Source organism: Canis lupus, chromosome X, assembly GCF_003254725.2.
Source record: "Canis lupus dingo isolate Sandy chromosome X, ASM325472v2, whole genome shotgun sequence".
NCBI classification, from domain to species: Eukaryota; Metazoa; Chordata; class Mammalia; order Carnivora; family Canidae; genus Canis; species Canis lupus.
The window spans coordinates 93,207,292-93,279,380 of record NC_064281.1 but is presented as its reverse complement, the minus strand read 5'-3'; the positions used below and the strand labels follow the sequence as shown (position 1 = coordinate 93,279,380).

Genomic DNA, 72,089 nt, shown 5'->3' with positions numbered 1-72,089 from the left:
TGTCAGGGATATTTGTCACTCTCATTTTCTGGTATATCCCGATCACTTGGAATAGTTCTCCTGGCATAAAAATTACTCAACACCCCCCCCCCCGAACTCACTGAATGAATGAATGCGACATTTTAGCTGCATAACTTTGGATAAATCACTTAACAGAAGTCTCAGTTTTCTAATCTATAAGATTAGATGCTAATAGCACCGACTTCGTAGTCTTCTGAGGTTTGGAAGGAGATAATTTCTTAACATTTAGTATAGGATCTTGCACAAAGTGGTCAATAAATGTTAACACAAGTCCTTAATAACTTTTTTTTTAGATTTAATAACTTTTTTTAAAAAACAATTTTTAAAAAAGATTTTATTTATTTATTCATGAGAGACACACAGAGAGAGAGAGAGAGAGAGAGAGAGGCAGGCTCCATGCAAGAAGCCCCATGTGGGACTTGATCCCAGAACTCCGGGATTACACACCCTGAGCCAAAGGCAGATGCTCAACCGTTGAGCCACCCAGGTGTCCCAAGCCTTTAATAACTTAATCCAAAAATACCACTTACTCTACTTCCGTGGAAGACCAGCCTGAACCAAGCATAACTAACTTAGCCAAGCCCCGCCAAATTCATCAACAGAGCTGCAACTGTAGAAGATATTTCCCTTTACTGATGAATGTCACTGACAAGCACAGAGGCAAACAGATACACTCAGAGAGGCAGATGTGACACACCAGAAGCTCAGCCAGGACACGATCTCAGGCAAGAACTAGAATCTGTCTTGCTTTATAGAGACATGAAAAGGGAGCCAGGATACATGCACATTTTATATTTTTGTGAGGAGTCGATCACAACAGGAGCCCAGCTAAAAGACACTCACCACCACACAACACATACATATATCCTTGTGTATGCATATCACACAAGCCCTCTCCTTATTCCTTAGGCATCATGGGAAGCTGAATTAAGAATAAACCTACTTACAGAGACAGCAGTAGGAATCATAACATTGGCATCATATGATCATTATCTAATTTTGAGTCACTATTATTTAAGTGAGAACCCAGCCCCTCTCACACGTAAGCATGCTGAGCTCATCAGGACCTAATAGGACCAGTGCTGCTTCCAACATCTGCTCCTGGACTCCATCCTGACTCTTCATTGTAGCCTATAGCCTATAGATGTGAGTCTTCCTGAAGGGAAAGGGGGCTAGGGAGAGAAAAAGTCTTTCATACTGTCATGCTACCACCTGCTCTTAACAAATGTATGGGTCCAACGTTAAGATCACAACTCTTGTTGCCTCTACATCAACTTGGAGAGTGATTTTCTGTAGACACAGAATAATAAGAACAGTTAGTAGCTGCCATTTAGCCACTACTATGTATGACGTACCATACTATGACCTTTGCACTCACTGTTCTTAAACCTTCAGTAACATGTTAGGTAAATACCATTGTCCTCATTTTACAAAGGGGAAATCTGAACCAACTCAAAAAGACTTTATTTACAGAAAGTCATATAACTAGTCAGTGAAAAAGTCAGAATTCAAACAGATCTGCCTTGCTCCAAATCCATACTTGCCGCTATATAACACTCATTCTAGAAAAAGATAATTTAACCATATGCACAAAAGTAAGTTGAAGATATAAAGTCTCCATCAATTAGGCAATGTGAAATTGAAAGAGAATGAGAACACTTTCATCCAACTCAGAATATAAAAGCAACAGCATTTGGCTTTGGATTATAAATCTGCTCCTGATTCAGTCCTTCTGGAACTGTCAGAAAGGTCAGTATTCACTTTCCAATTTTAGCTGGCCCCCTCTTGATTGCTTAAGAAGAGTCTGTCTCCTTGGTCCCCAGATATCAGAAGCAGCCAGATTCAGTATGCTGGTGTATCAGTCTGGGTCCAATCAGGATAAATAAATGACATGGTAATTTCAACAGGGAAAGTTTAATATAAAAAATTATTCATGAGAACAGAAAACTGGAGTAACAGGGTATTGGCTAGGAAGAAGACCATTCCAAATACATAAGTAGCATATTTAAGGATCGATCACTATCCCTAAGGCTGAGACTGAATGCCTAAGGAAGAGTTCCTCCTCAGTCCCACAACCTTCCTCTGATAGGGCTGACATTGGTGGAGAGGACATAGCCATGGCTAACTGGATGTCAGAGAAGTTGCTGTGGTGCCACACCAGTAGAACTTGCTAGAAATCTGCTCTTTAGGATCCCTGGGTGGCGCAGCGGTTTAGCGCCTGCCTTTGGCCCAGGGCGCGATCCTGGAGACCCAGGATCAAGTCCCACATCGGGCTCCCTGCATGGAGCCTGCTTCTCCCTCTGCCTGTGTCTCTGCCTCTCTCTCTCTCTCTCTCTCTCTCTCTGTGACTATCATGAATAAATAAATAAATAAAAATCTTTAAAAAAAAAGAAATCTGCTCTTCAGAACTTGTCAGAAACTCATTCTCAAGGGAGTTCATGGGAGGTGTTTTAGCAGATGCACTCTACTATAAAATCACCTAAGAGGAGGTTACCAAGGAAAGCTTTGGGCAGCAAGGAGCTGCTAGATCTCATGCACCACAAAAGCCAGGCACTGGAGAAGCTATCCACACTAAAGGAGCTGGACAATGGGGAAGCCACTTGCCCTGCAGAGTCAGAATGCAAAATTGTTTTTCTCCTTCTAATGTCTCCTTAAAATCTGACAAAATTTAATTTCGTAACTAGAAAAGGAAAACCACTTAAAAGGCCCAGATTCATCTTCACAGATCAGTCAGTAAGAATACATATGGAGCTAAAAAATCAAAAACTCATACCGTCAGATCTGTTAAACCTTGGTGTGCTTCTCAGTGGCCTCTCTCCTGGTTCTAGCTTCCACCCAATGCATGCCTTTTCCCCATTTCTGTGCCTCCACATAGAAAAACATGATAAATTTGTTTTTATAAATTATTCTGATTCCAATTAGTGATAAATATGCATTACAGAAAAATTAGAAAAGTCTTCCCTTCTATTTTTTAAGTACTTTATTTATTTATTTGAGAGAGAGAAAGATAGTGAGAGAGAGACAGAGCACAAGCAGGGGGTAGAAGGAAAGGGAGAAGCAGGCCCTTCACTGAGCTGGGAGCCTGAGGCAGAGCTCCATCCCAGGACCCTGGGATCATGACCTGAGCCAAAGGCAGACCTTTAGCCAACTGTGCCACCCAGGAGCCCCAGGTCATCCATTTTATAGAAGAAAATTCAAAACATTCCCTGACTCCAGAGATAACCACAATTAACATTTTAATATGTTGACATATATATAAAATATAGTAAGATGTGTGTATACATGTGTGTATACATCCCAAATATACGTACACATATGCACACATACCTGTGTGACCTGTATGTCTATGTATATGTACACCAGCAATCCACATATATACATTTATATAAATAGATGTATATATAGATACAGATATGGAAATATTTTATAAACAAAAGGATATAAATATTAAGTATCTTTTTGACTTTTTATTCTGTAAGAGTAAGAGCATTGTGTATTTCCCATAGAAGAACAAGGAAAACACCTCTGTTACTCATGAATCATTAATCCTTAACAATGTGACAATATTTCGTAGTGGTTAAGATCAGAGTTCAACAAATAATAGTTCATAAACTTCCTCTCCCCACCTGTTTTTGTAAAAAAAATTTATTGGAACACAGCCACATCCATTAATTTATATATTATTTATGGCTGCTTTTATGCTACAACAGCAGAGTTGAGTAGTTGCAACAGAGACCATATGGCCTGCAAAGCCTAAAATCATTTACTATCTAGTCCTTTACAGAAAAATTTGCCAATTCCTGATTAAGAGTATGTAACCTATAGTTTGCCAGCCTGTGCTAAAATTCCAGCTCCAACATTGACTGTGTGCCTTGGGCAAGTCATTTCAACTCTCTGAGGTTCAGTTTCCTCATCTTTATAAAACAGAAATAATAACAGCTACTTCATAGGGCTATTGGAAAGATTAAAAATGAAATGTATGGTACTTGCAACTCTTAAACATTAAAACCTAATGAATTCTTACTATTGTTATTTTCTATAATCACACCAAATATCAACAAAAGCAATCACACACAGTGTATCCTTGGCCCAGTACCAGACCCTGGGGGGATTGACCTAATCAGCTGTACCTTTCTTTTGTTTTTCTTCAGCACACAAAATGGAGGCTTAGAGAAACAGAAAATCAGCCTACTTACATAAAAATGGAAATATGCCATCTAATTCCCTGAGGAGAAGCCCTTACATGGGAGGCTGAATCCCTTACCCATTCAATTGGCAGACCCAATGAGAGAGCAGCAAAAAAGGTTTGAAACAAACCTAGATCTGGACATAAATATATAATGTGCTACAGGAATATATACAAGCTGCAGGAATTTCCCTAATCTCATATCACAGTTCCATTTCAGCATCAATGAGGAAGGATTGTGTACATTAAGAGGACACCTCCCCAGCAATATCAGCAATACCACACCAAAGGTGTGGTAACCTACTCTCTTCACCTACCAACTAATTTAAAAGCATAAAAAAAAAAGTAATGTCAGGTGATAAAGTTGTTTTATTTTGATTTAAACAAGAAATTATTACACCATAATCTATTTTCTTAAGCCTTTTTCTTAGAAGCTTTAAAATATTCTTTTCTTTTAGATAGTGTGTGTGTGTGTGTGCATGGACACACACACTTATGGTGGTGGGGGGGTAGAGGTGGGTGGAGAGAGAGAATCTTAAGCAGACGTTATGTTCTGTATGGAGCCTAACCAGGGCTCAATCCCATGACCCTGAGATGATGACCTGAACTGAAATCAAGAGTCAGATGCATAACCAATTGAGCCATCCAGGTGCACCTAAAATATTATTCTCTTGGGGATCCCTGGGTAGCTCAGCGGTTTAGTGCCTGCCTTCAGCCCAGGGTGTGATCCTGGAGTCCTGGGATTGAGTCCTGGGATCGAGTCCTGCATCGGGCTTCCTGCATGGAGCCTGCTTCTCTCTCTGCCTGTGTCTCTGCCTCTCTCTCTCTCTGTGTGTGTCTCTCATGAATAAATAAATAAAATCTTTAAAAATATATTATTTTCTTAAAACCTAGCATCTTTTCTGATGGTATTATCAAACACTACAGAAGCAGAAGGAAAGATTATTTAAATAAATTGCTTCAGATGAACAAAGTAAATCTAGGAAAACTAGAAACTGATTTTTTCCATCCTCTGAAGATTTGGGGTTTTTTGAGCAGCTAAGAAGAAATGAACAGGAGTTTTCTTTTAACTTTAGTATTCATCCCCCTCCAACCCTTGACTGTTTTTGCTAACAGAATAGATAGGCAGATGGATGGAGGTGGCATGGAAAAGAATGGGACACAATATGATACTGTAGTAATTAGTCTCTCCACAAAGTTTGACACACAGTTTTCCTTGGTTTTTGGTTTCTAGTCCAGATAAAAACACGTGCAACATTTAACACTATAACAAAACAAATAGGACAATGGCTTTTATTTGTATTCTGGAATTATTCTTCTCTGGAATATGGTGATATTCCTTTGGGCCACATGCAGGCAGATGAAAATGTGAGGAAACAGGATATGATATAATAAGCTCATATTCCCAAACACTACACTTAGATAACAAGTATGGTCTGTTTCACCAGCATGGGGTAAAAATATCACCCCAAGTCTGAGCATAGTTCCATTTCTGCATCAGTGAATTCTCTGGGTACCTAAATGATACACTCAAACATTATTATATTGCTAGAGGAGCACACCATACCTCTTCCAATGTTGACTATCTTTTATTCTTAGTCATGGCTTTTATTGGAATTTCTTGTCCAATCATTTCTGCCTATGGCAATCTTTTTTTTTTTTTTTTTTTTTAAGTAAGTTCTACACCCAACATGGGGCTTGGACTCATGATCCAGAGATCAAGAGGCAAATGCTTTACTGGCTGAGCCAGCCACGTACCCCCTACCTATGGAAATGTTGACTATCTTTCAGTTACCAGCTCCAGTAAAATTACTGCTTTGAAACCTTCCCTGAATCAAGAACATACTCCTAGGAGGACACCAGTAGCTCAGTTGGTTAAAGATCTGACTCTTGATTTCTTCTCAGGCCATGATATTTGAGTCCTGGGTTCCAGCCCCACACTGGGCTCCATGATCAGTGGGGAGTCTGCTTGAGATTCTCTCTCCTTCTTCCTCTGCCCCTCCCCCAGCTCATGCACACATTCTCTCTCAAATAAATAAAATCTTAAACACACACACACACACACACACACACACACTCCTAAAACATAACTACTACTGTTGTTATGAGATGGAGGATATGAGGAGGCAAAATAATTAGAATTTAGGGGTGCCTGGCTGGCTCAGTTGGTAGAGCATGTAACTCTTGATCTCCATGTTGTGAATTTGAGCCCCATGTTGTGTGTAGAGATTACTTAAAAATAAAATCTTTAAAAATAAAAATAATTAGAATTCATGAGTATAGGGAACACTGAGATGGATTTGCTGGGATAGAGGTGGAATAAGGACTTTGAATTTTACATTGAATTTTTTCACCTGAGTGTGTTGATTTGCATTCAAGTTGTTACAAAAGCTGTAAACTGAGTCTGCTTAAGACTAGACTATATTAGAACAACAGAAAATTGCTCTCAAACTCTCACAATTAGCACTGCAAAATTAATAAGCAATAGTATTTTAACATTGTGGGAGGGGAAAGAACATGAAGAGAGACCCCTCTCTTTTGTGCAGGCATCCAGGGATGACTGACTTAAACACTGAGAAAAACTATCTGGCAATCCAGCCACGACTCTAAGTACAAGATAATAGCACCCATTTCTGAGGAATTTCAAGACTGATGTCTTGAACGCAAAAATAAACATGAAAAAAAATCCAAATTCACTCCTGACTACATTGACTCAAACATACTTTAAAGGCTTGCCAGAAAAGAGGAAGTCCATTCCCGGACATAAATATCTACTTCAGTCTCTCCTCTTCTAAGCATTCAATAAAAAATTATGAAACATACAGACATAAAAACAAGTCATTGTCAATAGGCAAAGCAATCAACAGAGATGGCTCAGATGTTGGAACTACCAGGGAGGGACTTAAAAGAACTTTGATTATTTTGTTATGTTAAAGAGCACATTATATCAAATGAATTATGATATATATGAAAGGAGCTAGTGAAAAAGGTAGACAGCAAGCATGAATAGATAGGGAATTTCAGTAGAGATATGGGAAATTGAAAAAGTCAAGTAAAGTTCCTTTTTAAAATTTTTTTTAATTTTATTTTTTATTTTTTAATTTAATTTTTTTAAAAAAGATTTTTATTTATTCATGAGAGTCACAGAGAGAGAAGCAGAGACATAGGCAGAGAGAGAAGCAGGCTCCCTGGAGCCTCCCAGAACCCTGGGATCACAACCTGAGGTGAAGGCAGACACTCAACCACTCAGCCACCCAGGCGCTTCCCCGCTTTTTAAGATTTTTATTTATTTATTCATAAGAGACACAGAGATAGAAGCAGAGACACGAGCCTGATGCGGGACTCGATCCTCAGACCTGGGATCAGGCCCCGAGCCAAAGGCAGATGCCCAACTGCTGAGCCACCTACGTGTCCCTTTATTTAGGTTTCTTGTTAAGAAAAAAAAAAAAGAAAAGTGAACACTACATCTGAAATTAATGATGTATTATATGTTTTTAAAATTGTGGGGGTGGGATGCCTGGGTGGCTCAGGGGTTGAGTGTCTGCCTTTGGCCCAGGGCGTGATCCCGGAGTTCCACGATTGAGTCCCACATCAGGCTCTCTGCAAGGAGCGTGCTTCTCCCTCTGCCTGTGTCTCTGATGAATAAATAAATAAATATTTAAAAAGAAAAGAAAAGAAACCTAAATAAGGACAGCAGTCATATTGGAATAGGGCCTACCCTAATGCCCTCATTTTAACTCGATCACCTCTGTAAAAATTCTATTTCAGACTTCTGGGTTTTGGTTTCACATGTACGAAGCTTGAGAGTTACCACTCTATTCTAACAAGTAAAAAGCTGAACAGACTGAAAAATCAACAACTCTTCTTGGATCTCTAGAGAGGGAAGGACACAAAGTAAATCTCAGCCCCCAATACAAAAGACAAGCAAATACGGAGTCATGGTTTACCCTAGACTCTGCTCTAGAGCAGAAACCACCATGGGAACCACAGCCAGGATAGAAAACCTGAACTGTAATTGAGGAATCGCTGGAGGCTCATTGTGGGCAACTCTGTGAGCTAAAAACTCCAGGAGACCTCAGTCATAAAAAGGGGTCCCAGCAATATTGTGAGACTTACTTGCAAGAGTTCAACCAGGTTCCCACAGTAAATACCAGAAAAAAAACTCACTTGGACTTCTGACAGGAGAAACAGAACCATCTTGAAATACCCAGAGAACTCAGTTCTTAACAATGCTCGTCCTCAGGGGAAACTAACAAGAGCCTAACCTATTGGGGTAATATCAGAGATTAACTGGCCTGTGGAAGGACAATACCCAACTCCAGCCCACTCTAGCCATCTTGACCCACCTAAAGAGGAAAGAAAAAACAGAGGAACACTTTCTATTTCCTTCAACCCCCAGCCATTGGAAAACAATAGGGCATAATATTTTTAAAGTACATTTTCATTAAAGATGTATTTTCTACACCCTAGAACAACCACTAGAAAATCTAAAAAGAATAATTGATAAATTAATAGAGGAAATAAATTAGGATCACAAACTAACATCAAAAATACACTAATATACAAGTATATACTTATATACTATATAATACATATAGTATATAATCTATATAATCTATATAATATATACTTATATACTAATATAATAATATATACTAAGATATAATTGGTCAGAACAGCGAATCCAACCTCACAGCAACCATAAGTAGGCAAGAAAATTGGAACCCATTTCACAACTGGGAATTAGGAAAGAAAAAAGACAGGACGACTTCCAGCCAGATAACTGCACATATAGGGAAGTGGAGTTAAGTGGTGCTAACTGCCTCTGAAAGAATTTTTCTCTGCTCCTTCAAAGAATAAATCATTATCAATTTGTACAGTTAAGAGAGAGTAACAGAGGGTGGCATAAATGGCCAACATAGGTGGTGAGGGGATGAAGCAGAGTTGGAAGTACCATATGGTATGAGTTGGAACCATTTAAAAGAGGGAATAAATGACATAGCTGATATTTTGGGCTTTTTTGCTGCATGACCTAAAGCCCATGCCCTTAATCACTAAACTATTAATACCTGTCACATGTAGATGTCAAATCATTTCCTACTGTTGCCTCTTTCTGGAATGCTTCTCTCCTTTTTTTTTTTTTAAGATTTTATTTATTAGAGAAAAGAGAGAAAACACAAGTGGGGAGAGGGAGAAGCAGGCTTCCTATTGAGCAGGGAGCCTGACACAGGGCTCCATCCCAGAACCCCGGGATCATGACCTGAGCTGAAGGCAGATGCTTAACTAACTGAGCCATCCAGGTGCCCTGCTCTTTCCCTTCTATTACCATCTATAAAAATCCTATTTTTCAGAGACCAGCTCAAATGCAGTCTCCTTCATAATGCCATCCTTGATCTACTCTTCCCTACCCTCCAAGAGTCTATTACAATAATACTAAATACTAATACTAATATAAATACTAATAATAGCAATAGTAGCTCAGTACTTAATGAATGCTTACTGTATACCAGGCAATATGTTAAGAGTTTACATGGATTATCTTATAAAATCCCATCAATAATCCTATGAAAAAGATACTATTATTATCCACATTATGCAGATGAACACTTTCAGAGAGGTTTACAAATGGCTTACTCAAGGGTACACGGTGGAAAATCAATATTCTAACACAAGTTTTTACCTCTAAATCACACAGTACTAACCACTAACCCATTTGGTTTCCCCTAAATTGGGGGCTGTGTCAGAGACTAATTGTCCCCTAGGATTTATCCTCTCCTTATTTTAACAACAGGAACACTAAGTTTTATCCGGGCCCTTGAATGACCTGATAAAGACTATATTCCCCAGCTTCCTTAGTTGTGACTATGTGATTTAGTTGAGCCAATAGGATGAGAGTAGAAGTGAAGGGTGTAATTTCCACATTATCTCTTAGAAGATGAAATTACTTGCTCTGTACTGTTTTTTTTCCCCCTTTCCTAAAATCAGGAACATGAACTTGGAGGTGAACCAGTTTCCACCATGAAAACAAGGAGTATGTTCTAGAAGATACCAAAGCAACAAGATGGAAGAAACCTAATTCCATGAATGACTGTGTGAAGTAAAGCCACCCTGCCAGACCTGATTCACTCATCTCTGGACTATCACATAAATGAAAAATAAACTTCTATCTTATTTAAGCTGATGAAGTTTTTTTTTTTTTTTTTTTTTTTGCTATGGTATATCATACTTTACACTAATACAAATATTTTCCCCTACGCTAGGAAGAAGAAACTAGACACCTACCTAATTGAGCATATGCATTGAGAGATGATTATCACACAAGATAGTATGGAAGTGAAAGAATATGATAACATAAGAAGGATTCGATTATAAATACAGTTAATATGTGTCAAAGCTTGAATTTGAATTGAGATTCACCTGACTCTAAAGACCATGATCTTAAATTCTAACCAATAGTTCTTACACTCTTTATGCATCAAAGTGACCCGCACCACTTGTTTTTTTTATTTTGTTTTTGAATTTTTATTTATTTTTATTTTTAAAAAATTATTTGTTTTTGAATTTTTAAAATTTTATTTAAATTCAGTTAATTAACGTTAAATGTATTATTGGTCTCAGAAGTAGAGGTCAGTGATTCATCAGTTTCATATAACACTCAGTGCTCATTACATCATGTGTGCCCTCCTAATGTTCACCACCCAGCTACCCCACCTCCCCAACCCTCCAGCACTCTTCAGTTTGTTTGCTAGGATTAAGAGTCTCCTGTGGTTTGTCTCCCTCTCCAATTTCATCTTGTCTTATTTTTTTCCTCTCTTCCCCTATGGTCCTGTTTTTGTTTTTGTTTTTCTTAAATTCCACATATGAGTGAGATCATATGATAATTATCTTTCTCTGATTGACTTATTTCACTTAGCATAATATCCTCTAGTTCCATCCGTGTCATTGCAAAGGGCAAGATTTCGTCCTTTTTGATAGCTGAGTAATATTCCATTATATATGTATCACATCTTCTTTTTTTTTTAATCTTTATTTATTTATGATAGTCACAGAGAGAGAGAGAGAGAGAGAGAGAGGCAGAGACATAGGCAGATGGAGAAGCAGGCTCCATGCACCGGGAGCCCGACGTGGGATTCGATCCCGGGTCTCCAGGATTGCGCCCCGGGCCAAAGGCAGGCGCTAAACCACTGCGCCACCCAGGGATCTCCACATCTTCTTTATCCATTCATCTGTCTATGGACATACAGGCTCTTTCCATAGTTTGGCTATTGTGGACATTGCTGCTATAAACATTGGGGTGCAGGAGCCCCTTCGGATCACTATATTTGTATCTTTGGGGTAAATATCCAGTAGTGCAATTGCTAGGTTGTAGGGTAGCTGTATTTTCAGATTTTTGAGCAATCTCTGTACTCTTTTCCAGAATGGCTGCACCAGCTTGCATTCCCACCAATGGTGTACAAGGGTTTCCCTTTTTCTGCATCCTCACCAACATCTGTCATTTTCTGACTTGTTCATTTTAGCTATTCTGACTGGTGTGAGGTGATATCTCATCATGGTTTTGATTTGTATTTCCCTGATGCCGAGTGATGTTGAGTATTTTTTCATGTGTTGGTTGGCCATGTGTATATCTTCTTTGGTGAAATGTCTGTTTATGTCTTCTGCCCATTTCTTTATTGGATTATTTATTCTTTGAGTGTTGAGTTTAGTAAGTGCTTTATAGATTTTGGATACTAGCCTTGTATCTGATATGTCATTTGCAAATATCTTCTCCCATTCTGTCAGTTGTCTTTTGGTTTTGTCAACTGTTTCCCTTGCTGACCTGTACCACTTGTTAAAATATAGATTCTCAGGACTTATCTCCAGTGATTCTGTACTAGAAATCTGTATTTTTAACAAGTACCTCCAGTACATTCTAATCCACAGCCATGTCAGAAAACAGTGGCCTATGGAAATGTTTCTCTTTCTAGATCACCCAAACTCTCAGATATGTACAAGTGTTGAATGGCTACTGGTCACCCCAGAAAGGAAGAAGAAAAAAACAGCAAGAACTTCACTCCTTCCTCTGGCAACCTGTGCTTTGCTTTTTCCCTCACAGGCCTGAAATTTGCCTAACAGTATGGGAGTCCCAAAAGAGTATTTTTCAATATACAACAGCAGAAAACTCACCCACGTTCAAACTGTGCAGACCAAACCCTTAGCCTCAAAGACTTCTCCTTAGTCTAAAGAGCACTCTCTTTCAAGGTGAATAGATAAAGGCAAGACCTGGTTAAAAAAAAAAATTTAAAGGGCAACATCACTCCATTATTTTGCCAAAGCTAATAAGAGCCAGGAAACCCAAATTCCAAATATTATCTGCTCTATGTGATTTACTCTTACAAATTATATAGGGTTCATACTTGCAGAAATAAAAAGATATGTCAGCCATAAGTTTAAAGATATGTCAGCCATAAGTTTGATCTTTTTTTTCAATTTATTTATTTATGATAGTCACAGATTGAGAGAGAGAGGCAGAGACACAAGCAGGGGGAGGAGCAGGCTCCATGCACCGGGAGCCCAATGTGGGATTCGATCCCAGGTCTCCAGGATCGCACCCTGGGCCAAAGGCAGGCGCCAAACCACTGCACCACCCAGGGATCCCTAAATTTGATCTTTTGATGGAGACTTTGGGATTATCATGTTTGGCAAAAATCCATATTTCTTCCTGTTTTATCAGAATTACTGTTAGTGATTTCATCACTGACTTTTCAGAATTAAAAAGACAGACTTATGTATTTGTATGTATATTTACATTTATTACATAACTTGACCTAGACCTCTACATTAACTTCAAACACTCAAGAATTCTGGACTCTACTATAATGCAAATTTTGACCCAACTTAGGCAAAATCAGGTCTTAAAGAAAAGTTCAATGCAAAACAACCTTTATCACAAAGTATTATCTCGGCGCCAGAGTGATTCAGTTAGTTAAGTATCTGACTCTTGATTTCAGCTCAGGTCATGGTCTGAGGGTTGTGAGATTGAGCCCTGCATGGGGCTCCACAATGGATGCATGGAGCCTGCTTAAGATTCTCTCTCCCGCTCCCTCTGCCCCTCTCCCCTCTAAAGAAAAAAAAGTATTTTCTCCCAATACCAACCTTAAAATGGAGACAGTTTGTGAAAGTACAAGGTAAATTTTTAAGCACTATACAAAAGGGATCAATTGTGATGATTACATTAAGGGTAGGGCATTTGGAGGAATTTTTTATACTATTTCATACCACCATCTTTTTTTTAATCTATTTATTTATTTATTTATTTATTTATTTATTTATTTATTTATTTGAGAGAGGGAGAGATAGCAAGAGAGCATGAGCAGGGAGGAGAGGGAGAAGCAGGTTCCTTGCTGAGCAAAGAGTCTGATGCAGGGTTCAATCCCAGGACCCTGGGATCATGACCTGAGCCAAAGGCAGGTGCTTAACTGATTGAGCCACACAGGTGCCCCTACCTCTTTTTTTGAATGGTGGGATCTCAGTTTCTGGGTGAGAGTAAGCCAAAGTCTCTCTGGCCCTAAAGTCTTAAGGCTACCAAGTGATGAAACATAGTAAAAAAAAGAATTCTCAAAAGAGTTAGTCATTCCAAGATCAAGTTGAAGCTCTGCTAGAAACACTGTTTAACCTTGGACAAGACATTTAATTATCAATGTTTGATTTCTCATATAGTAAATGTAGATATTGACACTTCTTCAAAGAGGCCATAGTAATCTAATAAAATGAGAGGATATCTTTTTTAAAGATTTTATTTATTTATCTGAGAGTGAGTGTGAGCATGAGCAGGAGGAGGGGCAGAGGGAGAGGCAGAGAGAATCTCAAGGAGATTTTGCACTGAGAGCAGAGCCCAATGTGGGGCTTGATCCCATGACCTTGAGATCATGAGCTAAGCCAAAACTAAGAATCAGTTCAACCAACTGAGTCGGCCAGGTGCCCTGAGATGATATCTTTTTTTTTTTTTTTAATGAGATGGTATCTTGTCCTCCTGGTCCTCAACATGTAATAAAGTAAATAGCACATAGTAGGTATCCAAAAATGCATGTTTCCTGAAGTGAATAAGCAAGTGAACACAGAAAAAAAGAATGACAAAAGTAAAGAATGATAAAGGTTAAAGTTCAAGGAAAAGCAAAAATGCATCATAAAAGCATAAGTGAGTTCTACATTCAATAATAGCAACTAGGTAATTTGTATTAACCCATTGGGAATAAAGAGAAAAGTTATGTAAACTTTTTTTTCAATCTGTTAAGGCACTGAAGAACTACCCAAGACAATAAGAACTTAGAAGGTTAGGATTTGACAACAGAAAACCTAAAAAAGGGAACCCAGTTTTAGGAACCACATTTTCCCTAGAAATATCATCAATTCAAGAAGCAGTCATCTGAGAGGATAAGAGGATAAGCAGGGTATTCAAAAGACTCCCAAGGCTGGGAGAATAAAACAGGGAGTTCAGGTCCCACAAAGAAGAGGAACCCCAGTAAACCTTCCAGAAAAAGTGATATGTTCTAAGAGCAAGAATGAATTAGAAATGGACCAGAGATTGTTAGTGCTCCTAGACTAGGCACTTACCTGAAACAAATATAGAAACATCACTTTGAACTTAACAATATTTCTACTACCTCCACCTTCCAATGTCGGGTCTGCAATCAAAATAGCCAAATATGAGAAGACAAGACAACATATCACAGAGACAGGAAGATACAGAGAGAAAATAAAATATATAAAAAATACATACAAATGCAGTTTTAGACATAAAATTTTAAGTAACTCTACTTAAAATGTTCAAGGAAATTAAAACATTGAGAAATTTGGCAAATAGGTGGAAACTATATAAAATAAACAAGTGGAAATTCTAAAAATGAAAAATATAAGAACTGGAATTAAGAATTCAATGTAGGGGATCCCTGGGTGGCTCAGCAGTTTAGCGCCCACCTTTGGCCCAGGGTGTGATCTTGCAGTCCCAGGATTGAGTCCCACACCAGGCTCCCTGCATGGAGCCTGCTTCTCCCTCTGCCTCTCTCTCTCTCTGTGTCTCTCATGAATAAATAAAATAAAATCTTTAAGACAAAAAGAATTAAATGTATGAATATAAGAGTAGAATATAAGGCTATAATATCATGAGATATTATAGAGAGACAAAAGGGTAGAAAGAAAATATAGAGGTATATAAACATGAGATAAAGTAATCAAACTTTACCACTGTAGAAAATCACCAGTTCAAAAGGAAGACAGTACAAAAGGAACAAAAAAACTAAAAAACAGCCAGAAAACAATTCATAAATGGCAATAGAGTCCTTACCTAACATTAATTACTTTAAATGTAAGTGGATTAAATTTTCCAATCAATAGAATGTATATAAAAACAAGCTCCAACTATTTGCTACCTACAAGAGATCCATTTCAGCTTCAAGGACACAGGCTCAATATGAAGATATAGAAAAAGATTTTCCATACAAATGGGAACCAAAAGTTTAATTGTTTTTAATTTAAGATTTTATTTATTTATTTGACACAGAGAGAGAGAGAAAGAGAGAGAGAGAGAGAGAGAGTATAAGCAGGGGGAGTGGTAGGCAAAGGGAGAGGGAGAAGCAGGCTCCCTACTGGGCAAGGAGTGTGATGCAGGGCTCTATCTGGGATCATGACCTGAGCCAAAGGCAGATGCTTAACTGACTGATTCACCCAGGTGCTACAAGTGTTATTCTTTTTTTTTTTTTAAAGATTTTATTTATTTATTCATGAGAGACACACAGAGAGAGATTGAGAGGCAGAGACACAGGCAGAGGGAGAAGAAGGCTCCATGCAGGGAGCCCGACATGGGACTGGATCCCAGGTCTCCAGGATCAGGCCCTGGGCCGAAGGCAGCACTAAACCACTGAGCCACCCGGGCTGTCCAAGTGTTATTCTTATATCAGACAAAATAGACTTTAAATAAAAAGCCATAGAGGCACCTGGCTAGCTCAGTCAGAAGAGTGTGTGACTCCTGATCTTGGAGTCATGAGTATGAGATCCATGTTGGGTGTAGAGATTACTTAAATAAAAACTTGAAAAAAAATAAAAAACTGTGGGCAGCCCCAGTGGCTCAGTGGTTTAGCGCCACCTTCAGCCCAGGGCCTGATCCTGGAGTCCCAGGATCCAGTCCCACATCGGGCTCCCTGCATGGAGCCTGCTTCTCCCTCTGCCTGTGTCTCTGCCTCTCTCTCTCTCTCCCTCTCTATGTCTCTCATGAATAAATAAATAAAATCTTTTTTAAAAAACTGTTATAATAGACAAGGCCATTATTTAATGATAAACGGGATAATTCATCAAGAGGATATAACAATTATAAATATATATGCACCCAATATTAGAGAACCTAAATATAGTAACAAATATTAACCGATCTGAAGGGAGTAATAGACAACAATACAATAATAATAAGGAACTTCAACACCTTCGTTTCAATAATGCATAGATCTCCAGACAGAAAATTAACAAGGTAACACTGGATTTGAACTATTCTTTAGACTAAATGGACCTGACAGACATGTACAGAACATTCTAGTGAACAGCAACAGAATACATATTCCTTCTCAAGTGCATATGGAACATTTTCCATGATAGATCATATGTTAGATCACAAAACAAGTCTTAGCATATGTAAAAAGATTGAAAGATACTTTTTTCCAACCACAATGGTATGAAACTAGAAATCAATAACAGGAGGAAACTGGAAAATTCACAAATGTGTGGAAATTAAATAAGATCCTGAATAACCAATAAATCAAAGATGAAATCAAAAGAAAAATTTAAAAAATATCTTGAAACAAATGAAAATGGAAACAACACAACAAATGTCAAAATTTATAAAATAATAATTGACAGGACTAAAAGGAAAATAGAAAATTCCATAATTGTACAGAGAGCTTTCAGCATATTTCTCTCAGCAACTTACCAGACAAAAACTCAATAAAGTGGGGTACCCGTGTGGCTCAGTGGTTGAGTGTCTGCCTTTGGCTCAGGTCATGATCCCAGGGCCCTGGGATTGAGTCCCACATCAGGCTCCCCATGGGGAGCCTGCTTCTCCCTCTGCCTAGGTCTCTACCTCTCTCTGTATGTCTCTCATGAATAAATAAATAAAATCTTTTTTAAAAAAATTCAATAAAGTTATAGAAGATTATAAAGAATACGACTGACAAACTGGACTTAACATATGTAAAACACTGCACCCAATTTGGCAGAATAAATACATTTCAAGTGCTCAGAGAACATTTACTAAAATTGACCACATGCATTACAAAGCAACAAGTTTTAAAGGACTGAAATCTCAATAGACTGAAGATAATCTAGGAATAATAATAATAATAACACACTACTAGAAAGACTCCCCACACGTTTGAAAGATAAGAAATTCATTTCTAAATATTCCATGGGTAAAAGAGAAAAAAATCACAGTGAAATTTTAAAAAATATTTTGAGAGAATTATAGTGAAATATGATCAAACTTTTGGGATGCCAAGCTTGGAAAGACATTTAAGCAGGGCTGTCTACATAATTTGCTAGGCCCATTGCAAAATAAAATGGCATGGTCCTTTGTTCAAAAAACTGGGCTGTGAGGGGAAGTCCCATTAAAGATAATATATAAAGCTTTCTGCTTTTACCCATATTCTCTCTCTCAACTTGTGGTGTTTTCTATTTGCTATTTAAGTGTAATTTTAAGAAAGAAAAATTTTAATTTTAACCTTTCAGCAGGAATTTTCAATGCCCATCTTTGTATCCTGCAATGCTGGAATCCTGTGAACAAGGACCATCACAAACACCATATGCAAATAGATTAGCAAGGAACTTCAGACATACATATTGCACATATCTCCCCTACTAATGTGCATCTCCGTTGTCCCATAAATTTCATTGCAGAAACAATACAAAGATAAAATAAAAAATTTTAAGATGGCAACATCATAATCCACATTGGGGGGCTTCTGAGTGTGGGACCCTGTGTGACTGCACAGATGACACACCATGAAGGTGGCCTTTGCCTTAAGTGCAAATCTTAAGAAAGATAAAACGCTGATAAATCAATGCAAATCTAATATCCAACTCAAGAAATTAGGAAAAGGACACAAAATTAAGTTCAAAGAATGTCGAAGGAAGGAAATAAGAAGAGCAGCAATGAAATAGAAATCAAATATAAACATCAACAAAGCCAGAAGTTAGTTCTTTGAAGAGAGAAAAATTTTAAAAACCCTAGCAATGTAATTCCTACATTAAAAGAACAATCTATTATCTTAATACATGTAGAAAAAGTGTTCAATAAACCTCAAAGAAAACTTTACTAATCTGATGAAGAGAATCTCACCTGTGGGCCCAAGACTCTCCTGCCTCGCCCAGAGACACCTTTATAAACTGTAAACAAATAAGTAAAACATAGAGTAGGGTAGCAAGTGATATGATCTGGTAAGAAAAATAAAGCAGGAAAAGGTAAGTAAGAGTATTGAGGGAGGGTTTCGAGTTAAAATAAAACAATCAGAAGAAAGGAAGACCTTTGAAGAAGAAAAAAAAGGTGAGGGAATTGGACATACAGATCATTGGATAAAGAGGAATGCAGGCTGAGGAAACAAGTGCAAAAGTCCTGCGGAAGTAAATGCCCAGTGTGTCAGAGGCACAGCCACTGTGGCTGGAACAGAGTAATGGGGAGACAAGTGGGATATAACATCAGAGAAGTAATGAGGGTCCAGATCATGAAGGGCTCTATAAGGCTACTGGAATTACTTGGGTTTTACCTAACCTGATATGTGAGTATTTGAAAGAGAGTTTTGTACATGACCAGATTTATGAATTAACAGGATCACTCTGACTGCTGTATTAAGAGACTGAAATGGAATGGAAGCAGGGAGACCAGTTATAAGGATATTGCAATAATCAAGGCGAGGGTTCCTAAAGTTTGAACTAAAGAAGGAATAGAGTTGAGAAGATTAGGTTTTCTTCTCCACCTCATCATCAAATGCTGTACTATTTCTGAAAGGCATAACCAAGGAAAACGATTTTACAATAACCTTTATCTTCCAAAACAAAAGTCACACCACTGCTTAAATGCATGATCTTTTTATCCTCCCCATTATAAAATCTCTTAGTCCTCCCTCAGGTAGCATTTCCCTAATTAAACAGTGCATCAATGGCCCAATGTCTGAATATCAGTAGCACATTTGTCAGCCAAGAGTAATTCAGGCAAGAAGTCAGGGATTCAAAATATTTTTATAAAAGTGATATAGGTAAGGATGAAGATTGCAAGCTCTGCTGGGGCTGTTTCTGAGTTAAGATAAGGTTAAATGAAAGGATGAGTCACTAGTATGCAATTACTACCCCGATTTCCCTTAAAATCCAGCACACTTGAATCTCTTTCATCTCACTAAATCAATTATGGGCCTTGAATTTTCATCACTCCAGGAACCATAATGAAGGGTAACCTGCCATGTATTAGTTTAACCCTACGTTACAATTCAAGTCAGTAAATTCAGAGAACTATCAGAAATGGTATTAATGCCATTAACTAATTCAGATAATCGAATTCAACTGGTCTCTTAAAAGAACAGTAATACACATTGCTCTGCTGGGTTATCTGAAGAAGAAAGAGAAAGAAAAAGAAAAGGGAATGCTTCTCTTTTGATACTAGCTAGATGATCCATGTTTGGGACAGCTAGAACAGAAGTCAGGCTACAAGTCCCATGCCAGTGCTAAAAGTACTTTTTGAAAATGGTCAAAAGTTAGCAACCCATGGTCACATGTGGGCTGGGAGCACACTGTGTTTGTGTAATTTAAAATTCAGGGGGATCCCTGGGTGGCTCAGCAGTTTAGCACCTGCCTTTGGCCTGGGGCGTGATCCTGGAGTCCCAGGATGGAGTCCTACAGCGGGCTCCCTGCATGGAGCCTGCTTCTCCCTCTGCCTGTGTCTCTGCCTCTCTCTCTCTGTCTCTGGGTCTCTCAGGAGTAAATAAATAAAATCTTAAAAAAAAAAACTAAAATTCAGGAGATTTCTTATTAAAAATATAGCTGTTAGCATCTCTTGAAATAATAGAAGATTAAATAATACAACTTATATTTCCATATGACAAAAAATAAAGAAACATGAGTCCACTTTCTCCACTAAATTTGGATAGACAAGAAGCAGATCTACCTCAAATTCACATTAGACCTCAGTAATCTTGGTTTTAGTCATGGCTTCTCCATTAACTAGCATACCCTTAAGAAAACCAGTGAGCTGCTCTTGGCCTCAATTTCCCCATTTAAAAAGATGGCCTTCAGGCATCTGGCTAGCTCAGTTGGAAGAACATGCAGCTCTTGATCTCAGGGTTGTGAGTCTGTGCCCCACTTTGGGTATAGAGATAACCCAAATAAATAAAACTTTAAAAAAACAAAAATTTAAAAAATGGGCTTGGGGTGGCGCCTGGGTGGCTCATTCAGTTAAGTGTCCAACTCTTGCTCTCTGCTCAGGTCCTGATCTCATGGGTTATGAGATGGAGCCCTGCATCCAGTTCCATGCTCAGCAGGAAGTCTGCTTGAGCTTCTCTTCTCCCTCTACCCCTCCCCCTAGTCTCTCTCTCTCAAATAAATATATTTTTAAAAATGGACTTGTATACAAATCTCTCCCCCACCTTTGCTATATTCCTACCAAAACCTAAATAATCCACAGACACATGTCAAGGGAGAGGAAAGGGATTACTCAACAAATGATGCCAGAAGGTTAGCTGCTTAGGGAAAAAAAACCTTCATTTCATGTCCCAAAATAACTCCAGGTGGATAAGGGTATACATAGTAAAAAATCACAGCACAAAAATGAAAAGAAAATATATGCTTCAATGGTCTTGTCATCAGATGGTAAAGAATTTTGTAAATTTAAAGAAAATGTAAGAAATAGAAAAGGAAAATATTGGGAGCCTCCTATAAAAAAAAAGAAACCAATATAATTAGAAGTATTAACAAACATAAGAGGCAAATGCAAAATGAGAAAAATACAACAAAAAGAACTAATGGTTTATGTCCCCCCCCCCCCCCATCTAATAGCATCTGCTTCTCTAGGTCTTTGACAAAAGGGCAAGAAGGGTGTAAACTCTTAGTAGCTAGCGGGGGAAATGTTTAAGTTCATAGATCTAATAACCACATGAATGCTACACAACCGAATTAGAAGGCTGTTCTTGAATGCCTGATTAACTACCCAATAGCTGCCACCCTGTACATTAGACAACAACATGGGATAGGCAGGACAGAGGTTGTTACTCTTTTGTAGATGAAAAACTGAGGCACAGAGAAGCTAAATGAGATCACAAAGTCATACCAACTGATAAATGTTAAAACCAACATTGGAACCCAGCTGGGTTCTGCCTCAGTTGACTCACTCATCTGTGAAATGAGGAAGTTGGATTAGAACTCTTGTTCTTTTAACTCTTTGAGGAACCTCCACACAGTTTTCCAGAGTGGCTGCACCAGTTCACATTCCCAACAGTGTAAGAGGGTTCCCTTTTCTCCACATCCTCTTCAACATTTGTGGTTTCCTGCCTTGTTAATTTTCCCCATTCTCACTGGTGTGAGGTGGTATCTCATTGTGGTTTTGATTTGTATTTCCCTGATGGCAAGTGATGCGGAGCATTTTCTCATGTGCATGTTGGCCAAGTCTATGTCTTCCTCTGTGAGATTTCTGTTCATGTCTTTTGCCCATTTCATGATTGGATTGTTTGCTTCTTTGGTGTTGAGTTTAAGAAGTTCTTTATAGATCTTGGAAACTAGCCCTTTATCTCATACGTCATTTGCAAATAAGGCTTCTTCTCCCATTCTGTAGGTTGTCTTTGAGTTTTGTTGACTGTATCCTTTGCTGTGCAAAAGCTTCTTATCTTGATGAAGTCCCAGTAGTTCATTTTTGCTTTTGTTTCTTTTGCCTTCGTGGATGTATCTTGCAAGAAGTTACTGTGGCCGAGTTCAAAAAGGGTGTTGCCTGTGTTCTCCTCTAAGATTTTGATGGCATCTTGTCTCACATTTAGATCTTTCATCCATTTTGAGTTTATCTTTGTGTATGGTGAAAGAGAGTGGTCTGGTTTCATTCTTCTGCATGTGGATGTCCAATTTTCCCAGCACCATTTATTGAAGAGACTGTCTTTCTTCCAGTGGATAGTCTTTCCTTCTTTACCGAATATTAGTTGACCATAAAGTTCAGGGTCCACTTCTGGATTCTCTATTCTGTTCCATTGATCTATGTGTCTGTTTTTGTGCCAGTACCCCACTGTGTTGATGACCACAGCTTTGTAGTACAACCTGAAATCTGGCATTGTGATGCCCCCAGCTATGGTTTTCTTTTTAAAATTCCCCTGGCTATTCGGGGTATTTTCTGATTCCACACAAATCTTAAAATAATTTGTTCTAAGATACAGATGCAATGAAACGTCGGGATACCTGCACCCCGATGTTTCTAGCAGCAATGTCCACAATAGCCAAACTGTGGAAGGAGCCTCGGTGTCCATCGAAAGATGAGTGGATAAAGAAGATGTGGTTTATGTATACAATGGAATATTACTCAGCTATTAGAAATGACAAATACCCACCATTTGCTTCAACGTGGATGGAACTGGAGGGTATTATGCTGAGTGAAATAAGTCAATCGGAGAAGGACAAACATTATATGTTCTCATTCATTTGTGGAATATAAATAATAGTGAAAGGGAAACATTATATGTTCTCATTCATTTGTGGAATATAAATAATAGTGAAAGGGAATATAAGGGAAGGGAGAAGAAATGTGTGGGAAACATCAGAAAGGGAGACAGAACATAAAGACTCCTAACTCTGGAAAACGAACTAGGGGTGGTGGAAGGGGAGGAGGGCAGGGGGTGGGGGTGAATGGATGACGGGCACTGAGGGGGCACTTGATGGGATGAGCACTGGATGTTATTCTGTATGTTGGCAAACTGAACACCAATAAAAAAGAAATTTATTATTAAAAAAAAAAAAGAACCCTTGTTCTTAAAGTGCAGCGCTTTGACCAGTAGCAGCAACCTCCCATGGGAACTTGTGGAAATGCAAATTCTCAGATCACCCCAGACCCTGGAACCCTGATCTCCGCAGTGGGGCCCAGCAATCTGTGGTCTAATAAGCCCTTCAGGTGACTCCTCTGCACTCTCAAGTTTGGAGAACCACTGGATTCCATGATTTCTAAGGTCTCTTCCAACCTAAAACATTTTCATTAATATCTGACCATTAAGCTCCAGGGCATTTTGCACAAAACCATGTTGTCTTCTTGATCTGGAGCCAAAAGTTTTTTTAAAAAAAAGGAAAAGAAAAAAAAAAAAAAAAAGAAGCAGCAGCAGCAGCAGCAGCAGCTTGATTGGAGTTTGTGTTAGTGGGAGGAAACACTCCTTCCCCTTGGTGGAATTTGCCCCTACCCTGTTTGTCAAAGTCCCCTATCTTATTTGGGGCACCTGGCTGGCTCACCTGGTAGAGCATGCAACTCTTGATCCTGGGGTTATGAGTTTGAGCCCCACATTGGGAGAAGAGTTTACCTTTAAAAAAATAAAACTGCATTTAAAAAGAGCTACCTATCTTAAATCATTTGCATATGACATATTGGTGACCATAAACTAGCCTTTCTTCCTGGAGAGGGGAGCAATGAGCCCCTCCTCACAAAGCAAACTGGAGGCAACACGGTGGGTGGGGCGACAAAGAGGCGGCCTGTCAATCACCCCTTCTCAGCAAAGGAGCTTAGACCTAGAGGACTCCAGGACCAGCAGGACAAACTTGCTGGAGGGAACAGCAGGTTGACCTTTCCTGAGTTCTTCCTCAACTTACCCTGACCTTGGCCAGATTTAAATACCAGCTGGAGGCTGGCAGGGAATCTGCTAGGCAAGGTTCTCCAGCAGTAGTGGCCATCATGCTGACCACAGCCCATGGTCCTCAGCCCAGTAGCACTGCTGGAGCCACCCACCTCGTTTGCTCTCACCTGTGTCCTCGCTTCCCAGCCATAGCTAGTGAGGAGGCACCTGGGTTCCCCCAACATGTCTGATGAAAGCGACACAAAACCAGCTCCATTTGCCCACCCAGAAGCAGCTGCTGTGAAGGAGGCAGGCGCAGTAGGGGAAGGTGGTGATGTCCGGGGACTGTTGAAGACGTGAACCCTCACGCTGTGGAGGCAGCTCAGCAAGGTCAAGAGGAGGGATCTGGCCCCATGACACCAGAAATACAGAATATGGTGCTGAGGGACTGCCATCATCTTTCCCCATCTCTGCCTTCCTGAGCCTCCTGTCTTAATTAGGGCATGGAGGACACTTGACCTGTTTAGCCTCAACATAATGATGAGGAAGAAAAAGGCACTGAGATGGGAAAGCAAAGGGCCCTCAGGCTCTGCTCAGGAGGCTCTTTTCTTCCAGGGAGGCTATGGCTCTTGCATTACAAGGTGCAACAAAAGTGGCCGGCCACCTCATTTTTGAGGTCTGGAAGGAAGAAATCAACTGTAAAGAGGAGGAAATTCCTCAAGCCAAGGTACCTTTCCAAGAAAAATGTGATAGATTCTGTTGGAGCATGTGTAAACTTCTTTCATGATTTGCCTAATGTTGTTAAGCAGTGACTTATTACCATCAGAAAACTCAAGACAGAACAGTCAAAAAATGAAATCTAAATATCATAAAGCAATTCATGGTACTGAGAGAAAATATGCCTGTCCCTATCAACCTCTGTTTGATAAGAGATACAAATCATATTATAAGCCTACAGAAGATGAAAATAAGTGGAAACCAGATATTGAGGAGACAAGTTAAGGAAATAAAAAGAACACAAAACTTGAGAAAACTTCTGAAAGTCTACCCTAAAAAATTCTTTATTTTGGTGTGAAAGTTTTGAAGAATGCAGAGTTGCTCAGAGACGTAGTTCAGAAACCCAATGATCCTATTTTATTTTTTAATTAATTAATTAATTTGAGAGAGAGAGCAGAGCAAGAGAGAGAGAACATGAGTGGGTCGGAGGGGCAGAGGGAGAGGGAGAAGCAGACTTTCTGAGTAGCAGGGAGTTCAACATGGGTCTTGATCCCAGGACCCTATGATCATGACCTGAGCCAAAGGCAGACACTTAACTGACTGAGCCACCCAGGTACCCCCCACCAATGATCCTATTTTAGAGCATCTGAAAAGTATTTTGCTCAAGTTCTCCAATGCTGGTGAGCCTATGAGTGAATTCTGTGAACAGAATTTCTTTGAGCCCAGTGAATATTTCTCAAATGAAGTGTTGACTAAAACATATATAATGAGGTCATATCCAAATGATTCTGATCCTTTTCTTTAAGGATTTTATGCATATGTGTATGTATGTATGTGTGTATTTTAGAGAGACAAAACAACAAAACAACTTCCGAAGACTCGTTCTTCAATTACTTTTGGAGTCCTGAAATGCCCAGTTTGGAATGCTAAGTACGGTTATTACAGCTATCATTCTTTTTTTTTTTTTTTTTTTTTTTATAGCTATCATTCTTGATGATCTTCAACTGGGCTTCTTTTTCCATGAGTATCCAGTCCCAAGTTCAGTATTATACTTGGCAGGACAATGCACATGGAATGATAATGAGTATGACAAAGGGGAAGAAGCCGATGAGAAGAAGAGGAGGAAGAGAAAGAGTAACCAGATGTAGAAGGAGAACCCTAAAGCAAACTCTACTTTGCAGGGTGTAAGTAGCAGCGAGCCGAGTAGGCTATATATCTTTGCAGAATAGCCTAAACGTACTCTGAAATGCTCAGAGCTTCATTTAAAAAACTTTTCTGGGTAGCTAAATAAGAAGCTTTATAAAGGTTTATTTTTTTTTATTTTTTTTTTAAAGATTTATTTATTCAGAGAGGGCGCAAGAGAGGTAGAGACACAGGCAGAGGGAGAAGCAGGCATCATACAGAGAGCCTGATGTGGGACTTGATCCAGGGTCTCCAGGATCACACCCCGGGCTGCAAGCGGCGCTAAACCACTGCGCCACCAGGGCTGCCCTTTATAAAGGTTTAAAACCAGTGTTTTCTTCTTAGAATTTCAATTGTTCCTCAGTTTTGTGCCAGGTACAGAAGTCACTGTACCCTATGTACTTCCATAGTTTGGCTCTTGTGAAGTACTTTTGTCATAGCTATAAGAGGACAGCTGTAAACCATCAGAATACTTAATGTAGACCAAGAGTGGTTTAGAAAACCTTCCTGAGAAACCAACTGAAACAGTTTTCAAGCCAGCTTCCATGGCTTGTGCCTTCCTCTCTACATAGTGGAAATGTCGTCTCTTGTACTAACTAGTAAATGATGCCTTTTAACCTGACCATGGGTGTGGTAAAGGGTTCCAGTCAGACCATATTCAATAACTATTAGCTTGTTTGAGGATTTTTTAAAGAGATATATTTAATTTTTTAAGTAGCTCCACACTGGGCACTTGAACTCTCCATCCTGAGATCAAGACCTAAGCTGAGATCAAGAATCAGATACTTAACCAACTGAGCCACCCAGGTGCCCCTTGTTTGAGGATTTTTATATGACCGTTAAATTAAAAGAAACTGGGCAGCCCCGGTGGCACAGCGGTTTGGCGCCGCCTGCAGCCCAGGGCATGATCCTGGAGACCCTGGATCGAATCCCACATCAGGCTCTCTGTGTGGAGCCTGCTTCTCCCTCTGCCTGTGTCTCTGTGCCTCTCTCTCTCTCTGTGTCTCTATGAATAAATAAATAAATTAAAAGAAACTTAGTCACAGTCAGGTGATTAATCACTAAGGTGTTAATAAAGTCTTTTCATTTTATACTTTATCATAAAGTATACTTAAATTGTTAATAAAACAATTTTTGAATCACTCTACCTACTAAGAATGCTATCTTTCACTTTTTGGTAAGTTTGTGTCAGACTATTTTGTTGAAGGGAGGCTAAAATATCAAAGGAAAAAAGATGCTCTAGAGCAATGGTTTTCAAAATGTGGCTCCCAATGTGATGATCTAGGACTGTCCGGAGACCACATGGTTCAGCTGAGCTGAGCCGAGGTCTTTATTTTGGCATAAGACAACAGGAGAAGGTGACCTTCACCTAAGGTAAAACCAAGTTCACTGGCTCAAAAATGTTGCAGGTAAACTGAATAGGTCAGCAAGGACTGTGCTGGGGAGGAGACTGGAGCTCACTAGGTCCTGAACACATACCACTCTTAGGGTAATGATTAGGTAGTGGTAGCGGAGAAGAGTGAGGCACAATGCTAGTTGCAGAAGAATACAAATACTGTGATGCCACTTATATAAAATTTTATGCAAAAAATACTACCTACTTTGGGATAAAAGTATGTATTTAACAACGCATGTTTCATTCCAATAAACGAAGGCAAAGTAAAAATGGGCACAGGAATGAAACAACAAATTCATGATACTAATTACTACCTCAAAAAAAGATATGCAGAGCTTCAACTCCATTTCTACTGCTTTATTTCTAAAGCTAAAGAGGGGTTACATGGGCCCCGAGAAAGTTCATATTGGTATTGCTATAGTTCTCTGTGCGACTTTAAGTAGTAAATGGGCTTAATCTCTAGAATCTAAATGAGAAAGCAGGTGAAAGGGCAGTTAATCAGAAAAAGGAAGGTGGCCCATGAGTTTGGTGAGAAGGTCCTGTTTCTACATTCAGCTGAGGTTACTTAGGTCCCTTATCTGGATGGCATTAATAACGTTCTCTCCCATATGTTCCGATAGCATTCTTCACCATCTGCTTGCTGTCAGCATCCCTAAATTGCGAACTCCCCCTGGTTGGAACCTCAAAGGGTCTTATTCATTTTCTGTCTTAAAATACTAAGTACCTCCAGAGAGAAGTTAGCCTTAAGGAAAGCCGTAAAAATGGGACATTTACTTCTCTAGTTCCTTTGCCTCTTTTTCCAATGTCCTTCATTCTCAGGCAGTGACCTCTGTCCTCTCCAACCTCACCACTATCTTCAGGCACCTAAAATCAGGATTACCCACTGTTATTCTCCATACAGACCTCCCTTCCCTGGGAGCACCCCCGTGCTCTAGATGTTTTCTTCATTCCTCTACTCCTTACCTTCTCTCAGATCTTCTATTCTACTTCCTCCAGACCCTGCCTTGAATAATGTTTGGTTAATGATACTTGCAGATATGTTGTGATACCATTTTAACTCACAATGTACTTGTCTCTGAAAGGGCCTATAAAAAGATGCCCAGATGGGGAATTTCAAACCCTGTGACAAGGCAGGGGAAGAAAATTTTGGAAGACTTTAATTTAAACAATGTAAAGAGACAGCAAGTTGACTTTCATGTGACCTCTCTGACCTCCAAAAGTTGTAATTTAGTGTGAGGTAACCACAAGACAAACTTTAACACTGGTATAATCCCCTGCAATCTTACATATGCTTTTAACTGTTCGATTAAGACATTTTCCCTAGGAAAGGAAATATAAAGATAGTTATACCCTCTGGTGATATGAGATATATTGGCATCTAGGGAAATTACCAAAACTTTACAGAAATTCAAGTCCCAATTTTAATCTTGCTAACCTATTGGGGGCTCACCCAATTCATAAATGTAATCCTACAACCCAGTAACATTTGTACCTTGTATAATAATCCAATATAGAGAAAGCAAGTTGCTGGGACACCTGGGTGGTTCAGCGGTTGAGCATTTGCCTTCTGCTCAGGGCGTGATCCTGGAGTTCCGGAATCGAGTCCCATACCTGGCTTCCTGCATGGAGCCTGCTTCTCTGTCTGCCTGTGTCTCTGCCTCTTTCTGTGTGTCTCTCATGAATAAATAAAATCTTAAAAAAAAAAAGAGAGAAAGCAAGTTGCTTATACAATAGTACTTCAACTGTGTAGGAAGCATTCCAAGGCCTCCAGTGGATGTCTGAAAGCACAGATAGTACAAACCCCTACATATATGATGTTTTCTTTTCTTTTTTTTTTATTTTTTTTTAAATTTTTATTTATTTATGATAGAGAGAGAGAGAGAGAGAGAGAGAGAGGCAGAGACACAGGCAGAGGGAGAAGCAGGCTCCATGCACCGGGAGCCCGATGTGGGATTCGATCCCGGGTCTCCAGGATCGCGCCCTGGGCCAAAGGCAGGCGCCAAACAGCTGCGCCACCCAGGGATCCCCATATATGATGTTTTCCTATGTATACACACCTATGATAAAGTTTAATTTATAAATTAGGCAAAGTAAGAGATTAGCAATATAGCTAATAATAAAACAGAACAATTATAAGAATACTGTAATAGTTATGTGAATGTTCTCTCTCTCTCTCAAAATATCTTAACATCCTATACTCATCCTTCTTGTAATGATGAGAGATAATAAGGTGCCTACCTGATGAAATGAAATGAGGAGAATGGCATAGGCCTTGCAACATAGCATTAGGCTACTATTGACCTTCTGACAATTCCAGAAGCAGGATCATCTGCTTTGGGGCTGCAGTTGACCATGGATAGCTGAAACTGTGGACAAGTGGGGACTAGCGTCATTTAATAAATGTTTGAGTATTTACTATGTTCCAGGCATTGTTCTAGGTGCTTGGCGAACATAGTAAAGAAAACAGCCCTGCCTTTGTGGTGGGGGTACAATGGAGGGTAATGGGAATAGGGATTATAACAGCAAAGATAAAAAGTAATTAAATGGGAAAAATACTAAGCCATGAAAAAAATAGAACAGGGTAGGGATATGACAGTGACTGGGGTGGCAGCTGGTGACAGCTTTACTTAAGGGATCAGGGAGGATTCCTAGTGAATGCTCTTGACCAAAACTTGAATTCTAAGAAGGAGGCAGCCATGGGATAACCTGGGAGGAAACTTCCTACAAAAATGACTCAGGTGGGACACCTTGGTGGCTCAGCAGTTGAGCGTCTCCGTTTCGCTTAGGGCGTGATCCTGGAGACCCAGGATCAAGTCCCACGTCGGGCTTCCTGCATGGAGCCTGCTTCTCCCTCTGCCTGTGTCTCTGCCTCTCTCTCTCTGTGCCTCTCATGAATAAAAAATAAAAATCTTAAAAAAAAGAAAAAAATAAACAAGCATGCTGTTTAAAAAGAAAAAGAAAATGACTGAGATTATAAAAATGGAGGGGGGAGGGATCTGCAGACATGTATTTCTAGTAATTTCTTCACTCCAGAGAGCAAGCATTTACTGGTTGAAGGTGAACAAGAGGGCTAAATTAGTATTCTTCTTCCTCTGAAATAACTACATGCTTAGAAAGTGAGGAAACCTTGGCAAACTTCACTAATAACCCTTAATTCTGATAATGCTCATTGTTTATTATCACATTGAACATTCACAAAAATCCTGTGGGATGGTAACTATTACCTTCAAGAAATGAAACTGAGGACCAGAGAGACAATTTACGCTAAGCCACACAGCTGTTAATAATAGAGGAACAGGAAACCTTCTAAACACGATAAAGAATAATTACAATCAACAGCCAACTTCCTGTTTAAGGGTAGAGTAAGGGTAGGAGAGCAGAAATCTCTAGTCAAAGAGGAGAGTTAAGAGTTATAGTTTCTTACCAACCTGAAAAAATTAAACTGAACTCTATACCAAATATCAGAGTGCTTATTTTTGGGTATGGAGTTTAAGGATTTTTATTATTTTTTTAAATTCAGGCTCTGCCCCTTATTACTTGTGTATCCTTGGGAAAGTGGCTAAGCCTCTGTTATGTTTTGGTTTCCTAATTTGCAAAAGATGGATAATAACAGTAGTCACATCATAGGTTTGTTGCAAGAAGTAAATAAGATAATCTCTGCCAGTGCTTAAAATAGTGCCCAAGCTAGTGATTAAAAATAAATAAATAAATAAATAAATAAATAAATAAATAAATGCTAGTGATTATCATTACCTCAATATAATTTTAATTTGCATTGAGTTTGAGCATATGTCCATATGCTCAAAAGTCATTTGTCCATATGTTTAAAATCATTTGTATTTATCTATGATTTATCTATCCATGTCCTTTGTCATTTATCTATGGTCTTATTTTCCTATTATTTATATGAGCAAGATATGTGTGATTTTTCTTTAAGATTTTATTTATTTCGGGGGATCCCTGGGTGGCGCAGCGGTTTAGCGCCTTCCTTTGGCCCAGGGCGCGATCCTGGAGACCCGGGATCGAGTCCCACGTCGGGCTCCCGGTGCATGGAGCCTGCTTCTCCCTCTGCCTGTGTCTCTGCCTCTCTCTCTCTCTCTCTGTTGTGTGACTATCATAAATAAATAAAAATTTAAAAAAAAGATTTTATTTATTTCTTTTAGAGAGAGTGTGCACAAGTGGGTGTGCAAGGGGGAAAAGCAGAGGGGGAGGGAGAGGGAGAGGGAAAGGGAGGGAATCCCAAGCAGACTCCACACTGAGTGGGGAGCCTGGTGCAGGGCTTGATCTCATGCTCCTGATGAGATCATGTCCTGAGCTGAAACCAAGAGTTAGACACTCCACCAACTGAGTCACCCAGATGCCCCAAGATGTGCATGATTTTCACGTTCTTGTTTTGGTTTATCTATTTTTAAATCTACTATAAAAAGAATATGTATTATTTTTATAAAGAGGAAAAGTACAGACACTAAAACTTGCTGAAAAAACTTTACGGGCCTTAGCAGACCTCTTTTTTTTACTCTGCTTGTTCCTAAATGCATCACAAATTATTCTAATTCTGCTACCATCTCAGTGATTGTTTGAGAAGCAGAAGACCTACTTTTCAGGATGAAGGGGAAACTCCTTACTGAAGCATCCATGGCCCCAATAGATTTTTTTTTTTAATTTAGAGATAGAGTGGCACCTGGGTGGCTTAGTGGTTGAGCTTCTGCCTTTGGCTCAGGTCATGATCCCGGGGTCCAGGGATTGAGTCCCACATTCAGCTCCTCGCAGGTAACCTGCTTCTCCCTCTGTCTGTGTCTCTGCCTCTCTCTGTGTGTCTCTCATAAATAAATAAATAAATCTTAAAAAAAATAATTTAGAGAGAGAGTGTGTGAACAGGGGAAAGGCAGAAGGAGAGGGAGAATCTCAAGCAGACTATGGTCTCAGCTTGGAAGCCCAGTGTGGGGCTTAATCCCATGACCTGGATATCATGACTTGGAAAACCAAGAGTCAGAAGCTCAGCTGACTGAGCCCCCCAGCTTTCCTCCGCCCTGCCACCCCATCTTAGCTTTAAAGGTCCATCTGCCACTCTGCGCAATGCTCCAGCCATTTCAGTCCCTGGATAGGTACACCCCCACATACGTAGCCATGTCTAACACTGCTCGTGCTGTTTCCTTTACCTTCACTAAGCTCCCTCCCACCCACCTTTAGTGCCAGTTGAACTCCTAGTTTTAGGACCCACCTGAAATGCCTCCTCTTGGGTACTTTTCCAGGCACCAACCTACTTCCTTCATCTCTCCTCCCCTGCCAGCTAATCATTCTCTCTTTCTTGCTCCTACTTCATGCCCATCCCTGTGATAGCACTTGACACCCTGTGTCATCATTATTCAAGTATCTGTCTAACCCTCTAGACCATGAACTAGGACAAGCCATGGGTTTCAGGTACCTGTGAGTTTCCAACCCCTAACATAATTCCAGGTAGATAGTAGGTATTTAATACTCATTCAGTGAAGGATTGAATGACTAGGGTCTGGAGTGTTTGTCCTGTAGTTTAAGTGGACAACCCAGCTTTTCATGACCCAGGAAGACACTTTGTACGGTTTTTATTTTGTGTTGTTTTTGGTTTTGGTAACATGCTATTCTCCTCTAAAGTGGCTAGTGTTGATCCTGTTGAAAGTTTTGAAAAAGGAATGGATAGAGACAAGAAGGAGGTAAAGAAAGCAGGAATATGCTGTTTTCATATGAAAAACCATCTACCTGGGAGCTTTGTTTCTACTAAGGAAGAGTGGGGGTAGCCCTGGTCAGAGCATGTGGTAGGAAATGGGAGTGTCCTGTTTGGCACCTTCCTCACCCAGGTCCCATGGCAGGTCATTCGTCACATGGAAGGTCATCTAGGTCTGCCCTCTGGCCAGGAGCAACATCCGCTTCCTTTCTGTACCCCATGGTTCAGGGTTTTCTTACAGCCAAGGACCCTGCAAGGTTGTGAGGGCATTTTTAACAAGAACCACGTGGAGACCATGTCCTACCTTTTCTGCCTTTCTCCCTCAGGGACTAATGCCCATCTTTTGAACCCAGGTCTTTCCTCTGGGAAGCCTTTTCTCTGAAAAGCCCACTAATCGTGAGGCCTCCTGACTCACTTGGCTGAGTCAAAATATTACAGTGTAATGATGGAAATGGGGATGCCTGCATAGCTCAGCAGTTGAGCATCTGCCTTTGGCCCAGGGCGTGATCCCAGGGTCTGGGATTGAGTCTTGCACTGGGCTCCCTGCGAGGAGCCTCTCCTCTGCCTGTGTCTCTGCCTCTGTGTGTGTCTCTCATGAATAAATAAATAAACTCTTTAAAAAAAAAGATGAAAATGTTTTACATTGTCAATAAACTCTAGCTTGAGACCAAAGGAACATACTGGTAGTTGAATAGGTTGGATTTATTACTTATTGCAGTGAGGAAGAATACACCCCAGGGTGAACCATAGTACAGAACCACATATGGTGACTCTGTAAGAGGTATAGAACCTATCATAAGAATTGGGTTTGGGGGATCCCTGGGTGGCGCAGTGGTTTGGCGCCTGCCTTTGGCCCAGGGCGCGATCCTGGAGACCCAGGATCGAATCCCATATCGGGCTCCCGGTGAATGGAGCCTACTTCTCCCTCTGCCTGTGTCTCTGCCTCTGTGTGTGTGTGTGTGTGTGTGTGTGTGTGTGTGTGTGTGTGACTATCATAAATAAATAAAAATTAAAAAAAAAAAAGAATTGGGTTTGGGGCAGCCCCGATGGTCCAGTGGTTTGGTGCCACCTTCAGCCAGGGATATGACCCTGGAGACCTGGGATCAAGTCCCACGTCAGGCTCCCTGCATGGAGCCTGCTTCTCCCTCTGCCTGTGTCTCTGCCTCTCTCTCTCTCTGTGTGTCTGTCATGAATAAATAAATAAAATCTTTTTTTTTTTAAAGAATTGGGTTTGTCCTGGATTATTTTAGAAAGTTTTGAAGGAAACAGGGGTTTGCTCTAGATTAGATGCCATTACAAAGTAGGGACAGTTCTATAATTAGTATTTCAAAAAATCTTATCTACAGGGAGGGGAAACTAGAATCAGGATAAAATTATAATTAGTAAAGAAGTGGTAGACACTCATTTTAGCCAAAAGAGAGGATGTTTAATATTTTGTGACCTTGTTTTTGTCTCTGCTTAAGTAAAATTACAAAGTGGTCTTGTTTTGTCTCCTTTCATCGTGGTCTCTGAGTGATCTTGTCTGATGTTGGTGTTCTATGACATTGTCTGTGTCCAAAAGGAAAATAAAACGGCTTAGTATGAGTTCCAGTCCAGCTCTGAAGGTCAGGGTCTGCTTCTTTTATTTTTTTTTCTTTTTTTTTTCTTTTTTAACTTGTAACCCTTTCTCCCAGCTAGATTGTGATATGCCACCAGAGGTGACGGCCCTTGCTTCTCCATCCTTGGCACAGCCTTGCATGAGACATTATATGTAGGTGTTTAGAAAATACTTGCTGATTGATTAGAGATCATGAGTGCTGGTCTGGAACTTTCAGAGAGCCTCAACTCAGCCATTTACTTTGGGCCTGGTTAATTAACCTTCTGCTGTCAAGTTTCTCCTGAAGCTGCATATATAAAAAGTAGGCCTGTTTCAACTTCAGATTAAAGGTCAGGGATCTAGTTCTAGTCCTGGCTCCTCCGTTAAGTTGCACGACCGTGGGGAAGCTAGTCAGCTGCTCTAGGCCTAAGTTTCTCCATTTAAAAAAGAATGGACTTAGCTTCAATATCTAAAGGCCTTTCCAGCTCTGAAATTTTGGACAAATACGCATTTTCGGGATGCCTGGGTAGCTCAGTGGTTGAGCGCTGCCTTCAGCTCAGGGCATGATCCCGGTTCGGAGATTGAGTCCTGCATTGGGCTCCCTGGGAGGAGCCTGCTTCTCCTCTGTCTATCTCTCTGCCTCTCTCTGCGTGTCTGTCATGATTAAATAAATAAATAAATAAAATCTTAAAAAAAAAAAGAACATGCATTTTCTCTTGCATCTCTTCTACCTTTATGGGAAGTGCTAAAGGATACATGGCCCCACATCATTATAGAGAGGAGTAATTCACTCAACAAATGGTGCTGTAGGTGAGCTGTTTAAAATTAAAAATAACTGATACTTTAATCTTATACTATGTGTCAGTATTAATTCCAAATGGATTAAGGAATTAAATATAAACACTAAGAAGACCTCCAAAAAGAAGAAAATATAAAATTTATCTCTGGATGAGAAAAGATTTGCAAAATTATAATGATGTTAAAACCATGAAAATAGTATCAGATTTTATAATATCAAAATGAAAACCTACATATTTAGAAATATTAGCCAACTTAGAAGACAAAATAAAACTAAGAACATATTTTCAACAAATGGCTAATCCCCTAAATATAATCCATCTACCTATTTCACTTAAATCTTGACTAAAGTCAGGGTATGAACTGCCAGGGAGGAAGTGTGTAATTCCATTACCTGGGAACAATGGATTCCTCCAAAACCAAATTAAATTATTCTCTCTGAAGGTTGGAAAGACTAGTCAATAGCTTCTCTCCAATAGTTCAAGAATAGAAAGATGATTATTGATATAATAATACCTTACATGTATATAAAATATCATAGTATGAAAAAGGACATTTGCTTCTTAGAGCAACACTGTAAGATAGGTAATCATTACCCTAACTTCACAAATGATAAACTGAGGCATAGAAATGATAAGTAACTTTCCTAAGATCACATCAGTGGCTAAATGTTAAAACCAACTCTAGACCTGAGATTGGGATTCTACCTCAGTTTTGCTCTCTTTATAGTGAAGATTACAAATTAGAGATTTTCTACATTGCCTTCCAGATTTAAATATCTTGTTTATTGATTCATGAGGGACACAGGCAGTGGGAGAAGCAGGCTCCCGGTGGGGAGCCGGATGCGGGACTGGATCCCAGGGCCCTGGGATCATACCCTGAGCCAAAGGCAGAGGCTCAATCGCTGAGTCACCCAGGCGTCCCTGCCTTCCAGATTTAAACCAATGACTTATGATAGCACCATGCTTTATTATTGAGGTGAGACAGGTGAAAAATAAAAACATCGAAATTTCATTGGGTGGATAAAAGGAAAAAAATCCCTCCTAACCTTGATAGGATTTATTGGTATTAAATGTCCAAATATTATTTCCTATTTTTTTTTCAAAAGACGTTTTTGGTAGTATAAAACTTTTTTTTAACAAAATGAGTATATAAATAGCAGCTAATTTCTCCATAGTTTTCAGAATTACTTACCCTTGAGTTCTTGATTAAGTGGATTTTGAAATCAATAAAAAGGGACTGTTGCCTCAGAAACATCCTATGAAGCCTGCCCTTTTAAAGTCGATCAGGCTTTATTTTTTTAAGATTTTATATATTTATTTATGAGAGAGAGAGAGAGAGAGAGAGGCAGAGACACAGGCAGAGGGAGAAGCAGGCTCCATGCAGGGAGCCCGATGTGGGACTCGATCCCGGGACTCCAGGATCACACCCTGGGCAGAAGGCAGCAGCGGTAAACCGCTGAGCCACCCGGGCTGCCCCAAAGTCTGTCAGGCTTATCAGCTCTTATGAGATGACCTGGTCCTTTAACAGTATCTCGTGTTCATTCTTTGAGGGCTGGAAGTGAATTTGTCAGGGTTCATTACATACTTTCTAACTCTTGTCACTAACCACTTCTTCAACACTCAGTTCTGACTGCATCCATGTCAATTTTGTCTAGTCTTTTCCAAGTAGCTTTAACCATGTTAAATTGTCCAACCTCTCTCTCTCCTCCGGAGGTTTTTACTACTGCTTAAGTCTGAGCTATACACCATTTTAATGACCCTGTCCCTACATGCATTAGCCATTACCAGGTGGAAATCGGGAAACACCTTGCAATGCTTGTGGCCCAAGGCGTCTCCAACCAAAAAACTTATTTTGTAAAAATAAAAGGACTGCAGTTGCGTGGCCCTAAAAGCCGTGGAGGGCCTAAGGCCTCGAAGCACAAGATGGTGACCAGGAGCAGCCCGGAGGCCAAGGGCCTAGGCCCTTCATTGGCGGCTGAGCACGTCAGTCCCTGCTTGTCGACGAATGAGCGCGCGCCCATTGTTGACGCGCCAGGCCCCGCCCCCCGCCGCAGCCTCGCGGAATCCCGGCCGCGCCGTCCGCTGTCCCCCGAGGGGAGGCCTGGGCGGGCCGCTCCTGACCTCCGCTCCCTTCCTTTCCCGTCGCGGACCTCCCCGGGCTCTGCCACAGACTGTCGTCCCCTCGGTGGGCGGCTCCTCGGCCGCCCGGCCCGCCCCGCTTCGGGCCGCGCTGCCCAGGGCCTCCGGTCTGCGGCGGCCCAGCCGACGGCCACCGTCTTCGCCCTCGGCGTCGCCTCCGCCCGGCCGACGCCCCAGCGAGGCGCTGCCCGGTGCCATGTCCGCCTCCGGAGACCCGGGCCAGGCCCCAGGAGGCCAGGATAGCCCCGTGGGCGCCGTGGGGGCGTGGGCCCCAGTGGCCGCTGGCGGTGGCGGCGGCGGCAACGGGGTGGTCCTCGAGTCCGGGCCCCAGCAGGCGCAGGCGGCCGGAGTCGCCGGGTCGGCGGGAGGCGTCGGCATGGAGGTCGTGGGTCTCCATCTGGCCATCGACCCCGAGGGCGGCGGCGCCCACGCCGAGGAGGCCGAGGACGACTCGGACTTCGGGCCGGCGGACGAGGACGGGGAGGAGGCGCCGGAGGACGACCTGGACATCCTGGTGGACGCCCATCAGTTCCCCATGGTCAGTTTCCGTTTCATGTTCCTGGACTTGGTGCACTCGCTGCTGCACCGCATCAACTGCAACAACCATATCCTCGTGCGGCCCCGCGGCGGCGGCATGGTGGTCCCACCCCAGCCTCAGCTACGCGACAGCCTGGGCCAGCACCCCGTGCCCCTGGCTGCGCTGCCTACACCTGCAGCGGCCGCCGACGTCCACGAGTCCGAGGCCTCGTCCGAGGAGGAGGCCGACTGGGAGACGGCGGAGGAGCCGGACGAGGAGCCGGAGATGGGGCCGGCGGCCGCCGATGGTGAGGGGGGACCCGCGCGCTTCCTCCCGGGCTGCGGGCGGCCCTGCGGGCGGAGGGTCGGTCGGGGCCCCCCCAACCCAAGCCCAGAGCCCCCCCCTAACCCAAGCCCAGGGCCCGAACAGGAGCCCCCTTCCCTAGCGACCTAAGGTTTGGAGAACGAAACTTGCGGCCCTCTGGCAGCCTCGGCCAAGAGACCCGAGGGCCGCGGGGGCAGCGCGCGAGCACTCAGGTCAACGTTGGCTCAGAGGGGAGGGGAGAGGGGGCGGGGCCAGGCGGAGGGTGGGGCTGGGGTGAGGGGGCGGGGCCATATGAAGGGCGGGGCCAGGGAGAGGGAGGGGCGGGCCAGGCGGAGGGCGGGGTCGGGGAGGGGGAGGGGCGGGCCAGGAGGGGGTGGGGTCAGGCGGAGGGTGGGGCTGGGGAGAGGGGGCGGGGCCATATAAAGGGCGGGGCATATGAAGGGCGGGGCCAGGGAGAGGGAGGGGCCGGCCAGAAGGGGGCGGGGCCGGGCGGGGCCGGGGCCGGGCGGAGGGCGGGGCCAGATGGGGGCGGGGCCAGATGGAGGGAGAGGCCCAGGAGAGGGAGGGGCGGGCCAGGAGGGGGCGGGGCCAGGCGGAGGGCGGGGCCGGGGAGAGGGAGGGGTGGGCCAGGCGGGGGCGGGGCCAAGCGGAGGGCGGGGCTGGGGGAGGGGCGGGCCAGGCCGGGGAGGGGCCGGGCCTCGAGGGAAAGAGCCTGCCAATGGCACACCTCGTTTTTGTGCGTGGCTTTTAAAAATGTCAAGTCTTAGTTTGTCCCCATCGTGGTGAACTGATACGTGGTTGAGGAACTAATGAGCTTCACCATAGAATGTGTCGTGGGGGCAAAACATTTCTGACAAAAACTTAGAGAATGGGGCAGACCCTGATGATTCCAATCCCTTCTCCGAAGGGGCCAAAAATAGTCAGCAGCACAGGGTGGCAGGTGGACTGGAAAGAGTGTCACTGCGAAAGTAAGTGATACAGCGGCGCAACAGTGAGGGCCTTGGAGAGGCTGCATCAATGAGTAGGAAGCTTCCCAGCTGTTATTTTCAGAGTTACTGCTATCCTCCTGCTTCTCCTGCGGGTAGAGTACGGGATGTCACTATTCGCTATGCATCGGGTTGGTTTTTCCTGTGAATGTCTGCTCCAAAGTCTGTATTATTCTTCACCAAAGGGACAACTCCATACCAGTATGAAAACTCTGACAAAGAGGCCCAAGGCTCTGAGAGGGGGAAAGAAAAAGAGAAATTTGACAATAAACAAGACGGACCTAACTAGAAGGGATCCGGCCCAACAGAGAACAGGGCCAGAAAATCCAGGTATGGGTATAGCTTTGCACATCACCCGACCATTCCCGGCATTTACCTGTTACTGACAGTCTTCTTCTTTTTCAGTTCTCCTAGTAAATTAAGAAGTTTGCTTAAGATCAGTTTAAAAATTCAGTTTTAGCTGCTCAGAACATTAATAGAATACTAATGTATCTAGTAACAGAAATCACAGTATATTCTGAAATGTATTTCCGTGGCTGCTCATTCGTTCTTGTGAGGTCTTTTGTCCTCTACCTGTGAGACTACTAACGACCGGTAGAGGTATCAGTAGCCGAGACCAATATTTGTTTAGAGAACAGTTACCGGAAGCAGCAGCGCAAGTGGCTGGGCTGTGCACTAATTGGACCTTCCTTACTTGGCCATGGAAATGTACTGCCTTGTGCTAACTAGGAGACGATGCCTTTGCCAATGTGATTACATACAAATAGCAAAAAGTCGAGAATTTCAAGTAGGACCACATTTAATGATTAATACCTAATATTCAGGTGTAGATTTTTGTATTTTATGTGAAAGTCTAAAGCAAGTTAGTCATAGTATGGTGATTACTTATCACTGAATTGGTAATGAAGTCTTGAGGTGTATCTTGTCTTTGAATATATTTAAATGATTAACTTTTTTTTTTTTTTTTTGCATTTCCACAGCTGTGTATTTCATTATCACAGCTTCTTTTTCATATGGTAGATATGGAAACCGAGGGTCTGGGAGAATAAGGGAGTAGCATTTGTGGAATGAGCATAGGCTTTTAAGGTGAAGAGATTTCCTTAAATCTCCGAATGGCCTCTCAAGGGTGGAGGGAAGCATTTACGGTGCTAGGCAAGAGGGAGACAAGGTTGGTAGGCTCACAAAATTGAAGCCATGGGTTGCACGAGCACCCTATACACAAGGGTACAGGTTACAAGAGTTAAATGTGTGGTACTCAACTTGAGATACAGCACACAAATGCAGCATGTACATAGAGCTATTTTCATAGGTTTAGAAAGTCACTGGTGCTGGTTAATGCTGTGGAACTGCTAATTTTCTCTCATTTCACCCTGCAGTTGGAAGAAATAGAAAGAAAATGAAGAAGCAAGAAACTGCTGTTCATTATTTTTAAGATTTTCTTTTCTTTTTTTTTAGAAGCCCGTGGGAATTTTATTAACACCAATTCGGCATTCCAAACTGCATCACCAAAAAGACTCCTCTCTTACTTGTGACTGGTATATTTGACAGCATTTGTTCTGGTTAAAAATAAATTTGTTTTAAATTAATAAGATGGAACATAAGCAGATTTTATTTAGATAGATTATCCTGACTCAAATCTTTTTCCTCTGTGTTTTGATCCACTTCACCTTCACTGACACGTATCGCCCTCCACCATGCGGTGCGCCTACTTTAAATGGTTTTATTACAGTCCAAAATAAGTTAAAATGTTAAGTGTAAAACAATTTTTGTAAGGAGAGAGATGTAGGTCAAGCCTTTAGAGCTACACTGTCTACTACGTTAGTGATTAGCCATACGTGGCTACTGAAATATGGCTAGTCTAATTTGAAGTGTGCTGTTAAGTATAAAACATTACATTTAAGTCACTGATGATTTTATACTGATTACATGTTAAAACAATAGTATAGGGCAGCCCGGTGCTGCAGCGGTTTAGCGCCGCCTGCAGCCCAGGGTGTGATCCTGGAGACCCTGGATCGAGTCCCGCGTCAGGCTCTGCATGGAGCCTGCTTCTCCTTCTGCCTGTGTCTCTGCCTCTCTGTCTCTCATGAATAAATAAATAAATAAATAAATAAATAAATAAATAAATAAAATCTTAAAAAAACAAATTCATTTTGCCTGTTTCCTCTTACTTTTGAATGTGGCCATTAGAAAATTTTAAATTACACATGTGACTTGCATTATATGTCTGTTAGCACTGCTCTAGAGCAGGGTTTTGAAGGAAACCTCATGGATGGCTGAGCCAGCCCAGAGGCCAGATGGGGCGGCTGCACCTGGGCCCAGATGCTGATTAGAGCAGTGGTTCTGGAAGTTCAGTTCCCACAGCAGCAGCAGCAGCAGCAGCACCCAGGAATTCTTAGGCTCTACCCAAGACCTACTGAATCAGAAACTCAGAGGGGAGGCCCAGCACTGTGTTTTAACCAGCCCTTCAGGGGATTCAGATGCAGCTAAGGGTCTCAGAAGCACTGGTTAAGAGCCACAGGGAAAGAAGCCAAGACTCACCAACGGTAGAACCAGCCTTGATTTACTAGCTTGGGGGTCGCAGGTAAAGTGAAGAGGATGGCAAAGCCTGGGCTGGGGTAGGGGTGGGGAGAGGCCCAAGGGCTGAGACACAGAAGGGGCTCAGATCAGCAGAAAGCTGCACAAGGGGAAAAGCTGGTGCCACAAGGATGCACAATGATCACCATGTGTTGATTGTGGATACAGATGTCTGGAGTAAAAAGCACGCATAGGAGAGACTCTTACACATGTAGCATGTGTGACAGTATGCGTGGGAAAGGTAAATAACTCCTTTAGGATGGTGGTTACTTCTTGGGGAAGCAAAGGGAGGGGAATCCTCTTGGAGAAGACTCCACAGTGGCTCAACTATATTTGTAATGTTACATTTCTTAAGCTGGGTGGTGGGTACGTAGATGTTGATAGGGTATTCTAATTCTGTGTAGATCTGAAATATTTCCTGATAAAAAAATGAAAAAAAAAATAGAGGAAAGAGAGAGAATGGGCTTAATTTCTAGACTCTAAGGGGGAAAGAAGGTACAGTTGTACCTGAGCAGTGGATCAGAGAAGAGGAAAGGCCAGAGGGGAAGGGGCTTGAGAAGAGAGGGTCTCATTTCTGCATTTAGTTAAGGCCCCCCGGGGGGTACCCCTGGCAGCACTGTCTTCTCTCATATTCTGTGCTAGCACATTTCAGAAGCTAACTCACAATAGCATTATTGTTGAATTGATGTGGAATTCACTTAAAACCAACCATTTAAGGGCACCTGGGTGGCTCAGTGGTTGAGAGGCTGCCTTCAGCTCAGGTCGTGATCCCCAAAACTGGGATCGAGTCCCCGCATTGGGCTCCCCACATGGAGCCTGCTTCTCCCTCTGCCATGTCTCTGCCTCTCTCTCTGTGTCTTTCATGAATAAATAAATAAAATCTTCTAAAAAAAAACAACCATTTAAGAGTGAGCGATTCACTGACATCACAATGTTGTGCAACCACCACCTCTTTAATTCCAAGACGTTTTCATCAGCCCCAAACTCTGTACCCATTAAGCAGCCACTCCCCATTTCCCCCTCTTCCAGCCCCTGGAAACCAGCAGTTTGTTTTCCAACTCTATGAATTTCCCTATTCGAAGGGCATCTGGGTGGCTCAGTAGGTTAAGCCTCTGCCTTCAGCTCAGGTCATGATCCCGGGGTCCTAGGATCGGTCCTAGGATGGAGCCCTGCATCGGGCTCACAGCTTAGCAGGGAGCCTGCTTCTCCCTCTCCCACTGCTGCTCCCCCTGTTTGTGCTCTCTCATGCTCTCTCTCACTGTCAAGTAAGTAAAATCTTAAAAAAAAGTTTCCCTATTCTGGACATTTCATAGAAGTGAAATCATACAAATGTGAACTTTTGAGTCTGGCTTCTTTCACTTGGCATCATGTTTTTGAGATGCATCCATGTTGTAACAGGTATCCGTACTTCATTCCTTTTTATGACTGAATAATATCTTAGTGTGTGTATGCACCACAATTTGTTTATCCTTCTGCTCGTAGACATTTACTTTGTCTCTGCCATCTGGCTGTGGTGAATAGTCTCGCTATGAACATGCCTGTTTGAGGATTTGTGCATTATTTATACATGTGTGTGGATCCCTCCTCCCCCCTTCCCTCACCCCCCAGGATGGTGAACTTCTGAATGATTGGGACTATAAAAGATTTGATCTTTCTTCCCCCTAAACCTTAGGCACTGATTTTTCAGTTAGTAGATACTCCACACTCAGGCCTCTTAAAGTGAAGTAAACCAAACACTTTGACGATCCTTTTTTTTTTCCTTATCACTAGTGTTGATGTTTTACAATGTATTATATGCTCCTTAAGGCTCCACCCATGTGGTGACACAGAGGCACGGACGCCTGGTTATCATCACCTAAACTGAAAGGCCAGGTCAACAGAGAGTTTTCCGTACAGTGCGATTTGAGGGCCTTCAAACTGGTTCTGGATGGTGTGTGTTGATGCTGTGCTCGTTGTACTATACTAGTGTTTTCAGACCCAAGCAAGAGGGACCCGCGTCCTGAGCTCCATGCTACAGAGGCCCCGCTTTGGTCCTCTTCCAGCCACCCCCTCCCTACAGGACTAGGATCCCAGCTCACGAGAAGGAGGGGTGTGCCCCTGCTAGCCTGTGCTCCTGGTACGTGGCGCCCCAGAATAGTCCCAAGCCTGTGGCCAGGGCCTGCGTGCTCCTCTTGGTGCTGTCCTCGGCAGGGCTGGCTGCACTGTGGGGGGGGGGGGGGTGTGCTCCCAGGCCTAAGGGGGAGGGGGTTTTGTGCCTGAAACAGGGAACAGGGCTGGTCTAGGACACGGGGTGAGGGGGCAGCTCTTCCTACACCATCGGGGCAGGACATAGAAGAGTCTGAGAATTCTAAATCCTTTCAGGTCATTATGAACATACACTTGTCGTGGAAGGAGATAAACCATTCAATAAAACATGCTGTATTTGGTGATTTAAACATTTGAAATAGGGGATCCCTGGGTGGCTTAGTGGTTTAGCGCCTGCCTTTGCCCCAGGGCGCAATCCTGGAGTCCCGGGATCGAGTCCCGCATTGGGGTCCCTGCATGGAGCCTGCTTCTCCCTCTGCCTGGTCTCTGCCTCTCTGTGTGTGTGTCTATCGTAAATAAATAAATAAAATCTTAGAAAAAATAAACATTTGAAATATTTAGACAGGGTATGTAGATCCTCAACCAAACTCTCCTTCTGACCCCTCCAAATTTTACAAATATTATAGGCAAATCAGGCTAAATAGCGAATCTATCACTCCTTTCCCTACTTCACTCCATGTTACACTTTGTTACCTGCACACAATGGGGCCCTTTCCTTTTTTTTTTTTTTTTTAAGATTTTATTTATTCATGAGAGACACAGAGAGAGAGGCTGTGACACAGGCAGAGGGAGAAGCAGGCTCCATGCAGGGAGCCTGATGTGGGACTCAATCCCAGGAGCCCCGCCCGGGTCATGCCCTGAGCCAAAGGCAGAGCTCAACCACTGAGCCACCCCGGCATCCCCAGGGCCCTTTCCTTTTGATAATGGTGTGTTCCAGCAGCCCATCTTGTTATAGGGCTCGGCTTTAGTCAGCCTGGGCCAGGCTGGAGTACAACTACTATCTTGCCCCCTCTATTCACCCCCATCTGCATTCTCTCTCCATTCATCTCTTTGCTCTCTTTTATGTATATAAAGCCTCCTCTTCAAAACCACTTTCTCCCCCATACAAATCCCCACCTGGAAGCCATCAGCTAGGTTAGGCACACCTGTGTGGAGGCCCTTTCTGCCCTGTATAATCTTTAAGTTTACTTTTTTTTTAAGATTTTATTTATTTATTCATGAGAGACACTGACAGAGAGAAGCAGAGACATAGGCAGAGGGAAAAGCAGGCTCCCGGTGGGGAGCCCGATGTGGGACTCGATTCCTGGACCCCAGGATCATGCCCTGAGCTGAAGGTAGATGCTCAACCGCTGAGCCACTTAGGCGACCCTAAAGTTTACTTTTTTTTTTTTTTTTTTTTTTTTAGTAATCTCTATACCCAACATGGAGCTCGAACTGACAACCCCACGATCAAACTTTGCATGCTCTTCTGACTGAGCCAGCCAGGCACCCCTGCCCTGCACAATCTCTTAAGATTATTTTGCCCCTCTGACAACCCCCAGGTCTCAGTTGTCAAACCCTGTTTGATTTCCCTCCCTATGTGACAGACCAGACTACAAAACAGGTTCTGTTGTATTTGTTTTTCATATAGCAAAGATCAAAGAAGTTGAATACTTGTAAGAATGTGCCTCTGAGCATTAAAAAATAACCTCTTCATTTAAAAACAGAGCTGTTAGCTGTGTGAAAAAATTATTAATGGAGAGCCCTCAGAGTAAGAATAACCTAAGAGAAGTCCATACTGAGAAAAGAGAGAAGGGAGGTATAACAGCTAATCTACCAGGATCACCTGGGGAAAGGGCATCTACCTAAATAAACTATTCACTATTGGAATAAAAAGGAAATATATTCCATGCAATCAAAAACCTAGCATTATCAAAAAGACAAAGATACAATATCAAGAACAATAGATTTTTTTGCTTTTAAGATTTCTTTTATTTATTTGACACAGAGAGAGTACAGGCAGGGGTAGCAGGAGAAGGAGAGGGAGAAGTGGCCTCCCCACTGAGCAGAGAGCCTGATGCAGGACTCTATCCCAGGACCCTAAGATTACAACCTGGGCTGAAGGCAGATGTTTAATCAACTGAGCCACCCAGGCACCTGAGAATAATAGATGTTTTATAGAGAAAATGCAAAATCCAGCATATGGTCGTATAATGTCACAGTATACCATCACCAACACAACCAAGTAGCCACTGATTTTTTTTCAGTCCAACCACTCAGAACTTAAAAGGCACAGTTTATGTTTAGGCCTCCATTTCTGTTTAAGCAAAGTAGCCCCGAGGTGACAGAGGCAGACACAATGCAAGTGTGAAGACACTTCTGGGTCTCCTAAGAAAATGAGCTAGATACTGTCCAGGCATCCAAAGGAAGCTCTCAGTGTTTGGTGGTGTTTGGGGTATAGAATAAAGGGAACAACTTAAAGAAGAAAATTTAAGTTCCAGTGAATCTAGGCAAAATTCTAGGGTGCTTTCTGCCCCAGAGAGCCAGACTATTAACTGACTCTTTATTTTTTAAAAAGATTTTATTTATTTATTCATGAGAGACAGAGAGAGAGAGGGGCAGAGGGAGAAGCAGGCTTCCCATGGGGAGCCCGATATAAGACTCAATCAGAGGACCCTGGGATCACCACCTGAGCCAATGGCAGATGCTCAACCACTGAGCCACCCAGGTGCCCCTAACCAACTAACTCTTAAGGTAAAGATGTCTCCATCTCTACTCCTCTGCCTGGAAGTTCTTAATGGAGGCAACGCTACAAAAGAAAAAAACTGTGTGACAGGATGGGAAGGAAGGAGTCAAAAATTGCTTAGCTACATGCTCCTTCCCCTCACAGCTGACCATCCCTCTCATCCTGACTATTTTTCTCCCATTCACACTTTTGGTCTCCTCTCTTCTCTGTGGCTAGGGGTGAGTGGTTTGCTCAGGAGGTGGGGGCTGTCCAGCCTAGTAACTTGTTTTTTAAAAGTTTTTATTCAAATTCTAGTTAGTTAACATGCAGTGTAATTTTAATTTCAGATGCACAGTATAGTGATTCAACACTTCCATATAATACCAGCACTCATCATAACAAGTGAACTCCTTAATCCCCATCATCTATTTAACCCATCTCCCAGCCACCTTCCCTCTGGTGCCCATCAGTTCATTCTCTATAGTTAAGAGTCCATCAGTTTGCCTCTCTCTCTCTTTTTCCCTTTGCTCATTTGTTTTGTTTCTTAAATTCCACATATGAGTGAAATCATATGGCATTTGTCTTTCTCAGACTGACATTACTAAGTATAATACTCTCTAGCTCCATCCATGTCATTGCAAATGGCAAGATTTCATTCTTTCTCATGGCTGAATAATATTCCTGTGTGTGTGTGTGTGTGTGTGTGTGTGTGTGTGTGTGTGTACACATATATATACACCACATTTTCTTTATCCATTCATTAGTCAATGGACACTTGGGATGTTTCCATAATTTCAGCCTAGTAACTTTTGAGGTGTGTGCCTCTGCAAATAAGGGCAAGGAGATATTGATTTAATCACTTAAAGCTTCCAGTTAGCAGAAAGCTAATTGTTATATGGCTTCAGGATTGCAGTTTTGCTTTTGCCTAAAGCCTCGTGAAGCCAAGGCTACTAAGGGGAAAGGACTAGAAGCGTGGCTGCATGGAGTTGTCTACCCTTAGGCTGGAGCCTGGGGCTAAGACAGATCTCCAGTGGCCAGACTTCCTTCATGGTGCTGACCTTGCTGTCTACCTCATTGAAAGTACAGTTTTTGGCATCTTTAAAACATTGAATTTCATCAGGTCTTAGGTGCTTCACCAATAGGATATATATGACACATAGTACATTTCTGGGCCAATCGAAATGATCAACATGGCATTGAGGCAAGAGGCCAAACACTAGTGGACTAATTATCAGAACACAATAATGTCCAAGAAAGATTATGCCTCATAGGAAGGTGCTCACCGCTGCTAGACCTGGAACAGGTTAACATGGAGCAAGTGCAGAGAACTCTGTATCATTGCTCTGTGTGTTGCTATTACCCAAGTGGCAAGCACTGGGGGCCCCTAGGGATATGAGTAAGGTGTTTCAATGGGTAAGTGGGCTTCTGGGGAACCGGTTTTACAAAGCTTGGAGTAGCAATCAAAGAGTAAAATATTTAACTAAGCTCATAAAACCTAAAAGATAATCCTGATGCCAAAGCTTCTGGACTTTTCCATCAAAAATACTTTATTTAGTCAAGGAAAATGACAACCACTTAGTAACTGCAAGGCAACATTTTTGCTTTCCTCTCTTCTAAAGCATGCTGTCCAAAGATCAAGATTTTGTAGGTAAGTCTACAATGGTGCATCCAGTATCATGTCCCATCCCTGAGAGCAGAGACCTCATAGGCCATGAGGATAATTCAAATAAAAATAAGATGTGAAGGCATATATGTAGGCAGTCAAGACCTAAGCAGGTTTTTAAAAAAATAAACATTAATGGTGATGGTTATTCCGGAAAGACCAAACAAGTCTTAACAAAGTCAAGACTGAAATTATATCAAGTATCTTTTTTGACAAAAACTAGAAATCAATAATAGGAGAACAATGGGAAAATTCACAAATACATGGAAATTTAACAATGCCTTCCTGACCACTTAATGAATAAAAGAAGAACTCAAAGAAAAATGAAATAATTTCTTGAGCAAATAAAGTAGAAACACAACATACTACAACTTACACAACGCAGCAAAAACAATTTTAAGAGGAGAGTTACAGTGATAAGTGCCTACATTAATAAAAAAGAAATATCTCAAACATCTTTTTTTTTTTTATCTCAAACATCCTTACATTACACCTCAAGGAACTAAAAAAAGAACAAATTAAGCCCAAAGTTAGCAGAAGGAAGGCATAAAACCAGACACATAGACCAATAGAACAGAATTGAGGCCCCAGAAATAAGCCCACGTATATATGGTCAACTAATATATTTTTTAAGATTTTATTTATTCATGAGAAACACAGAGAGGCAGAGACACAGGCAGAGGGAAAAGCAGGCTCCCCGGGGGGAGCCTGACATGGGACCCAATCCCAGGACCCCAGGATCACAACCTGAGCCAAAGGCAGACACTCAACCACTGAGTGACCCAGGCACCCCAGGTCAACTAATATTTGACAAGGGAGCCAAGAATACTCAAAGGGGAAAAAATAATCTCTTTAATAAATGATGTTGGGGAAACTAGTTAGCCACATGCAGAAGAATGAAATTGGACCCCTACCTTATACCACTCACAAAAATTAACTTAAAGGAATTAAAGAAGACTTAAATGTAAAACCTGAAACCATGGAACTCCTAGAAGAAAAGTTTCTCTATGATGAGCTCCTTAACATGGGTCTTGACAAAGATTTTTTTAATATGATGCCAAAAACACAGGCAACAAAAGCAAAAATGGACAAGTGAGACTACATCAAGCAAAAAAGCTTCTGCACAGCCAAAGAAATAATCAACAAAATTAAAAGTCAACCTATGGAATGGTAGAAAATATTTGCAAATCATATACCTGATAAGGGTTAATATCCAAAATATATAAGGAACTCATAAAACTTGATTTCCCCAAAATACAAATAATCCAATTAAAAAGTGGGCAAAGGACCAGAATAGACATTTTTCCAAAACAGACATACAAGTGGCCAATAAGTATAGAAAAAGGTGCTCAACATCTTTAATCATTAGGAAAATGCAACTCAAAACCACATTGAGATATCTCCTCACACCTGTTCAGGTGGCTATTATCAAAAAGTCAAGAGATTTTTTTTTTTTAAGTCAAGAGATTTTGTTTTAAAAAGTCAAGGGGAAAAAAAGTCAAGAGATAAGTGTTGGTAAAGATATGGAGAAAAGAGAATGCTATGCACTGCTGGTGAGACTATAAATTGGCATAGCTACCATGGAAAACAATGGAGGTTCCTTAAAAAAATTAAAAATAGAACTGCCATATGACCCAGAAATCCTGCTTCTTGATATATAGCCAAAGGAAATGAAATCAGGATCTCAAAGAGATATCTGGACTCCCATGTTCATTGCAGCATTACTCACAGTAGCCAAGACATGTAAACAATCTGTCTGGGGATGGATGAATGGATAATATATATATATATAAATGGAATACTATTCAGCCATAAAAGAGGAGGAAATCCTAACTTTTGTGACAACATGGATGGATCATGAGGCCATTATGCTGACTGAAATAAGTCAGACAAATACCTTACAATATCATTTATATGTAGAATCTAAAAAAGCCAAACTCACAGAAATGGAGAAGAGAATGGCAGTTGCCAGGGGCTGTGGGGGAAATGGGGAGATGCTCATCAAAGGGTACAAATTTCCAGTGATAAGCTGAGCAGATTCTGGGGATCTAATGTACAACATGGTGACTATAGCTATTAACAATACTATTCTGGGGATCCCTGGGTGGCGCAGCGGTTTGGCGCCTGCCTTTGGCCCAGGGCGCGATCCTGGAGACCCGGGATCGAATCCCACGTCGGGCTCCCGGTGCATGGAGCCTGCTTCTCCCTCTGCCTGTGTCTCTGCCTCTCTCTCTCTCTGTGACTATCATAAATAAATAAAAATTAAAAAAAAAAAAAACAAAAAAAAACAATACTATTCTGTTTCCTTCTGAGTTGCTAAGAGAATAAATCTTAAATGTTCCTATAACAATAACAACAAAAATAATAACTATGGATATTAACTAACTTTATTATGGTAATAATTTCATTATATATATCAAATCATCACATTGTGTACCTTAAACTTATACAATGTTATATGTCACTTATATCTCAATAAAGATGGGGGAAAGTATTAATGAGCTACCAAGTCATGAAAAGACATGGAAGAACCTTAAGTCATAGTACTAAGTGAAATTCCAAACTATATGACATTCTAAAAAATAGAAACCTATGGAGACTAAAATGATCAGTGGTTGCCAGCAGTTGAGGAGAGAAAGAGATGAGTATGTGAAGCACAAAGGCACTGAACCTATTCTGTATGATATATCATGGTGGATACATGTCAGACATTTCTCAAAATCTATAGAAGGTACTACACCAAAAGTGAAGCCTACCGTAAACTATGAACTTTATGTGATAATGACCTGTCAATGAAGGTTAATTGACTGAAACAAATGTACCACTCTGGTGTGGGATGTTGATAGGGAGACTGTATATATGTGGGAGTAGGGAGTATATGAAAAATCTCTGTACCTTCTGCTCAGTTTTGCTGTGAACCTAAACTGCTCTAAAAAATAAAGTCTATTAAAAAATCCTTGGACTCCCATATGCCAACATATAAATCCATGAGCTTATTCTATTTTTCCCTTCCTTCTCTTCCACAATTTTTTCAGATTTTATTTTTTTTGGTAAACTTACATTCAGTGTGGGGCTTGAACTTAAAGCTTTGAGATCAAGAGTCACATGCTTAGGATGCCTGGGTGGCTCAGCGGTTGAGCATCTGCCTTTGGCTCAGGGCGTGATCCCGGGGTCCTGGGATTGAGTCCCACATCGGGCTCCCTATGGGGAGCCTGCTTCTCCCTCTGCCTATGTCTCGGCCTCTCTCTGTGTGTCTGTCATGAATAAATAAATAAAATGTTTACAAAAAAAAAAAAAAAAAAGAGTCGCATGCTCTAATGACTGAGCCAGCCAGGCACCTCCCATTTTAATTATGTTATTTATAACTTGTCATATATATTTCAGTTATGAATTATCATCTTTGTCCCAAACTTTTCGTCTTTGATCTATAATTATATTCAATGTAAAAAATTTAAAAAGGATGGATAGAGACAAGAAGCAGGTGAAGAAATTAGTTCTTCCTCTTTTGCATATATATATTAAACAATCTACCTAGGAGTAGTTGTTTTTGCTAAGGAAAGGTAGAAGCAGCTTTGGTCATAGCATGCAATAGGAAATGGGGGTGTCCTACTAAGAACCTTCCTCAGCAAAGGACTTCCATCACATACTCATTTTTTTCTCTCCTCAATCCCTGTCAATAGCCCTTTGGGTGATTCCTGGCCAGAGGCAATATCTCTTTCCTATCGCCACCTCTTGGGTCAGGCTTTACAAACCAAGGATCTTCTTAAGGTCTCTGTAAATTTTAACACAGGCCTTGTGGAGACAATTTATTGCCTTTATTGCCCTACCAAGGTAGAGGATGCTGCCATCTTTTGAGTTCAAGTCCCCTCTTAGGAAAACTTTCCTGAGAAAAGCCCACATACTGTAGGTCTTCCTGTCTCGCTCTGCTGCAGTTGAGTGAGTCAATATATGAGAGTGTAAAGATGGAAACATTTCACATGCAGTGTTTATCCCATTGAGACTTGAGCTCTTGTCACCAGAAACAGCGACCTACTTCTCTGTCCCCAGCAATGCCCCATACAAGTGATTGAACATACCTGTGCAATAAATATTTACTGATTTATCTGACATGGGTGAGGCAGGTTGGTCTGTACCTTTCAGAGATCTTAAGTCATGCTCATTTACTTTGTGGCTGGTTAGTAAAACTTCTGTTGTCAAAAGTCCCTGGAGCTGGAATAAACAAGAAACAGACTCATCGCAAATTCAGATAAGAAATCAGAGATCCTGGTTTTAGTTGTGGCTTCTCCATCTACTAACAGGACCTTAGGGAAACCAGTTAGCTACTCTGGGCCTCCGTGTCTCCACTTGAAGAAGAATGGGCTTCGACTCAACTCTCCATTTATTCTACCATCCTAGAAGTGTTAACAATTGCAAAGCCCACATGAAGGAAGAGGAAAAAGATTACTCAACAAATGATGCCAGAGATTAGCTGTTTAAAAAAAACAAAACAAAACAAACCCCAGATCTGAACCTCATATCATGTGGCAACATAACTTAGATAGATAAGGGTATAGATAGTAAAAGTTCATACCAAAAAATGAAAAGAAAGTACCGACGGCTCACAACATATGATGGTTTGACTTATGATTTAAGGAAGGCTAGGCGAACCTACAAAGTATGGCACTGACACTATTTTCTGATGGGTTTATAGGGACATAACCCCATTGTGAGTCCAGAAAGATATATATATATATATATATATATATGACTGGTCTTATCAGATGGTAAAGAATTTTGTAAATTTAAACAATATGGAAGAAATAGAAAAGGAAAACATTGGGAAATTTTCTACATAAAAAAGAAAACTACTCAGAATTATTAATGAAGGTAAGAGGCAAGCAAAAATCGAAAAAATTACAACAAAAATGATAAATGATTTATGTCCTACCCTCAATTTGACAACATCTCCTTCTCTAGGTCTTTGACAAAAGGAAAAGGAAGGGTAAACTCTGATGCAGTAGACAGGGGGAACTGTTCAAGTAATTAGAAGGCTGTTCCTGAATGCCTGAGTAACTACCCAATAGCAGCCACCTTGTACATTAGACAACATGGGATAGGCAGGACAGAGGTTGTTACTCTTTTGTAGATGAGAAAACTGAGGCACAGAGAAGCTAAGTGAGATCACAAAGTCATACCAACTGATAAATGTTAAAACCAACATTGGAACCCAGCTGGGTTCTGCCTCAGTTGACTCACTCATCTGTGAAATGAGGAAGTTGGATTAGAACCCTTGTTCTTGGGGATCCCTGGGTGGCTTAGCGATTTAGCGCCTGCCTTTGGCCCAGGGCGCGATCCTGGAGACCCCGGATGGAGTCCCGCATCGGCTCCTGGCATGGAGCCTGCTTCTCCCTCTGCCTGTGTCTCTGTCTCTCTCTCTCTTTCTCTCTCTCTCTCTATCATGAATAAATAAATAAAATCTTAAAAAAAAAAAACCCTTGTTCTTAAAGTGCAGCGCTTTGACCAGTAGCAGCATCCTCCCATGGGAACTTGCTGGAAATGCAAATTCTCAGATCACCCCAGACCCTGGAACCCTGACCTCCGCAGTGGGGCCCAGCAATCTGTGGTCTAATAAGCCCTTCAGGTGACTCCTCTGCACTCTCAAGTTTGGAGAACCACTGGATTCCATGATTTCTAAGGTCTCTTCCAACCTAAAACATTTTCATTAATATCTGACCATTAAGCTCCAGGGCATTTTGCACAAAACCATGCTGTCTTCTTGATCTGGAGCCAAAAGTTTTTTTTAAAAAAAAGGAAAAGAAAAAAAAAGAAGCAGCAGCAGCAGCTTGATTGGAGTTTGTGTTAGTGGGAGGAAACACTCCTTCCCCTTGGTGGAATTTGCCCCTACCCTGTTTGTCAAAGTCCCCTATCTTATTTGGGGCACCTGGCTGGCTCACCTGGTAGAGCATGCAACTCTTGATCCTGGGGTTATGAGTTTGAGCCCCACATTGGGAGAAGAGTTTACCTTTAAAAAAATAAAACTGCATTTAAAAAGAGCTACCTATCTTAAATCATTTGCATATGACATATTGGTGACCATAAACTAGCCTTTCTTCCTGGAGAGGGGAGCAATGAGCCCCTCCTCACAAAGCAAACTGGAGGCAACACGGTGGGTGGGGCGACAAAGAGGCGGCCTGTCAATCACCCCTTCTCAGCAAAGGAGCTTAGACCTAGAGGACTCCAGGACCAGCAGGACAAACTTGCTGGAGGGAACAGCAGGTTGACCTTTCCTGAGTTCTTCCTCAACTTACCCTGACCTTGGCCAGATTTAAATACCAGCTGGAGGCTGGCAGGGAATCTGCTAGGCAAGGTTCTCCAGCAGTAGTGGCCATCATGCTGACCACAGCCCATGGTCCTCAGCCCAGTAGCACTGCTGGAGCCACCCACCTCGTTTGCTCTCACCTGTGTCCTCGCTTCCCAGCCATAGCTAGTGAGGAGGCACCTGGGTTCCCCCAACATGTCTGATGAAAGCGACACAAAACCAGCTCCATTTGCCCACCCAGAAGCAGCTGCTGTGAAGGAGGCAGGCGCAGTAGGGGAAGGTGGTGATGTCCGGGGACTGTTGAAGACGTGAACCCTCACGCTGTGGAGGCAGCTCAGCAAGGTCAAGAGGAGGGATCTGGCCCCATGACACCAGAAATACAGAATATGGTGCTGAGGGACTGCCATCATCTTTCCCCATCTCTGCCTTCCTGAGCCTCCTGTCTTAATTAGGGCATGGAGGACACTTGACCTGTTTAGCCTCAACATAATGATGAGGAAGAAAAAGGCACTGAGATGGAAAAGCAAAGGGCCCTCAGGCTCTGCTCAGGAGGCTCTTTTCTTCCAGGGAGGCTATGGCTCTTGCATCACAAGGTGCAACAAAAGTGGCCGGCCACCTCATTTTTGAGGACTGGAAGGAAGAAAAAACTGTTCAGGAAAGGCAAATCTTCATGTTCACGAATGTTCTCAAGAAAGATGTGGTGAGGGCAACCCCGGTGGCGCAGTGGTTTGGCGCCGCCTGCAGCCCAGGGCGTTGATCCCGGAGACCCTGGATTGGGTCCCACGTCGGGCTCCCTGCGTGGAGCCTGCTTCTCCCTCTGCCTGTGTCTCTGCCTCTCTCTCACTCTGTGTCTCTATGAATAAATAAATAAATAATCTTAAAAAAAAAAAAGAAAGATGTGGTGAAAGAACACACACAGCCCACCTAGAATACAGCCAGTACTTCTAGCAGGCCCTCCAAAATGTTGAATTTGAGATTGCTCAAATGAAAGCCAAATTTTGTAGAGAAATCATGATATTAAAAAAGTGCTTGTCTCTATCAACCTCCATTTGATAAGAATTATAAACTCGTCAATGCAAAATATGAGGCAAGAGAGAGTAAAAGGTAATGGAAAACAGGTTTTGAGGAGGCAGTTTGTGAAGAAACGCAGAGACAGCTCGAGGAAGTGACAGAGTCTGAAGATAAAAGCTACGCTAAAGGAATTCCTCATTTTTGGTTAATGTTTAAGAATACACAGATGCTCGGAATCAGCTCAGAAACGCGATGAGCCATTCTAGAGCACCTAAAAGATATCAGACTCAGGTTTTCAGAGACTGGTGAGACTGAATTTCACAGAATTTTCCTTTGAACCCAAAGAATATTTCTCAAATGAGGTGTTGACTAAAACATATATATTTTGTGTAAGCTCACGTGCTTCTGGTACTTATCTCTCTCAGGACGTGAAATTACAGGCTGCAGAGGATGCTGAATACACAGGAGGAAAGGGGAACATGTCACTCAGCAAACCACTGAGCTTCAGAAAAACAAGCTGTAAGACTACAGCTGTAAATATCAGAACACTCAGAGACCAAGAGTGGTTCAGAAAACCTTCCTGAGAAACCAACTAAAGCGGTTTACAAGCCAGCTTCCATGGCTTGTGCCTTCCTCCTTACATAGTGGAAATGTCTTTTGTACTAACTGGTAAATGATGGAGGATGCCCTTTTAACCTGACCATGGGAGTGGCTGAGAGCTCTATTCGGGGGGCACCTGGGTGGCTCAGTCGGTCAAGCACTTCCTTTGGCTCAGGTCATGATTCCAGGGTCCTGGGATCAAGCCCCACTTCAGGTCCAGTTCCCTGCTTGGCAGGAAGTCTGCTTCTCCTTCTGCCTCTGCTCCTTTCCCTGCTTGTGCGTGCGCTCTCTCTCTCTCTCTCTCTCTCTCTCTCTCTGTTCCACCAAGGGATCTTTAAAAAAGTGAGGGGCTGGCTCCCTCTCCCAGATATTCAGATTTAATCACAATAGGGTGCACTCTATCAGGAATTTTTATTTTTTCTAATTTATTCACGAGAGACACACACAGAGAGAGGCAGAGACACAGGCAGAGGGAGAAGCAGGCTCCATGCAGGGAGCATGAGGTGGGACTCGATCCAGGGTCCCCAGTATCAGGCCCTGGGCTGAAGGCGGCGCTAAACCGCTGAGCCACCTGGGCTGCCCTATCAGGAGTTTTTAAGTCTCCGCAGGTGATTCTAATATGCACCACAGTTTGAGAACCACTGGGGCAAATCTTCAAGGTTATTAGGGTTTTGTCCTGTGTATTTCCTGAAAGTTTCCTGCTTTATTTTGGGTAGTGATATGCAGTTAGGGTGTATGTTTGCATACACATGATTTTGCTCTTTTTTTTTTAAGATGTTTATGTTCTTTTTTTTTTAATTTTTATTTATTTATGATAGTCACACACACACAGAGAGGGAGGCAGAGACATAGGCAGAGGGAGAAGCAGGCTCCATGCACCGGGAGCCCGACGTGGGATTCGATCCCGGGTCTCCAGGATCGCGCCCTGGGCCAAAGGCAGGCGCCAAACCGCTGCGCCACCCAGGGATCCCTCTTTTTGTTTTTTTAAAAGATAGTGAGGGTGGGGTAGGGATAGAGGGGAGGGAAGAGAGAGAATCTTAAGCAGGCTCCACACCAAGTGTGGAGTCTGATGTGGGACTCAATCTCACAACACTGAGATCATGACCTGAGCTGAAATCAAGAGTCCGACGTCTAACCCGACTGAGCCACCCAGGTGCCCCAATTTCAGCTTTTTTTGATAGGAGTATAGTTTTTCATTCTTTGCAATGTGATTAGCCTTCTGTTAATTTTCTATTCCATTTATTATTTAGCATTTATCATTTACCATTTATTTTCATTATTAACATTAATAATTATTCTTCCCCCTCCTAAAAAATCAGGTACACCTGTGAACAAATTGTCCCAAAACAGATATTTGCAAGCCACAATAGCTCTCACATAACCTGGGAAGGACACTTTGAATTTTCTTTCCAGTGCTCTGTTCCTCCTTGAGGCTATAAACATCAGGGAAAACCTCTGGGATAGGGTGGGCTGCAATGAAGCCCTCTTTTAAATCGGTAATCCTAAGGAGTCACTTTTCTCAGAGTCTTTAGATGCCAGAAATATTCAATTATTCTCAGATAAAAGAAAGTCAGGCAGCTTCTTATTCTATTATCTCCTCATTAGTGTTAACCCTAATACTGGTTTATAGAAGGACTGCTGCTAGGAGTAGGGCGGTGAATGAATGCATCTATTTATGTAATACAAAGACCTTGTTTTAATTCAATGTATCGAGCTCTAGAATTTGGTGGAGAAAGAGAGTTTAGAGCTCATTTAGACCAGCCCCTCCCAGTCAGCTCTGCCACTTCTAGCTGTGTAAAGGACTTTGCACAAATCACCTAACCTCTCTGTACCTGTTTCTTCATTTATAAAATGGTGATAGTAGTGTCTACCTCACAGGGTTGTTGTGAGCATGTTTAAATGAGGGAATACTTAGGATAGCACTTAGGATAGTTCCTAACTCAGAAATTGTCTGGTTAGCTATCCTTATTAGGTTAGACCCCATGGTAAAGCTTTATATTGCATTTTATCTATTTATCCTAAGGATCCAGCGAGGAAGTTGTCATTGTACCATTTCATGAATGAGCAAACAACTGAAGCTCAGAGAAGTTAGCAACAAACCAGGTCATTCAGCCAGTAATGTGTGGAGTTGTGAGATGGACCTAACTCCATCTGTCCAATTCCAGAGTTCACACATGCTCTTTCTACTTCACTTTCTGTTCCTAATTGTATGTGGAAGGAATTCAGCTTGCATCATCTTCTCTATGTCTGAGGCTCAAGCATGTGAGGGCATGTTTTGCAAATTTGTAAGTGCAGTCTGGTCTGAAGAAAGTGTGTCTGCATAGTGCCTGGGGGACCCCGGTATGAGAAGTCTGGTGTGTCCACTGCAGTATGGGATAGGATGGCTCAACAGAAACCTATTTTTAAGAAATGCTGAGGGAAAAATTCATCCTAAGGGAAGAAAGATGCAGGAATGAAGATTTGGGTTTGTAAGCATACCTTGGGTCATCAGAGTGACATAATGTTTGAGAGTAGCATGGTCTCTTATGTGCACAAGTATGTCCTAGTGAAAAGGGAAGGGTTTTTTCACTAAACTAAAACATCAGTGGTCCCCACAACACTGTTTGGGGCTCCTCTGACAGGGAATAACATGATTCATAACAACCCCCGTCCTACATACACACATCTTCAACTTTATCATAGGCAACTCCAGTACTTTAGGGTGAACTATCAGAGTAATGGTACCTATTAACAGGGAACTTCTCTACTCAGTAAAGCAGCAGTGAGACCCACTATGCCTATGTCCAGCAGTGCTGAAGACGCTATGGTGCTTGATGAAACAGAGCTGTGATATGAACTGATACTACTGTACCAACAGAGTAACAGTATCCAGTGGGCCAAGAGAATTGTGAAAAATATGATGCCCAGAGAGAATTGCTTGATCTAGTGAATCAACAGAGTGCCATCAGGTACAGAAAAAAAAGATATACACATTTCTCTTGGGTGTCTCAAACACATAGCAGATAATAGATTTTTTTTCAAGCCCCCCACTCTACCATATAAAATACACATGTTAGACCACAGGGAAGTACATTCATTCATTCAACAAATACTGATTTTGTAACTTTTTTTTCTTTTAAAGATTTTAGGGCAGCCTGGGTGGCTCAGCGGTTTAGCGCTGCTGCCTTCGGCCCAGGGCATGATCCTGGAGTCCCGGGATTGAGTCCCGCGTCGGGCTCCCTGCATGGAGCCTGCTTCTGTCTCTGCCTCTCTCTCTCTCTCTCTCTCTCTCTCTCTCTGTGTGTGTCTCTCATGAATAAATAAAATCTTTTAAAAAATCTAAGCTTTAAAAAAAGATTTTATTTATTTATGAGACACACACAAAGAGAGGGGCAGAGACACAGGCAGAGGGAGAAGCAGGCTCCATGCAGGGAGCCTGACACGGGACTCGATCCCAGGTCTCCAGGATCACGCCCTGGGCTGAAGGCAGCGCTAAACCGCTGAGCCACTGGGACTGGCCTGACTTTGTAACTTCTGTAAGGATACCAAGTACTCTGGATGCCATGTATATAATGATGAATCCTCCAATTTTGAATGGCAAAATTATGTTGGTTAAGTAATTATGCAAATACAAAATTGCACTTATGAAAAATGCTATGATAGAGATGGATAAAGTTCTATAAATATAATAGGAGGATTTCTACCTACTCAGTGAAAATGAGATCTGAGGGATGAATAGGCACTAAGGAGACAAAGGGATGGGAAGAGCACGTCAGACAAACGAAATAGTACATGCAAAGGCCCTGTGGCAAGATAAAGGTTGATAAGTGCAAAGATCTGAGGGTATAATACAATATGAGGCTGAAGACTCAGATGGAGTAAGACTATACTGGACCTTGTAGATCATAATAAGCAATTTGGTCTTTATCCCAAAATACATGGGAAGGTTTTAAAAGCTTTTAAGTAGGAGAGGGGATGTCATATGATTAATTATGAAAAATCAGTCATGCCACAATTCTGCTTAAAATCTTTTTTTGTAAAGATTTTATTTATTTGTTCATGAGAGACACACAGAGAGAGGTAGAGACATAGGCAGAGGAAGAAGCAGACTCCTCGAGGGGAGCCCAATGTGGGACTCAATCCCCGTACTCTGGGACCATGCCCTGAGGTGAAGGCAGCTGCTCAACCGTTGAGACACCCAGGTGCCCCTGCTTAAAATCTTCTAAAGGCTTTCAATTATACTTGGGAGAAATTCAAGTCCTTACACCATGATCTGAAAAGCTCTGGCTCCCGGATACATCTCCTATTCTGCCTTTGTCACCTCTGCTCCAACTACATTGGCTTCCATGCTATTCCTAAAAATGACAACCTTGTTCCCACCCAAAAGCCATTGGACTTACTGTTCATTTTTTTTAAAGATTTTTAACTTATTTATTCACAGAGAGAGAGGCAGAGACACAGGCAGAGGGAGAAGCAGGCATCATACAGAGAGCCTGACGTGGGACTCAATCCCGGGTCTCCAGGATCATGCCCTGAGCTGCAGGGGGCGCTAAACCGCTGTGCCACCGGGGCTGCCCGACTTACTGTTCATTTTACCTGGAATGTTCTTTCTGCAGACACTTGCATGTATCACCCTCTCTCTTGTTCAGGCCTCTGTGCTCAAACAACATCTACTCTGAAATGCCTTCTCTGCCAATTTCATCTAAAATAGCACCCCCTGACACTATTCCCTTGCCTGTTTAATTTTCCTTCATGGCATTATCCCTACCTAACACTGTATTAAATATTTGCTTATTGCCCATCTCTCACAATAGAATGTAACTCTATGAGGGCAGGGGCTTTGTTCACCAACACGTAGAATGGTACCTGGCATATAATGGATACTTACTAGACATTTTGATTGAATGAATAAATTAATGACTATAATGTGAAGAGTATATTGGAAGAGGACCAAAGTGGATATAGGGAGACTTAGTTAGGAGACATAGTATTCCAGATGTGAGCTGACAACAGCTTAGACTGGGATGGTAATGGAGAAGGTGGTGGGAATGAATAACTTAGAAAGATATTTGGGTTGGTAAAATTAATAGGACTTGGTTATGGATTAGATATAGCAGGTGATAAAGGAGGAAGAATGTTATGGATAACTCCCACGTTATATACTAGATTCTACTTGTACAGTATTTTGCAACAACTTTCCGGCAAGCATACTATTTCAAATATTCTTTATCAAGGGCTCTAAGATGGCATTTCCATACAATGGAATCATACCTGCAGAGGTTACTACAGAGTCACCATCAGAAAGACTAGAGTTGGCTTTGTTCTAGTAGGGAAGACTGCTCTACAATAACTGTTATCTGGTAGAGGATCAGCATTCCCCTCCTTAAGACACCATCCATCATGGCTAACCACACTCATTTGCAGTAAAATACAGTTTGTCCCTGGAACAAAAGCAGATCAACTAGGCCATGTGAGGATGGCATCTTCATTCCACATTCCACTTCATCCACATTCCCTATCTCCCAAAACTACATTAACTATTAAAAAGAAAAACTACAAATCGAGGGGTATTTTACAAAACATTGGACTTTACTCCTTAAAACTGTCAAGTTGCCACCCCCAAAATATGCCTCTTTGGCATAAGGATTATCTTGAGCTGGTTATTTTTAGGAAACAGCAGACATAGGAGATGCTCTGGAAACCAGAAGGAATTACCCTTTTGTACAAACACATATAGAAGGGAAATCTCCATCTGTAAGGGTGTCTCCCTCTCTGTACCAGGAAGAGGAGGAGGACTAAATCTCTAGAAACTCTTGTCAATGGAGAAGGTGAGGACTTAAACCTGCATAACAACCATACCCTTGTTTACTGTGCTTTGCCTAAAAACCTCCCATAAATGGCCTTGTCCACCCCTCCATGACCACCAACATATTTTGTCTTTAGCCGGATATGGTATTTAAGGTGGTGGCTTGGGCCATTTCTGGAAGTTATTCAGTTTTCCTGAGCATCTCCATGTATACAGGAGGTATACATGTTATTAAACCTCTGTGTATTTTTCTCCTATTAATCTGTCTTTTATTGTGGGGTGGGGGTGTCAGCCAAGAACCTAGAAGGATTAAGAGAAAATTATTTTTCCTCCCCTCTAAAGTAATAAAAAATAAGGGAAGTCTGAGAAAGTTGCAAACCATAAGGAGACTAAGGAGACATGATGACTAAGTGTAATGTATTCTGGATGGGATCCTGGAATAGAGAAAGGAACTCATGTAAAAACTAAGAATGTATGAATAAAGTATGGACTTTGGTGATAGTAGCATGTCAGTATTGGTTAATAAATTGTGACCAATGTTCCACACTAATGGAGGATGTTAATGGAAACTAAGCATTGTGTATATAGGAACTCTTCGTATTATTTCTGCAATTTTTCTGTAAATCTAAAACTATTCTAAAATAAAAAGATGTTTAAGCTACACACACACACACACACACACACACACACACACACACACACATGCTTACCATGCATGATCTCACTCCATTACTTTACTCCCCATGTGTAAATAGGCCAGAATTCTCTCTTTCAGGTGATTTCTTAAAGGTGCTAGTTTTTGTAAATACTTGATATTTTCAGATACAACACTTTCAGATCCTGACAATGTCAAGGCAAAAACTATGAGACCTATCTCCATTGGTAGGAGAAGAAAAATAGAAAGAAAAAATGAATATAAATGAATATAAGATGATTCTTACTTATCCATCCAGAGTTGCTAGGATACTGAGCAGCACTGGGGGGGTCTTTTTAAATAATTTTTATTTATTTATGATAGTCACACACACACAGAGAGAGAGAGAGAGAGGCAGAGACACAGGCTGAGGGAGAAGCAGGCTCCATGCACCAGGAGCCCGACGTGGGACTCAATCCCTGGTCTCCAGGATCACGCTCTGGGCCAAAGGCAGGCGCCAAACCGCTGCGCCACCCAGGGATCCCAAGCACTGGGGGTTCTATATTATTTTGCTTTGTTTTGAGGAGATAGTTCACAAATTACTGCCTGTCTAATATTTGTTCACTTATCACCACATTTGTCCTCCAGGAAATAGTCTTCTTAATAAAAGAGTCCCTCTGAATTTTTAGACTTTGCTGTTAAATTGTGATATACATAGGTAAGCAACTCAGAAGAGTAATTTCATTAAGTTAATCCCTCATTACACACACACACACACAATGTATGGGAAGGATGATGCAGCAAGGGAGAATTAAAAGTTTAGAAGAGGGGATCCCAGGGTGGCTCAGCAGTTTAGCTCCTGCCTTTGGCCCAGGGCTTGATCCTGGAGACCCGGGATCGAGTCCTGAATCGGGCTCCCTGCATGGAGCCTGCTTCTTCCTTTGCCTGTGTCTCTGCCTCTTTCTCTCTCTCTCTGTGTGTCTCATGAATAAATAAATAAAATCTTAAAAAATAAATTTAGAAGAAAATACCAAGGCAGCATAAATCACAAAAGCACCAAATTTCAGAGCTGAGCTAAACCCTAAAGATCATCTGCTCCCAAACCATGCAGAGGGAAGCCTAAGACTCAGAGATTAACTGATGCACTTAGGATCACAACCCATCAATGCTCTTTCAACACTAGGTAGGCTCACTCCGTTCACACTGTTTAGTTTTGTCTGTACACAGATCCAATAAATTATTTAAAAGGTCAGTAAAAAAGCTCATAAATATCACTTGACTTCTTTTTATTAAACAAATTAGGAATAATATTCTATACAGTAGAAGGTTCCATGAAACTATTTTTACACCCTGCTTATGACCAGCTGTGGCATCTGGTTCTTTCAATAAAACCCAACTTTACCACAAGAATCAGAAATAGATCTATGAATAAAACACAAGAGTCAAGAAACATAAGTTCTAATTCAGACTTTGAGTTTTACTCTGTAAGTTAAACTTCAATACACCTGAGCCTCAGTTTCCTCCTTGGTCAAATGGGAAAAACAATTTCCTATCTTACCCAGGAGTCATGAGAATCATTACAGCTTGATACTCTATTTCCCATCTGAAGAGTGATGGGACTCTTCTTAATGTTGTGAAGTCCTAAGTTTGCTACCCTGAGAAGCCTAAGCTACTATCTGCTTTGTTACTAACTTATCACCCATCACTCCAGGGGTCACACACTCTTTTTTTCTTTTTTTAAAACTTTATTTCAGGGCAGCCCCGGTGGCACAGCGGTTTGGCGCCGCCTGCAGCCCGGGGCATGATCCTGGAGACCCTGGATCGAGTCCCACATGAGGCTCTCTGTATGATGCCTGCCTGTGTCTCTGCCTCTCTCTCTCTGACTCTATGAATAAATAAATAAAATATTTAAGAAAAAAATAAATAAAAATAAAAATAAAACTTTATTTCATATGTTTATTTTTAATTTTTTTCCTTTTTTAAAAAATTTAAATTCAATTAACATATATTATTAGTTTCAGGGGTAGAGGTCAGTGATTTATCATTCTTAAAAAATATTTTATTTATTTAGTCATGAAAGACAGAGGGAGAGAGAGAGGCAGAGACATAGAGGGAGAACCAGACTCCTCACAGGGAACCCAATGTGGGACTCAGTCCCTGGACCCAGTTTCACGACCCCAGCCAAAGGCAGACGCTCAGCGGCTGAGCCATCCAAGTGTCACATCAGTCTTATATAACATCCGTACTCATTACATCACATTCCCTCCTTAATGCCCATCACCCAGTTACCCCATGCCCCTACCTCCCCCTCCAGTGATCCTCAGTTTCTTTCCTATGATTAAGAGTTTTTCATGGTTTGTCTCTCTCTCTGATTTCATCTTGTTTTATTTTTTCCTCTCTTCCCCTGTGATCCTGTTTTGTTTCTTAAATTCCACATATGAGTGAGATCATATGATAATTGTCTTTCTCTGACTGACTTATTTTGCTTAGCATAATACCCTCTAGTTCTATCCACATCATTGCAAATGGTAAGATTTCATTTTTGATGCCTGAGTAGTATTCCATTGTGTATACATCCCACATCTTCTTTATCCATTCATCTGTCAATGGACATCTGGCTCTTTCCATAGTTTGACTATTGTGGACAATACTGCTATATTGGGGTGTAGGTGGCAGGGGTCATACACTCTTATAGCACTTGGCTTCTCCTAAAAGTCTTTGGAAAGTATAGCAGAAAGAGCAAAGAACAGACAGGAAGTCAAAAGAAAGTGTTCTATGCTTAGACCTGCCACTGCCTTTCATATGATCTTCAATGGGTCAATTCCTCCATTGTATAAGGAAGATATCAGGCCCCCATCTAAGGTTCTCATGGATCTGAGGATCCCTATGAGCCCTTTTAGCTTGGACAAATGACTCTAGAATTCTATATTCAGCCAACACTTGATAGGCTGAAAGTGTAGACAACTGTGGCCTTCTGCGTCTGTACCAAGGTTTCAAATCAGCTACAAGGTTTACCTCAGTATGGGGGCTTCTGGTGCCTTTGGCCACTCTATGACCGACACAGGGGGTTGCTGCAATTACTTGGAGGGAAGGGAAGTGAAAGGCACCCAAGTCCAGAAGCAATTAATTAACTTTGAAATAATTGACTTTTCTCTACCCCATACTCTGTATTTCCTTAAATAGAAGGGAGGAATAGCCAATAATGACACTGTTTCTGCAATGAAAGTTGGTAATTACAAAATAAAAATTTTCAGTTAAGATAAAAGGGATATTCACCCCTACTCATATTTTGAGCCTACTATTTCTGAATCTTATTATGTCTGATATTTCACAGGCAAGGAAGAAAATAAAAATAAGTGTTCATTTACCATCAACTCTGATGAATACTAGTCACCCCTTTCAATAAACATATACCAACATCCATTAGCCTGTGGCCCTTGAACCCACTAGTAGACACATAGCTGGAGCCATTGCTTTTCAGAATGAGAAACTGCTTGTGAATAGAGTTAAATTAGAGGGGGTGCTGGAGGCACACCTGCCTTACTCTAGTACTTTTCTTTTCTTCTACCTCAGCTACTAGCCCAATTGAATACACACTCTGGTGAGAATATGGTACCCCTTTAATTCCAATCTCAACACAAATGTATAAAGCTGCTTTCAACAAAGATCCCAGCTAGAGGCTCTCAGCCAGGAGAAGCACTCTAGTTCAGGTTCAAGGCATGGGAAAGTAGTCTCCTAACACCCAGACAGAGTGGAATAAATCACCTTTCTCTTTTTTCTTTTATCTTTCCTAGTCTCTTGTTTTGTCTTGCCTTTGTTCTCTCATACCCCAGACTCGAGGCAATTCCACAAGAAAGGCAACAGTGGGCAGCTAAACACTGAGGGAAGGTCAGAGAAGCAGTGGTCTCAAGAGAGTGGAGAAAATGCCACTGTTATTCCTCGCTCTGTCCTCCTATCACTTGGCCCCACATGTGAGCACAGCTGCAGGAAATGCACAGCTGAATGGACCAATGAAGGCCAATTTACTGGCCAAAGGACCAAAAAGGAAGTCTCCAAAAAACAGAAAATACAGGGAATATGGGAGAGAAGGAAGAGCCTGGCAAAGTGGCCTAGCCCCAAAATTTCTTCATTCTAAATTCCTGGGCTCACTACTAAGCTGTGCATATGTGGATCAAACCCAAATGTGTATCCCAAAGATGAACCCCAGAGTAGACCACTGCCCAATTTCATGCTGGCCACTGGGCAGGATGGATATAAATAACATTGCAAAGGCTTTGAAAATGGAACTAACACTGAAAGCAAAATCCACAGAAATCAGGTCAAAACTTGCAACCCAAGACCCAACTGTGTAGACTGCCTACTAAAACAAAAAAAGCAACATTCACCACGGATTTCAAAAAGACCCAGACACTCATAATTTTTAAAATTTGCATTATAGAATTCAAAATTACTCAGCATATGAAGAACTAGGAAAATCTCAACTTGCATGAAAAAAGGCAAATTTTGAAATGAATAGAACTAAATAAATAAATAAATAAATAAATAAATAAATAAATAAAATGAATAGAACTATGCAGAAACTCAAGAAAAATAGAAAATATTCAAAAAATATAAATTTTGGAACTAAAAAATACAAAAGGAAAACGGTTTTTAGAGCTCACTATGGACTCAATAGTATAGTATGGTACAGAACAAACATCTAAAGAAATAATGGATGAAAACTTCTAAAACTGGCAAAATATATAAACCTATAGATTCAAGAAGCTCAGTAAAACACAAACAATATGAATCCAAAAAAATCTATGCCCATACACACCATAATTAAACTCCTAAGAACTGCCTTATATAGGCATATCTTGTTTTATTGTGCTTTGCTTCATTGAGCTTCACAGGTTTCCTTCATTTGTTTGTTTTTAAACACTGAAGATTTGCAGCAACCCTGCATCAAGCAAGTCTATCAGTGCTGTTTTTCCAACAGCATTTGCTCACTTCATGTCTCTGTGTCACATTTTGGTAATTCTCACAATACTTCACAGTTTTTAGTTATTATTCTATTTGTTATTGTGATCTGTGAGCAGTGATTACAACTCACTGACAGCTCAGATGATGGTTAAAACTTTTTAGCAATAAAGTATTTTTTAATTAAAGTATGTGCATTCTTTATTTAGACATAATACTATTGCACACTTAATTAACTACAGTGTAATGTAAACATAACTTTTATATGTGCTGGGAAACCAAAAAATTCATTTGACTCACTTTATTGTGATATGTCTTCATTGCAGTGGTCTGGAAGCAAATTCACATCTCCAAGGTATACCTGCAGTAAATCTTAAAATTGGATAGTGTAATTTATCCAACTTTATTCTTTATTTTCAAAATTATTTGGCTATTCTATTTCCTTTGCTTTTATATAGTTTTTTTTAAAAGATTTTATTTATTCATAAAAAACACAGAGAGAGAGAGGCAGAAACATAGACAAAGGGAAAAGCAGACTCCATGCAGGGAACCCGATGTGAGACTTGATCCCAGAACTCCAGGATCACACCCTGAGCTGAAGGAAGATGCTCAACTGCTGAGCCACCCAGGCATCCCAGTTTTTTATATAATTTGAGAGCCAGCTTGTCTACATATACAAGCTTACCTCTAGAATTTCGATTGGAAATCAAAATTACTGGTTTGGGTAAAATTGACAACTTTACCATGTTAATTTTCTAATATATGATAACGTTATATCTCTTAATTTATTTAGGTCTTTGATTTAATTTATTGGCAGTTTGTAGATTTCACAATATAGATTAATGCATGTTTCATTACATTTATACATAATTATTTCATTTTTTGGAGCTATTGTAAATGGTATATTTTTTAATTTTTGGTTTCTAATTATCAATGCTAGTATATACAGATAAAACTGATTTTTATGTGACTTGTATCCTGTGACCTGGCTAAAGTATCTTACTAGTCCTAGGAGTTTTATTGTAGATTTGCTGGGATTTTCTACATAGAAAATCATGTTTGCAAATAGGGACAATTTTATTGCCTCCTTTTTTTTTAAAAAAGATTTTATTTATTTATTTATTTATTTGAGAGAGAGAGAGAGAGAGAGAGGCACAGACACAGGCAGAGGGAGAAGCAGGCTCCACGCAGGGAGCCTGACGTAGGATTCGATCCTGGGTCTCCAGGATCACACCCAGGGCTGAAGGCAGTGCTAAATTGCTGAGCCCCCCGGGCTGCCCCTATTGCCTCCTTTTTACTCTGAACGCCTTTTATATCTTTTTCTTTCCTTATTGTGCTAGCTAGGACTTCCAGTACAGCACAGGGGTGAATAGGAGTGGTGAGAGTGGAAATCCACGCTTTGTTCCCAGTCTTAGGAGGAATGCAGTTGATCTTTTATCATTAAGTGTGATGTTAGCTGAAGGGGTTTATTTTCAGATACCTTTCATCAGATTGAGGAAGTTCCCTCTATTCCTAGTGCACTGAGAATTTTTATCATTAATGGATACTGGATGTTTTTTTTTTTTAAAGAATCATTTGATAACCTCATGTAGAGTCTCTCCTTTAGACTATTGATATAGTAGATTAAATTGATTTGATTTTTGAATATTGAATCAGTCTTGCATTCCTAGAATAACCCCACTTGATCATGCTGTGTCATTTTTATACTGCTAGATTAAATCTACTAATATTTTGTTGAGGATTTTTGCATCTATGTTCATGGGGAATATTATAATGTCTGCAGTATTCTTTTCTTATACTATCTATATCTGGTTTGGACATGAGGATAATATTGGTCTCAAAAAATGTGTTGGAGGGGCCCCTGGGTGGCTCAGGGGTTGGGTATCTGCCTTCAGTTTGGGCATGATCTCCCGGGGATCGAGTCCCATATCAGGTTCCCCACAGGGAGACTGCTTCTCCTCTGCTTCTCTCTCTGTATCTCTCAGAATAAATAAATAAAATCTAAAAAAGAAAAGAAAAGAAAAGAAAAGAAAAGAAAAGAAAAGAAAAGAAAAGAAAAGAAAAGAAAAGAAAAGAAAATGTGTTGGAAAAATGTTCCCTCTTCTATTTTCTGGAAGAGATTACATAGAATTGGTGTCATTTCTTTGTTAAATGGTTGGTAGAATTCTCCAGTGAAACCATCCAAATCTTGGGTTTTATTTTTCAAAAGAGTTTTAACTACAGATTCGATTTATTTAATAGTTACAGAAGTATTTTCTCTTGGGTGACTTTGGTAGTTTGTGGTTTTTGAGGAATTAGGTCATACCATCTAAACTGTTGAATTTATGGGGTGGCTCAGCCAGTAGAGCATGCAACTCTTGATCTCAGGGTTTTAAGTTTGAGCCAAGCATTGGTTGTAGAGATTACTTAAAAATAAAATCTTATAAAAAATAAATTGTTGAATTTATGAATATAGAATTATTTATAGTATGCCTTTTTTGTCCTTTTATTGTCTGTGGAGTCTGTAGTGATATCCCCTCTTTTGTTCTTGATGTTAGTCATTTGTGCTCTCCTCTTCTTTGTCAGTCATGCTAGAGGTTAATGAATTTTATGAATTTTAAAAGAATCAGCTTATGGTTGTATTGATTTTTCTCTATTGATTTTCTGTTTTCAATTTAATCAATTTGTGCACTTATTCTATTCTCTGCTTTCTTTGGGTTTAATTTGCTCTTCTTTTTCAACTTTGTTAAGGCAGAAGCTTAGATTATTGATTTGAGATATTTTCTCTATTTCTATTTGAAGCATTTAGGGCTCTGAATTTCCATCTAAGCACTGCTTTGGATACCTGCTACAAATTTTATTTGTGTTTTCATTTCATTCAGTTCAAAATATTTTCTAAATCTTCCTGATATTTCCTCTTTGACCTATGAATTATTTAGGAATACTTTATTTACTTTCTGAGTGATTGGAGATTTTCCTGCCAATCAATCTTTCAGTTATTGATTTGTAGTTTAATTTCATTATAGTCAAATAGTATATTTTGTGTAATTTAATTATTTTAATTTGTTAAGGTGTGTTTTTATAGCCCAGCATATGGCTTATCTTTGTGAATGTTGATCTCAAAGTGCTTTTCAGTTTATGGATTAAACAATCTGGCAGGGACTGCAAAGTAGTACCTTTACTAATAGAGGGTCAGAAGAGAAAAAAAAAGAATTTAGACAAAATGCAAACAATGAGAGAACCCGTCTTAACACAAAAATCTTTGGAGCCATATCTATGGAAGGTTATCAGACACACTTTAAAAATCCCTTTAGGAGGAAACTGGGACACTCCATGTGAACTCTATTTGGCTATGTTACCATGCCTAAGCACCATATAGTCTGTTTTTCATATACAGTTGCAAATTACATAGGGTCTTGTGGAGCTTTTGGTCAAAAGTCCTTGCCCCCCACCCAGGCCCAATGAAAACTGATTCCAAAGAGAAATCAAAAGAAAATCTGACAATGTATGTAACCTCGCAAAAAACTCCTGGATTGCCTTTTTCCCATTTTGGTAAAGTAAACAGAAAGATACGTTTAATTCTGTCTCCCATGTGTCTCTACCTTTGAAATAAAATAAGTTATTCCTTCTATCCAAGGCTCTCTAGAGAGATAGTAGAACTATAATGGCTAAAAGCATAGACTCAAGCATCAGACCGAAGTTCAAATTCTGGTTCTAGCCCTTACTGGCTGTGTGAAATTGATTAAGGTCCTTGGCCTCTCCAAATCTCCACTTCCCCTTCTATAAAATGGGGTAACAGCAGAACCTATAAGATATGTCTTTTGTGAGGAGTAAATGGGAAAATAAACATAAAGGTCCTGGAACAGTGCTCAGTAAATGTTGACAATGATATTCATGATCTCACCCATACCATACAAGCCCAGAAGCCCTAATAAGGGCTCCCAATCTATGGTCTGAAGATTTATACATGTCTGAAACATGCCTCAGAAGTTCAAAAGGCAGGAAGACGATTGGAAATAGGGGTAAAATATGATGACCAGGAATCAAAAGTATAGAAACCTGAGAGATTGCTGAGGTGTCTGCAGCTCATGGTGCATGGGTAGCCCAGCAACTTCAAACTTTAAAGTCGAGGCATAAAATACACACATATATGCATTTGTCTATGAAAATGAAAGGACACCATTAATACTCTTCTTGTAAGAAAACTCATGGTTGGACATGAAGAAGAACACCTTGACTGTAGAGATAAAACATGACTAAATTATCAAAACAGTCTTGAAAGATGTAAGAGGACTACTTATTTGAGTAAATACTTGTCTAAATATTTATCTGCCTGAATGCAGGGACTATGTCAGAGGGTATCTATAGGTCCCATCAGCTTCATGACTCTATCATTTTTTTATTATAGTATAATTGATATATAGCATTATATTAGTTCCAGGTGTACTACATAATGATTTGT

At 41.1% G+C, this 72,089-nt stretch overlaps 1 protein-coding gene across 3 annotated transcripts; it reads left to right on the top strand.

The window, feature by feature from the left end:
- Window positions 1–37,359: 37,359 nt before the first annotated feature.
- Window positions 37,360–40,924, top strand: LOC112649508 (cancer/testis antigen 47A-like). 3 transcript variants are annotated; one of them, XM_025431857.3, is made up of 3 exons: window positions 37,360–38,332; window positions 39,521–39,665; window positions 40,791–40,924. In XM_025431857.3, the coding sequence occupies exons 1-2, from the start codon at window positions 37,375–37,377 to the stop codon at window positions 39,622–39,624; spliced, it is 1,062 nt and encodes a 353-aa protein (XP_025287642.3). In that variant the 5' UTR covers window positions 37,360–37,374; the 3' UTR covers window positions 39,625–39,665; window positions 40,791–40,924. The 3 variants fall into 3 exon arrangements, with proteins under 3 accessions (XP_025287642.3, XP_025287643.3, XP_048963869.1); XM_025431858.3 differs by having other exon boundaries at window positions 40,712–40,924; XM_049107912.1 differs by lacking the exon at window positions 40,791–40,924 and adding an exon at window positions 40,645–40,782.
- The last annotated feature ends 31,165 nt before the right edge of the window (window positions 40,925–72,089 follow it).

Coding starts and splice junctions, on each gene's coding strand:
- LOC112649508 (XM_025431857.3), top strand. CDS start 37,375: ATGAGCGCGCGCCCATTGTTGACGCGCCAGGCCCCGCCCCCCGCCGCA. Junction 38,333..39,520: donor GGGGCCGGCGGCCGCCGATG/GTGAGGGGGGAC, acceptor TCTTCACCAAAG/GGACAACTCCATACCAGTAT.